This window comes from Macaca nemestrina, chromosome Y, assembly GCF_043159975.1.
Source record: "Macaca nemestrina isolate mMacNem1 chromosome Y, mMacNem.hap1, whole genome shotgun sequence".
Lineage (NCBI taxonomy): Eukaryota > Metazoa > Chordata > Mammalia > Primates > Cercopithecidae > Macaca > Macaca nemestrina.
The window spans coordinates 14,298,943-14,371,031 of NC_092146.1; positions in this window are offsets into that span (position 1 = coordinate 14,298,943).

Genomic DNA, 72,089 nt, shown 5'->3' on the forward strand with positions numbered 1-72,089 from the left:
CGTGGGCTCCCAAGAGTGGTGTAAGCCTTTGAAATGAACTCACACGTCACAAAGCTGTTTCTCAGAAAGCTGCACTCCGGTTTTTCTCGGAGGATATTCCCTTTCTCCCCACACTCTCCAAACCCATCCGAAATATCGGTTCTCAGAATCCACAAAAACAGCGCTGGGGAACGGCTCCAAGAAACAGTGATGTAACTCGGTCAGATGAAGTCACGTATCTGAAAGCAATTTCTGAGGAAGCTTCTGTCATTTTTATCTGAGGATACTTCCTTTGTCACGGTAAGCTGCGTAGCTCCAAGAAGTCTCCCATTGCGGATTTCAAGGAAACGGTCTTGTCAAACTCATCACTGAAGAGAAAAGTGTAACTCTGTGAGGTGCACTCACACAGCGCAATGCAGTTTCTCACAAAGCTTCTTGCCAGTGTGCATCTGAGGCTATTTCCTTTTCACCGGAGCCCTCAATGAGCTCCCAAATATCGCTTTGCAAATTCCACGAGAACAGTCTTCGCGAAGGGCTTCAGGAGGAGAAAGCTGCAATTCTGTGAGATGAATTCACAGATCACAAAGAAGTTTCTCAGAAAGCTTCCCTCTCCTTTGTAACGGAGGATATTTCCTTTGGCCCCGTAGTCCTCAAAGGGGTCTGAAATATCAGTTTCCAGATTCCACAGAAACAGGGGTAGCCAACGGTTCCATGAAGCACAGGTGTAATTCAGTGAGTTGAAGTCACACATCACAAAGCAGTTTCTCAGAAAGCTTCTTTATTTTTGTTTTCGAGCTGAGGTTATTTGTGGTCTCGGAGCTCCACTGTGTGTCTTAGAGCAGGTTCTGCGAAAACACTGTTAGCAAGCTTCTCCATGGAAACAATGATAGAACTCTGTGAGCCGAATTCACCCACAGCAAAGGAGTTTCTGAGGAGAAACTCCTTTGAGTTTCTGAGGAGAATCCTCCCTGCGGATTTGTCTGAGTCTCGAGATTTCACGATTCACCATGGGATTCAACGCTATCCAAGATATCACTCGTGAGATTCTACAAACACAGTGCTAGCAAACTCCTCCAGGAAGGAGTGGTGTAACCCTGTGAAATGAATTCACACATCACGAAGCAGTTTCTCAGAGAGCTTCCTTCCGGTTTTTCTCGGAGGATAGTTCCTGTCCCCCTATACACTTCAAGCCCATCCGAAATTATGAGTTCTCAGAATCCACAAAAACCGTGCTAGGAAACGGCTCCAAGACCCAGTGATGCAACTCCGGGAGCTGAAGTCTCGTATCTGAAAGCAATTCCCGAGGAAGCTTCTTTCATTTCTTATCTGAGGATATTTCCTTTGTCACCGTAAGCTGCATAGCGCTGAGAAGTATCTCGTCGCAAACTTCAAGAAAACGAGGTGCTGGCAAACTGATCACTGAAGAGAAAAGTGTAACTCCGTGAGGCGCATTCACACACCGCAAGGCAGTTTCTCAGAAAGCTTCTTTCCGGTTCTTATCTGAGGATATTTTCTGTTCCCCGTAGCCCACAATGAGCTCCCAAAGATCACTTTGCAGAATCCACGGCAACGGTGTTAGCAAACCGCTACGAGAAGGTAAAGGTGAATCTCTGTGTGGTGGATTCAACATCACAGAGCAATTTCTGAGACAGCTTCTTTCTAGTTATTATCGGAGGATGTCTCCGTGTTCACCATGGGCCTCAATGCGCCCCCAAATATCACTTTGCAGATTCCACGGAAACAGTGTTAGCGAACGGCTTCCTGAAGACTCGGTTGTAACTCTGTGTGATGAATTCACGTATCACAGAGAAGTTTCTCACGCAGCTTCGCTCACGTTTTGCATCGAGGGTATTTCAGCGTAGGCCTGAATTCGAACCAAAGTAGCCCTCCTCAGGTTCCTCAAAGACCGTGTTAAATGACTCTTCCATGAAAGGGGCGTGTAACTCTGTGAGATGAATTCTCACATCACAATCCAGTTTCTAAGACAGCTTCTTTCTCATTTTATCTGAGGATATGTCCTCTGTAAGCTTCATTGCGCTAAGAAATATGCCATGGCAGATTTCAGGAAAACTGTGTTAGCAAGTTGATCACTGAAGAGAAAACTGTAACTCCGTGAGTTGCATTCACACATCCCGACGCCGTTTCTCAAAACACTTCTTTCCTGTTTTTGTCTGAGGACATTTCCCTTTTCACCATAGGCCTCAATGAGCTCCCAAATATCCCTTTGCGGAATCCATGAAAACAGTGTTAGCATACTGCTACAAGATGGTAAAGGTGACGCTCCGTGTGGGGAATTCAACATCACAAAGCAATGTCTGAGACGGCTTCTTTCTCGTTATCATCTGAGGACGTTTCCCTTTGCACCATGGGCCCTGAATGCGCCCCCAAATATCGCCTTGCAGATTCCAGGAAAACAGTGGTAGCAAACTGCTTCCTGAAGATTCAGCTGTAACTCTGTGTGTTGAATTCACGTAGCACAGAGAAGTGTCTCACAAAGCTTCTCTCACGTTTTTAATTGGGGATATGTCCTTCCTCAGCGTAGGCCTCAATTCCATCCAAAGTAGCCCTTCTCGGGTTCCTGAGAGACAGTGTTAAACGACTGCCCCACGAAACGCCGGTGTGACGCTGGGAGATGATTTCACACATCGCAAACCAGTTTCTAAGAAAGCTTCTTTTCATTTGATCTGAGGAGATTTCCTTTGTCCCCGTAAGCTTCATTGCGCTAAGAAGCATCCCAAGGCAGATTTCAAGGAAACTGTGTGAGCAAACTGGTCACTGAAGAGAAAAGTGTCACTCTGGGAGTTGCATTCGCACATCGCAACGCAGTTTCTCAGAACGCTTCCTTCCAGTTTTTATCGGAGGCTATTTCCTTTTCCCCGTAGCCCTCAATGAGCTCCCAAATATCACTTTGCGGAATCCAGGAAAACAGTGCTAGCCAACTGCTACAAGAAGGGAAGGTGAATCTCTGTGTGGTGAATTGACACATCACAAAGCAATTTCGGAGACAGCTTCTTTCTCGTCACGACCTGAGGATGTTTCCGTTTTCACCGTGGGCCCTCAGTGCGCTCCCAGATAGCACTATGCAGATTCCACGGAAACGGTGTTAGCAAACTGCTTCGTGAAGACTAAGTGGGAACTCTGTGAGATGAATTCACGTTTCACTGAGAAGTTTCTCACAAAGCCTCTTTCCAGTTTTCATTTCACGATAGTTCCTTGGTCACCATGAGCTTCATTGCGCTGAGAAATAGCCCAGTGCAGATTGCAATCAAACAGTGTTAGCAAACGGGTCAGTGAAAAGGTGCGTGGAAGTCTAGGAGTCGCATTCACATGTCACAATGCAGTTTCTCCGAAGGCTTCTTTCCAGTTTGTATCTGAGGACGTTTCTCTTTTCACCATATCCCTCCGTGGGCTCCCAAGAGTGGTGTAAGCCTTTGAAATGAACTCACACGTCACAAAGCTGTTTCTCAGAAAGCTGCACTCCGGTTTTTCTCGGAGGATATTCCCTTTCTCCCCACACTCTCCAAACCCATCCGAAATATCGGTTCTCAGAATCCACAAAAACAGCGCTGGGGAACGGCTCCAAGAAACAGTGATGTAACTCGGTCAGATGAAGTCACGTATCTGAAAGCAATTTCTGAGGAAGCTTCTGTCATTTTTATCTGAGGATACTTCCTTTGTCACGGTAAGCTGCGTAGCTCCAAGAAGTCTCCCATTGCGGATTTCAAGGAAACGGTCTTGTCAAACTCATCACTGAAGAGCAAAGTGTAACTCTGTGAGGTGCACTCACACAGCGCAATGCAGTTTCTCACAAAGCTTCTTGCCAGTGTGCATCTGAGGCTATTTCCTTTTCACCGGAGCCCTCAATGAGCTCCCAAATATCGCTTTGCAAATTCCACGAGAACAGTCTTCGCGAAGGGCTTCAGGAGGAGAAAGCTGCAATTCTGTGAGATGAATTCACAGATCACAAAGAAGTTTCTCAGAAAGCTTCCCTCTCCTTTGTAACGGAGGATATTTCCTTTGGCCCCGTAGTCCTCAAAGGGGTCTGAAATATCAGTTTCCAGATTCCACAGAAACAGGGGTAGCCAACGGCTCCATGAAGCACAGGTGTAATTCAGTGAGTTGAAGTCACACATCACAAAGCAGTTTCTCAGAAAGCTTCTATATTTTTGTTTTCGAGCTGAGGTTATTTGTGGTCTCGGAGCTCCACTGTGTGTCTTAGAGCAGGTTCTGCGAAAACACTGTTAGCAAGCTTCTCCATGGAAACAATGATAGAACTCTGTGAGCCGAATTCACCCACAGCAAAGGAGTTTCTGAGGAGAAACTCCTTTGAGTTTCTGAGGAGAATCCTCCCTGTGGATTTGTCTGAGTCTCGAGATTTCACGATTCACCATGGGATTCAACGCTATCCAAGATATCACTCGTGAGATTCTACAAACACAGTGCTAGCAAACTCCTCCAGGAAGGAGTGGTGTAACCCTGTGAAATGAATTCACACATCACGAAGCAGTTTCTCAGAGAGCTTCCTTCCGGTTTTTCTCGGAGGATAGTTCCTGTCCCCCTATACACTTCAAGCCCATCCGAAATTATGAGTTCTCAGAATCCACAAAAACCGTGCTAGGAAACGGCTCCAAGACCCAGTGATGCAACTCCGGGAGCTGAAGTCTCGTATCTGAAAGCAATTCCCGAGGAAGCTTCTTTCATTTCTTATCTGAGGATATTTCCTTTGTCACCGTAAGCTGCATAGCGCTGAGAAGTATCTCGTCGCAAACTTCAAGAAAACGAGGTGCTGGCAAACTGATCACTGAAGAGAAAAGTGTAACTCCGTGAGGCGCATTCACACACCGCAAGGCAGTTTCTCAGAAAGCTTCTTTCCGGTTCTTATCTGAGGATATTTTCTGTTCCCCGTAGCCCACAATGAGCTCCCAAAGATCACTTTGCAGAATCCACGGCAACGGTGTTAGCAAACCGCTACGAGAAGGTAAAGGTGAATCTCTGTGTGGTGGATTCAACATCACAGAGCAATTTCTGAGACAGCTTCTTTCTAGTTATTATCGGAGGATGTCTCCGTGTTCACCATGGGCCTCAATGCGCCCCCAAATATCACTTTGCAGATTCCACGGAAACAGTGTTAGCGAACGGCTTCCTGAAGACTCGGTTGTAACTCTGTGTGATGAATTCACGTATCACAGAGAAGTTTCTCACGCAGCTTCGCTCACGTTTTGCATCGAGGGTATTTCAGCGTAGGCCTGAATTCGAACCAAAGTAGCCCTCCTCAGGTTCCTCAAAGACCGTGTTAAATGACTCTTCCATGAAAGGGGCGTGTAACTCTGTGAGATGAATTCTCACATCACAATCCAGTTTCTAAGACAGCTTCTTTCTCATTTTATCTGAGGATATGTCCTCTGTAAGCTTCATTGCGCTAAGAAATATGCCATGGCAGATTTCAGGAAAACTGTGTTAGCAAGTTGATCACTGAAGAGAAAACTGTAACTCCGTGAGTTGCATTCACACATCCCGACGCCGTTTCTCAAAACACTTCTTTCCTGTTTTTGTCTGAGGACATTTCCCTTTTCACCATAGGCCTCAATGAGCTCCCAAATATCCCTTTGCGGAATCCATGAAAACAGTGTTAGCATACTGCTACAAGATGGTAAAGGTGACGCTCCGTGTGGGGAATTCAACATCACAAAGCAATGTCTGAGACGGCTTCTTTCTAGTTATCATCTGAGGACGTTTCCGTTTGCACCATGGGCCCTGAATGCGCCCCCAAATATCGCCTTGCAGATTCCAGGAAAACAGTGGTAGCAAACTGCTTCCTGAAGATTCAGCTGTAACTCTGTGTGTTGAATTCACGTAGCACAGAGAAGTGTCTCACAAAGCTTCTCTCACGTTTTTAATTGGGGATATGTCCTTCCTCAGCGTAGGCCTCAATTCCATCCAAAGTAGCCCTTCTCGGGTTCCTGAGAGACAGTGTTAAACGACTGCCCCACGAAACGCCGGTGTGACGCTGGGAGATGATTTCACACATCGCAAACCAGTTTCTAAGAAAGCTTCTTTTCATTTGATCTGAGGAGATTTCCTTTGTCCCCGTAAGCTTCATTGCGCTAAGAAGCATCCCAAGGCAGATTTCAAGGAAACTGTGTGAGCAAACTGGTCACTGAAGAGAAAAGTGTCACTCTGGGAGTTGCATTCGCACATCGCAACGCAGTTTCTCAGAACGCTTCCTTCCAGTTTTTATCGGAGGCTATTTCCTTTTCCCCGTAGCCCTCAATGAGCTCCCAAATATCACTTTGCGGAATCCAGGAAAACAGTGCTAGCCAACTGCTACAAGAAGGGAAGGTGAATCTCTGTGTGGTGAATTGACACATCACAAAGCAATTTCGGAGACAGCTTCTTTCTCGTCACGACCTGAGGATGTTTCCGTTTTCACCGTGGGCCCTCAGTGCGCTCCCAGATAGCACTATGCAGATTCCACGGAAACGGTGTTAGCAAACTGCTTCGTGAAGACTAAGTGGGAACTCTGTGAGATGAATTCACGTTTCACTGAGAAGTTTCTCACAAAGCCTCTTTCCAGTTTTCATTTCACGATAGTTCCTTGGTCACCATGAGCTTCATTGCGCTGAGAAATAGCCCAGTGCAGATTGCAATCAAACAGTGTTAGCAAACGGGTCAGTGAAAAGGTGCGTGGAAGTCTAGGAGTCGCATTCACATGTCACAATGCAGTTTCTCCGAAGGCTTCTTTCCAGTTTGTATCTGAGGACGTTTCTCTTTTCACCATATCCCTCCGTGGGCTCCCAAGAGTGGTGTAAGCCTTTGAAATGAACTCACACGTCACAAAGCTGTTTCTCAGAAAGCTGCACTCCGGTTTTTCTCGGAGGATATTCCCTTTCTCCCCACACTCTCCAAACCCATCCGAAATATCGGTTCTCAGAATCCACAAAAACAGCGCTGGGGAACGGCTCCAAGAAACAGTGATGTAACTCGGTCAGATGAAGTCACGTATCTGAAAGCAATTTCTGAGGAAGCTTCTGTCATTTTTATCTGAGGATACTTCCTTTGTCACGGTAAGCTGCGTAGCTCCAAGAAGTCTCCCATTGCGGATTTCAAGGAAACGGTCTTGTCAAACTCATCACTGAAGAGCAAAGTGTAACTCTGTGAGGTGCACTCACACAGCGCAATGCAGTTTCTCACAAAGCTTCTTGCCAGTGTGCATCTGAGGCTATTTCCTTTTCACCGGAGCCCTCAATGAGCTCCCAAATATCGCTTTGCAAATTCCACGAGAACAGTCTTCGCGAAGGGCTTCAGGAGGAGAAAGCTGCAATTCTGTGAGATGAATTCACAGATCACAAAGAAGTTTCTCAGAAAGCTTCCCTCTCCTTTGTAACGGAGGATATTTCCTTTGGCCCCGTAGTCCTCAAAGGGGTCTGAAATATCAGTTTCCAGATTCCACAGAAACAGGGGTAGCCAACGGCTCCATGAAGCACAGGTGTAATTCAGTGAGTTGAAGTCACACATCACAAAGCAGTTTCTCAGAAAGCTTCTATATTTTTGTTTTCGAGCTGAGGTTATTTGTGGTCTCGGAGCTCCACTGTGTGTCTTAGAGCAGGTTCTGCGAAAACACTGTTAGCAAGCTTCTCCATGGAAACAATGATAGAACTCTGTGAGCCGAATTCACCCACAGCAAAGGAGTTTCTGAGGAGAAACTCCTTTGAGTTTCTGAGGAGAATCCTCCCTGTGGATTTGTCTGAGTCTCGAGATTTCACGATTCACCATGGGATTCAACGCTATCCAAGATATCACTCGTGAGATTCTACAAACACAGTGCTAGCAAACTCCTCCAGGAAGGAGTGGTGTAACCCTGTGAAATGAATTCACACATCACGAAGCAGTTTCTCAGAGAGCTTCCTTCCGGTTTTTCTCGGAGGATAGTTCCTGTCCCCCTATACTCTTCAAGCCCATCCGAAATTATGAGTTCTCAGAATCCACAAAAACCGTGCTAGGAAACGGCTCCAAGACCCAGTGATGCAACTCCGGGAGCTGAAGTCTCGTATCTGAAAGCAATTCCCGAGGAAGCTTCTTTCATTTCTTATCTGAGGATATTTCCTTTGTCACCGTAAGCTGCATAGCGCTGAGAAGTATCTCGTCGCAAACTTCAAGAAAACGAGGTGCTGGCAAAGTGATCACTGAAGAGAAAAGTGTAACTCCGTGAGGCGCATTCACACACCGCAAGGCAGTTTCTCAGAAAGCTTCTTTCCGGTTCTTATCTGAGGATATTTTCTGTTCCCCGTAGCCCACAATGAGCTCCCAAAGATCACTTTGCAGAATCCACGGCAACGGTGTTAGCAAACCGCTACGAGAAGGTAAAGGTGAATCTCTGTGTGGTGGATTCAACATCACAGAGCAATTTCTGAGACAGCTTCTTTCTAGTTATTATCGGAGGATGTCTCCGTGTTCACCATGGGCCTCAATGCGCCCCCAAATATCACTTTGCAGATTCCACGGAAACAGTGTTAGCGAACGGCTTCCTGAAGACTCGGTTGTAACTCTGTGTGATGAATTCACGTATCACAGAGAAGTTTCTCACGCAGCTTCGCTCACGTTTTGCATCGAGGGTATTTCAGCGTAGGCCTGAATTCGAACCAAAGTAGCCCTCCTCAGGTTCCTCAAAGACCGTGTTAAATGACTCTTCCATGAAAGGGGCGTGTAACTCTGTGAGATGAATTCTCACATCACAATCCAGTTTCTAAGACAGCTTCTTTCTCATTTTATCTGAGGATATGTCCTCTGTAAGCTTCATTGCGCTAAGAAATATGCCATGGCAGATTTCAGGAAAACTGTGTTAGCAAGTTGATCACTGAAGAGAAAACTGTAACTCCGTGAGTTGCATTCACACATCCCGACGCCGTTTCTCAAAACACTTCTTTCCTGTTTTTGTCTGAGGACATTTCCCTTTTCACCATAGGCCTCAATGAGCTCCCAAATATCCCTTTGCGGAATCCATGAAAACAGTGTTAGCATACTGCTACAAGATGGTAAAGGTGACGCTCCGTGTGGGGAATTCAACATCACAAAGCAATGTCTGAGACGGCTTCTTTCTAGTTATCATCTGAGGACGTTTCCGTTTGCACCATGGGCCCTGAATGCGCCCCCAAATATCGCCTTGCAGATTCCAGGAAAACAGTGGTAGCAAACTGCTTCCTGAAGATTCAGCTGTAACTCTGTGTGTTGAATTCACGTAGCACAGAGAAGTGTCTCACAAAGCTTCTCTCACGTTTTTAATTGGGGATATGTCCTTCCTCAGCGTAGGCCTCAATTCCATCCAAAGTAGCCCTTCTCGGGTTCCTGAGAGACAGTGTTAAACGACTGCCCCACGAAACGCCGGTGTGACGCTGGGAGATGATTTCACACATCGCAAACCAGTTTCTAAGAAAGCTTCTTTTCATTTGATCTGAGGAGATTTCCTTTGTCCCCGTAAGCTTCATTGCGCTAAGAAGCATCCCAAGGCAGATTTCAAGGAAACTGTGTGAGCAAACTGGTCACTGAAGAGAAAAGTGTCACTCTGGGAGTTGCATTCGCACATCGCAACGCAGTTTCTCAGAACGCTTCCTTCCAGTTTTTATCGGAGGCTATTTCCTTTTCCCCGTAGCCCTCAATGAGCTCCCAAATATCACTTTGCGGAATCCAGGAAAACAGTGCTAGCCAACTGCTACAAGAAGGGAAGGTGAATCTCTGTGTGGTGAATTGACACATCACAAAGCAATTTCGGAGACAGCTTCTTTCTCGTCACGACCTGAGGATGTTTCCGTTTTCACCGTGGGCCCTCAGTGCGCTCCCAGATAGCACTATGCAGATTCCACGGAAACGGTGTTAGCAAACTGCTTCGTGAAGACTAAGTGGGAACTCTGTGAGATGAATTCACGTTTCACTGAGAAGTTTCTCACAAAGCCTCTTTCCAGTTTTCATTTCACGATAGTTCCTTGGTCACCATGAGCTTCATTGCGCTGAGAAATAGCCCAGTGCAGATTGCAATCAAACAGTGTTAGCAAACGGGCCAGTGAAAAGGTGCGTGGAAGTCTAGGAGTCGCATTCACATGTCACAATGCAGTTTCTCCGAAGGCTTCTTTCCAGTTTGTATCTGAGGACGTTTCTCTTTTCACCATATCCCTCCGTGGGCTCCCAAGAGTGGTGTAAGCCTTTGAAATGAACTCACACGTCACAAAGCTGTTTCTCAGAAAGCTGCACTCCGGTTTTTCTCGGAGGATATTCCCTTTCTCCCCACACTCTCCAAACCCATCCGAAATATCGGTTCTCAGAATCCACAAAAACAGCGCTGGGGAACGGCTCCAAGAAACAGTGATGTAACTCGGTCAGATGAAGTCACGTATCTGAAAGCAATTTCTGAGGAAGCTTCTGTCATTTTTATCTGAGGATACTTCCTTTGTCACGGTAAGCTGCGTAGCTCCAAGAAGTCTCCCATTGCGGATTTCAAGGAAACGGTCTTGTCAAACTCATCACTGAAGAGCAAAGTGTAACTCTGTGAGGTGCACTCACACAGCGCAATGCAGTTTCTCACAAAGCTTCTTGCCAGTGTGCATCTGAGGCTATTTCCTTTTCACCGGAGCCCTCAATGAGCTCCCAAATATCGCTTTGCAAATTCCACGAGAACAGTCTTCGCGAAGGGCTTCAGGAGGAGAAAGCTGCAATTCTGTGAGATGAATTCACAGATCACAAAGAAGTTTCTCAGAAAGCTTCCCTCTCCTTTGTAACGGAGGATATTTCCTTTGGCCCCGTAGTCCTCAAAGGGGTCTGAAATATCAGTTTCCAGATTCCACAGAAACAGGGGTAGCCAACGGCTCCATGAAGCACAGGTGTAATTCAGTGAGTTGAAGTCACACATCACAAAGCAGTTTCTCAGAAAGCTTCTATATTTTTGTTTTCGAGCTGAGGTTATTTGTGGTCTCGGAGCTCCACTGTGTGTCTTAGAGCAGGTTCTGCGAAAACACTGTTAGCAAGCTTCTCCATGGAAACAATGATAGAACTCTGTGAGCCGAATTCACCCACAGCAAAGGAGTTTCTGAGGAGAAACTCCTTTGAGTTTCTGAGGGGAATCCTCCCTGCGGATTTGTCTGAGTCTCGAGATTTCACGATTCACCATGGGATTCAACGCTATCCAAGATATCACTCGTGAGATTCTACAAACACAGTGCTAGCAAACTCCTCCAGGAAGGAGTGGTGTAACCCTGTGAAATGAATTCACACATCACGAAGCAGTTTCTCAGAGAGCTTCCTTCCGGTTTTTCTCGGAGGATAGTTCCTGTCCCCCTATACTCTTCAAGCCCATCCGAAATTATGAGTTCTCAGAATCCACAAAAACCGTGCTAGGAAACGGCTCCAAGACCCAGTGATGCAACTCCGGGAGCTGAAGTCTCGTATCTGAAAGCAATTCCCGAGGAAGCTTCTTTCATTTCTTATCTGAGGATATTTCCTTTGTCACCGTAAGCTGCATAGCGCTGAGAAGTATCTCGTCGCAAACTTCAAGAAAACGAGGTGCTGGCAAAGTGATCACTGAAGAGAAAAGTGTAACTCCGTGAGGCGCATTCACACACCGCAAGGCAGTTTCTCAGAAAGCTTCTTTCCGGTTCTTATCTGAGGATATTTTCTGTTCCCCGTAGCCCACAATGAGCTCCCAAAGATCACTTTGCAGAATCCACGGCAACGGTGTTAGCAAACCGCTACGAGAAGGTAAAGGTGAATCTCTGTGTGGTGGATTCAACATCACAGAGCAATTTCTGAGACAGCTTCTTTCTAGTTATTATCGGAGGATGTCTCCGTGTTCACCATGGGCCTCAATGCGCCCCCAAATATCACTTGGCAGATTCCACGGAAACAGTGTTAGCGAACGGCTTCCTGAAGACTCGGTTGTAACTCTGTGTGATGAATTCACGTATCACAGAGAAGTTTCTCACGCAGCTTCGCTCACGTTTTGCATCGAGGGTATTTCAGCGTAGGCCTGAATTCGAACCAAAGTAGCCCTCCTCAGGTTCCTCAAAGACCGTGTTAAATGACTCTTCCATGAAAGGGGCGTGTAACTCTGTGAGATGAATTCTCACATCACAATCCAGTTTCTAAGACAGCTTCTTTCTCATTTTATCTGAGGATATGTCCTCTGTAAGCTTCATTGCGCTAAGAAATATGCCATGGCAGATTTCAGGAAAACTGTGTTAGCAAGTTGATCACTGAAGAGAAAACTGTAACTCCGTGAGTTGCATTCACACATCCCGACGCCGTTTCTCAAAACACTTCTTTCCTGTTTTTGTCTGAGGACATTTCCCTTTTCACCATAGGCCTCAATGAGCTCCCAAATATCCCTTTGCGGAATCCATGAAAACAGTGTTAGCATACTGCTACAAGATGGTAAAGGTGACGCTCCGTGTGGGGAATTCAACATCACAAAGCAATGTCTGAGACGGCTTCTTTCTAGTTATCATCTGAGGACGTTTCCGTTTGCACCATGGGCCCTGAATGCGCCCCCAAATATCGCCTTGCAGATTCCAGGAAAACAGTGGTAGCAAACTGCTTCCTGAAGATTCAGCTGTAACTCTGTGTGTTGAATTCACGTAGCACAGAGAAGTGTCTCACAAAGCTTCTCTCACGTTTTTAATTGGGGATATGTCCTTCCTCAGCGTAGGCCTCAATTCCATCCAAAGTAGCCCTTCTCGGGTTCCTGAGAGACAGTGTTAAACGACTGCCCCACGAAACGCCGGTGTGACGCTGGGAGATGATTTCACACATCGCAAACCAGTTTCTAAGAAAGCTTCTTTTCATTTGATCTGAGGAGATTTCCTTTGTCCCCGTAAGCTTCATTGCGCTAAGAAGCATCCCAAGGCAGATTTCAAGGAAACTGTGTGAGCAAACTGGTCACTGAAGAGAAAAGTGTCACTCTGGGAGTTGCATTCGCACATCGCAACGCAGTTTCTCAGAACGCTTCCTTCCAGTTTTTATCGGAGGCTATTTCCTTTTCCCCGTAGCCCTCAATGAGCTCCCAAATATCACTTTGCGGAATCCAGGAAAACAGTGCTAGCCAACTGCTACAAGAAGGGAAGGTGAATCTCTGTGTGGTGAATTGACACATCACAAAGCAATTTCGGAGACAGCTTCTTTCTCGTCACGACCTGAGGATGTTTCCGTTTTCACCGTGGGCCCTCAGTGCGCTCCCAGATAGCACTATGCAGATTCCACGGAAACGGTGTTAGCAAACTGCTTCGTGAAGACTAAGTGGGAACTCTGTGAGATGAATTCACGTTTCACTGAGAAGTTTCTCACAAAGCCTCTTTCCAGTTTTCATTTCACGATAGTTCCTTGGTCACCATGAGCTTCATTGCGCTGAGAAATAGCCCAGTGCAGATTGCAATCAAACAGTGTTAGCAAACGGGCCAGTGAAAAGGTGCGTGGAAGTCTAGGAGTCGCATTCACATGTCACAATGCAGTTTCTCCGAAGGCTTCTTTCCAGTTTGTATCTGAGGACGTTTCTCTTTTCACCATATCCCTCCGTGGGCTCCCAAGAGTGGTGTAAGCCTTTGAAATGAACTCACACGTCACAAAGCTGTTTCTCAGAAAGCTGCACTCCGGTTTTTCTCGGAGGATATTCCCTTTCTCCCCACACTCTCCAAACCCATCCGAAATATCGGTTCTCAGAATCCACAAAAACAGCGCTGGGGAACGGCTCCAAGAAACAGTGATGTAACTCGGTCAGATGAAGTCACGTATCTGAAAGCAATTTCTGAGGAAGCTTCTGTCATTTTTATCTGAGGATACTTCCTTTGTCACGGTAAGCTGCGTAGCTCCAAGAAGTCTCCCATTGCGGATTTCAAGGAAACGGTCTTGTCAAACTCATCACTGAAGAGAAAAGTGTAACTCTGTGAGGTGCACTCACACAGCGCAATGCAGTTTCTCACAAAGCTTCTTGCCAGTGTGCATCTGAGGCTATTTCCTTTTCACCGGAGCCCTCAATGAGCTCCCAAATATCGCTTTGCAAATTCCACGAGAACAGTCTTCGCGAAGGGCTTCAGGAGGAGAAAGCTGCAATTCTGTGAGATGAATTCACAGATCACAAAGAAGTTTCTCAGAAAGCTTCCCTCTCCTTTGTAACGGAGGATATTTCCTTTGGCCCCGTAGTCCTCAAAGGGGTCTGAAATATCAGTTTCCAGATTCCACAGAAACAGGGGTAGCCAACGGCTCCATGAAGCACAGGTGTAATTCAGTGAGTTGAAGTCACACATCACAAAGCAGTTTCTCAGAAAGCTTCTATATTTTTGTTTTCGAGCTGAGGTTATTGGTGGTCTCGGAGCTCCACTGTGTGTCTTAGAGCAGGTTCTGCGAAAACACTGTTAGCAAGCTTCTCCATGGAAACAATGATAGAACTCTGTGAGCCGAATTCACCCACAGCAAAGGAGTTTCTGAGGAGAAACTCCTTTGAGTTTCTGAGGGGAATCCTCCCTGCGGATTTGTCTGAGTCTCGAGATTTCACGATTCACCATGGGATTCAACGCTATCCAAGATATCACTCGTGAGATTCTACAAACACAGTGCTAGCAAACTCCTCCAGGAAGGAGTGGTGTAACCCTGTGAAATGAATTCACACATCACGAAGCAGTTTCTCAGAGAGCTTCCTTCCGGTTTTTCTCGGAGGATAGTTCCTGTCCCCCTATACTCTTCAAGCCCATCCGAAATTATGAGTTCTCAGAATCCACAAAAACCGTGCTAGGAAACGGCTCCAAGACCCAGTGATGCAACTCCGGGAGCTGAAGTCTCGTATCTGAAAGCAATTCCCGAGGAAGCTTCTTTCATTTCTTATCTGAGGATATTTCCTTTGTCACCGTAAGCTGCATAGCGCTGAGAAGTATCTCGTCGCAAACTTCAAGAAAACGAGGTGCTGGCAAACTGATCACTGAAGAGAAAAGTGTAACTCCGTGAGGCGCATTCACACACCGCAAGGCAGTTTCTCAGAAAGCTTCTTTCCGGTTCTTATCTGAGGATATTTTCTGTTCCCCGTAGCCCACAATGAGCTCCCAAAGATCACTTTGCAGAATCCACGGCAACGGTGTTAGCAAACCGCTACGAGAAGGTAAAGGTGAATCTCTGTGTGGTGGATTCAACATCACAGAGCAATTTCTGAGACAGCTTCTTTGTAGTTATTATCGGAGGATGTCTCCGTGTTCACCATGGGCCTCAATGCGCCCCCAAATATCACTTGGCAGATTCCACGGAAACAGTGTTAGCGAACGGCTTCCTGAAGACTCGGTTGTAACTCTGTGTGATGAATTCACGTATCACAGAGAAGTTTCTCACGCAGCTTCGCTCACGTTTTGCATCGAGGGTATTTCAGCGTAGGCCTGAATTCGAACCAAAGTAGCCCTCCTCAGGTTCCTCAAAGACCGTGTTAAATGACTCTTCCATGAAAGGGGCGTGTAACTCTGTGAGATGAATTCTCACATCACAATCCAGTTTCTAAGACAGCTTCTTTCTCATTTTATCTGAGGATATGTCCTCTGTAAGCTTCATTGCGCTAAGAAATATGCCATGGCAGATTTCAGGAAAACTGTGTTAGCAAGTTGATCACTGAAGAGAAAACTGTAACTCCGTGAGTTGCATTCACACATCCCGACGCCGTTTCTCAAAACACTTCTTTCCTGTTTTTGTCTGAGGACATTTCCCTTTTCACCATAGGCCTCAATGAGCTCCCAAATATCCCTTTGCGGAATCCATGAAAACAGTGTTAGCATACTGCTACAAGATGGTAAAGGTGACGCTCCGTGTGGGGAATTCAACATCACAAAGCAATGTCTGAGACGGCTTCTTTCTAGTTATCATCTGAGGACGTTTCCGTTTGCACCATGGGCCCTGAATGCGCCCCCAAATATCGCCTTGCAGATTCCAGGAAAACAGTGGTAGCAAACTGCTTCCTGAAGATTCAGCTGTAACTCTGTGTGTTGAATTCACGTAGCACAGAGAAGTGTCTCACAAAGCTTCTCTCACGTTTTTAATTGGGGATATGTCCTTCCTCAGCGTAGGCCTCAATTCCATCCAAAGTAGCCCTTCTCGGGTTCCTGAGAGACAGTGTTAAACGACTGCCCCACGAAACGCCGGTGTGACGCTGGGAGATGATTTCACACATCGCAAACCAGTTTCTAAGAAAGCTTCTTTTCATTTGATCTGAGGAGATTTCCTTTGTCCCCGTAAGCTTCATTGCGCTAAGAAGCATCCCAAGGCAGATTTCAAGGAAACTGTGTGAGCAAACTGGTCACTGAAGAGAAAAGTGTCACTCTGGGAGTTGCATTCGCACATCGCAACGCAGTTTCTCAGAACGCTTCCTTCCAGTTTTTATCGGAGGCTATTTCCTTTTCCCCGTAGCCCTCAATGAGCTCCCAAATATCACTTTGCGGAATCCAGGAAAACAGTGCTAGCCAACTGCTACAAGAAGGGAAGGTGAATCTCTGTGTGGTGAATTGACACATCACAAAGCAATTTCGGAGACAGCTTCTTTCTCGTCATGACCTGAGGATGTTTCCGTTTTCACCGTGGGCCCTCAGTGCGCTCCCAGATAGCACTATGCAGATTCCACGGAAACGGTGTTAGCAAACTGCTTCGTGAAGACTAAGTGGGAACTCTGTGAGATGAATTCACGTTTCACTGAGAAGTTTCTCACAAAGCCTCTTTCCAGTTTTCATTTCACGATAGTTCCTTGGTCACCATGAGCTTCATTGCACTGAGAAATAGCCCAGTGCAGATTGCAATCAAACAGTGTTAGCAAACGGGTCAGTGAAAAGGTGCGTGGAAGTCTAGGAGTCGCATTCACATGTCACAATGCAGTTTCTCCGAAGGCTTCTTTCCAGTTTGTATCTGAGGACGTTTCTCTTTTCACCATATCCCTCCGTGGGCTCCCAAGAGTGGTGTAAGCCTTTGAAATGAACTCACACGTCACAAAGCTGTTTCTCAGAAAGCTGCACTCCGGTTTTTCTCGGAGGATATTCCCTTTCTCCCCACACTCTCCAAACCCATCCGAAATATCGGTTCTCAGAATCCACAAAAACAGCGCTGGGGAACGGCTCCAAGAAACAGTGATGTAACTCGGTCAGATGAAGTCACGTATCTGAAAGCAATTTCTGAGGAAGCTTCTGTCATTTTTATCTGAGGATACTTCCTTTGTCACGGTAAGCTGCGTAGCTCCAAGAAGTCTCCCATTGCGGATTTCAAGGAAACGGTCTTGTCAAACTCATCACTGAAGAGAAAAGTGTAACTCTGTGAGGTGCACTCACACAGCGCAATGCAGTTTCTCACAAAGCTTCTTGCCAGTGTGCATCTGAGGCTATTTCCTTTTCACCGGAGCCCTCAATGAGCTCCCAAATATCGCTTTGCAAATTCCACGAGAACAGTCTTCGCGAAGGGCTTCAGGAGGAGAAAGCTGCAATTCTGTGAGATGAATTCACAGATCACAAAGAAGTTTCTCAGAAAGCTTCCCTCTCCTTTGTAACGGAGGATATTTCCTTTGGCCCCGTAGTCCTCAAAGGGGTCTGAAATATCAGTTTCCAGATTCCACAGAAACAGGGGTAGCCAACGGCTCCATGAAGCACAGGTGTAATTCAGTGAGTTGAAGTCACACATCACAAAGCAGTTTCTCAGAAAGCTTCTATATTTTTGTTTTCGAGCTGAGGTTATTTGTGGTCTCGGAGCTCCACTGTGTGTCTTAGAGCAGGTTCTGCGAAAACACTGTTAGCAAGCTTCTCCATGGAAACAATGATAGAACTCTGTGAGCCGAATTCACCCACAGCAAAGGAGTTTCTGAGGAGAAACTCCTTTGAGTTTCTGAGGAGAATCCTCCCTGCGGATTTGTCTGAGTCTCGAGATTTCACGATTCACCATGGGATTCAACGCTATCCAAGATATCACTCGTGAGATTCTACAAACACAGTGCTAGCAAACTCCTCCAGGAAGGAGTGGTGTAACCCTGTGAAATGAATTCACACATCACGAAGCAGTTTCTCAGAGAGCTTCCTTCCGGTTTTTCTCGGAGGATAGTTCCTGTCCCCCTATACTCTTCAAGCCCATCCGAAATTATGAGTTCTCAGAATCCACAAAAACCGTGCTAGGAAACGGCTCCAAGACCCAGTGATGCAACTCCGGGAGCTGAAGTCTCGTATCTGAAAGCAATTCCCGAGGAAGCTTCTTTCATTTCTTATCTGAGGATATTTCCTTTGTCACCGTAAGCTGCATAGCGCTGAGAAGTATCTCGTCGCAAACTTCAAGAAAACGAGGTGCTGGCAAACTGATCACTGAAGAGAAAAGTGTAACTCCGTGAGGCGCATTCACACACCGCAAGGCAGTTTCTCAGAAAGCTTCTTTCCGGTTCTTATCTGAGGATATTTTCTGTTCCCCGTAGCCCACAATGAGCTCCCAAAGATCACTTTGCAGAATCCACGGCAACGGTGTTAGCAAACCGCTACGAGAAGGTAAAGGTGAATCTCTGTGTGGTGGATTCAACATCACAGAGCAATTTCTGAGACAGCTTCTTTCTAGTTATTATCGGAGGATGTCTCCGTGTTCACCATGGGCCTCAATGCGCCCCCAAATATCACTTTGCAGATTCCACGGAAACAGTGTTAGCGAACGGCTTCCTGAAGACTCGGTTGTAACTCTGTGTGATGAATTCACGTATCACAGAGAAGTTTCTCACGCAGCTTCGCTCACGTTTTGCATCGAGGGTATTTCAGCGTAGGCCTGAATTCGAACCAAAGTAGCCCTCCTCAGGTTCCTCAAAGACCGTGTTAAATGACTCTTCCATGAAAGGGGCGTGTAACTCTGTGAGATGAATTCTCACATCACAATCCAGTTTCTAAGACAGCTTCTTTCTCATTTTATCTGAGGATATGTCCTCTGTAAGCTTCATTGCGCTAAGAAATATGCCATGGCAGATTTCAGGAAAACTGTGTTAGCAAGTTGATCACTGAAGAGAAAACTGTAACTCCGTGAGTTGCATTCACACATCCCGACGCCGTTTCTCAAAACACTTCTTTCCTGTTTTTGTCTGAGGACATTTCCCTTTTCACCATAGGCCTCAATGAGCTCCCAAATATCCCTTTGCGGAATCCATGAAAACAGTGTTAGCATACTGCTACAAGATGGTAAAGGTGACGCTCCGTGTGGGGAATTCAACATCACAAAGCAATGTCTGAGACGGCTTCTTTCTAGTTATCATCTGAGGACGTTTCCGTTTGCACCATGGGCCCTGAATGCGCCCCCAAATATCGCCTTGCAGATTCCAGGAAAACAGTGGTAGCAAACTGCTTCCTGAAGATTCAGCTGTAACTCTGTGTGTTGAATTCACGTAGCACAGAGAAGTGTCTCACAAAGCTTCTCTCACGTTTTTAATTGGGGATATGTCCTTCCTCAGCGTAGGCCTCAATTCCATCCAAAGTAGCCCTTCTCGGGTTCCTGAGAGACAGTGTTAAACGACTGCCCCACGAAACGCCGGTGTGACGCTGGGAGATGATTTCACACATCGCAAACCAGTTTCTAAGAAAGCTTCTTTTCATTTGATCTGAGGAGATTTCCTTTGTCCCCGTAAGCTTCATTGCGCTAAGAAGCATCCCAAGGCAGATTTCAAGGAAACTGTGTGAGCAAACTGGTCACTGAAGAGAAAAGTGTCACTCTGGGAGTTGCATTCGCACATCGCAACGCAGTTTCTCAGAACGCTTCCTTCCAGTTTTTATCGGAGGCTATTTCCTTTTCCCCGTAGCCCTCAATGAGCTCCCAAATATCACTTTGCGGAATCCAGGAAAACAGTGCTAGCCAACTGCTACAAGAAGGGAAGGTGAATCTCTGTGTGGTGAATTGACACATCACAAAGCAATTTCGGAGACAGCTTCTTTCTCGTCACGACCTGAGGATGTTTCCGTTTTCACCGTGGGCCCTCAGTGCGCTCCCAGATAGCACTATGCAGATTCCACGGAAACGGTGTTAGCAAACTGCTTCGTGAAGACTAAGTGGGAACTCTGTGAGATGAATTCACGTTTCACTGAGAAGTTTCTCACAAAGCCTCTTTCCAGTTTTCATTTCACGATAGTTCCTTGGTCACCATGAGCTTCATTGCGCTGAGAAATAGCCCAGTGCAGATTGCAATCAAACAGTGTTAGCAAACGGGTCAGTGAAAAGGTGCGTGGAAGTCTAGGAGTCGCATTCACATGTCACAATGCAGTTTCTCCGAAGGCTTCTTTCCAGTTTGTATCTGAGGACGTTTCTCTTTTCACCATATCCCTCCGTGGGCTCCCAAGAGTGGTGTAAGCCTTTGAAATGAACTCACACGTCACAAAGCTGTTTCTCAGAAAGCTGCACTCCGGTTTTTCTCGGAGGATATTCCCTTTCTCCCCACACTCTCCAAACCCATCCGAAATATCGGTTCTCAGAATCCACAAAAACAGCGCTGGGGAACGGCTCCAAGAAACAGTGATGTAACTCGGTCAGATGAAGTCACGTATCTGAAAGCAATTTCTGAGGAAGCTTCTGTCATTTTTATCTGAGGATACTTCCTTTGTCACGGTAAGCTGCGTAGCTCCAAGAAGTCTCCCATTGCGGATTTCAAGGAAACGGTCTTGTCAAACTCATCACTGAAGAGAAAAGTGTAACTCTGTGAGGTGCACTCACACAGCGCAATGCAGTTTCTCACAAAGCTTCTTGCCAGTGTGCATCTGAGGCTATTTCCTTTTCACCGGAGCCCTCAATGAGCTCCCAAATATCGCTTTGCAAATTCCACGAGAACAGTCTTCGCGAAGGGCTTCAGGAGGAGAAAGCTGCAATTCTGTGAGATGAATTCACAGATCACAAAGAAGTTTCTCAGAAAGCTTCCCTCTCCTTTGTAACGGAGGATATTTCCTTTGGCCCCGTAGTCCTCAAAGGGGTCTGAAATATCAGTTTCCAGATTCCACAGAAACAGGGGTAGCCAACGGCTCCATGAAGCACAGGTGTAATTCAGTGAGTTGAAGTCACACATCACAAAGCAGTTTCTCAGAAAGCTTCTATATTTTTGTTTTCGAGCTGAGGTTATTTGTGGTCTCGGAGCTCCACTGTGTGTCTTAGAGCAGGTTCTGCGAAAACACTGTTAGCAAGCTTCTCCATGGAAACAATGATAGAACTCTGTGAGCCGAATTCACCCACAGCAAAGGAGTTTCTGAGGAGAAACTCCTTTGAGTTTCTGAGGAGAATCCTCCCTGCGGATTTGTCTGAGTCTCGAGATTTCACGATTCACCATGGGATTCAACGCTATCCAAGATATCACTCGTGAGATTCTACAAACACAGTGCTAGCAAACTCCTCCAGGAAGGAGTGGTGTAACCCTGTGAAATGAATTCACACATCACGAAGCAGTTTCTCAGAGAGCTTCCTTCCGGTTTTTCTCGGAGGATAGTTCCTGTCCCCCTATACTCTTCAAGCCCATCCGAAATTATGAGTTCTCAGAATCCACAAAAACCGTGCTAGGAAACGGCTCCAAGACCCAGTGATGCAACTCCGGGAGCTGAAGTCTCGTATCTGAAAGGAATTCCCGAGGAAGCTTCTTTCATTTCTTATCTGAGGATATTTCCTTTGTCACCGTAAGCTGCATAGCGCTGAGAAGTATCTCGTCGCAAACTTCAAGAAAACGAGGTGCTGGCAAACTGATCACTGAAGAGAAAAGTGTAACTCCGTGAGGCGCATTCACACACCGCAAGGCAGTTTCTCAGAAAGCTTCTTTCCGGTTCTTATCTGAGGATATTTTCTGTTCCCCGTAGCCCACAATGAGCTCCCAAAGATCACTTTGCAGAATCCACGGCAACGGTGTTAGCAAACCGCTACGAGAAGGTAAAGGTGAATCTCTGTGTGGTGGATTCAACATCACAGAGCAATTTCTGAGACAGCTTCTTTCTAGTTATTATCGGAGGATGTCTCCGTGTTCACCATGGGCCTCAATGCGCCCCCAAATATCACTTTGCAGATTCCACGGAAACAGTGTTAGCGAACGGCTTCCTGAAGACTCGGTTGTAACTCTGTGTGATGAATTCACGTATCACAGAGAAGTTTCTCACGCAGCTTCGCTCACGTTTTGCATCGAGGGTATTTCAGCGTAGGCCTGAATTCGAACCAAAGTAGCCCTCCTCAGGTTCCTCAAAGACCGTGTTAAATGACTCTTCCATGAAAGGGGCGTGTAACTCTGTGAGATGAATTCTCACATCACAATCCAGTTTCTAAGACAGCTTCTTTCCCATTTTATCTGAGGATATGTCCTCTGTAAGCTTCATTGCGCTAAGAAATATGCCATGGCAGATTTCAGGAAAACTGTGTTAGCAAGTTGATCACTGAAGAGAAAACTGTAACTCCGTGAGTTGCATTCACACATCCCGACGCCGTTTCTCAAAACACTTCTTTCCTGTTTTTGTCTGAGGACATTTCCCTTTTCACCATAGGCCTCAATGAGCTCCCAAATATCCCTTTGCGGAATCCATGAAAACAGTGTTAGCATACTGCTACAAGATGGTAAAGGTGACGCTCCGTGTGGGGAATTCAACATCACAAAGCAATGTCTGAGACGGCTTCTTTCTAGTTATCATCTGAGGACGTTTCCGTTTGCACCATGGGCCCTGAATGCGCCCCCAAATATCGCCTTGCAGATTCCAGGAAAACAGTGGTAGCAAACTGCTTCCTGAAGATTCAGCTGTAACTCTGTGTGTTGAATTCACGTAGCACAGAGAAGTGTCTCACAAAGCTTCTCTCACGTTTTTAATTGGGGATATGTCCTTCCTCAGCGTAGGCCTCAATTCCATCCAAAGTAGCCCTTCTCGGGTTCCTGAGAGACAGTGTTAAACGACTGCCCCACGAAACGCCGGTGTGACGCTGGGAGATGATTTCACACATCGCAAACCAGTTTCTAAGAAAGCTTCTTTTCATTTGATCTGAGGAGATTTCCTTTGTCCCCGTAAGCTTCATTGCGCTAAGAAGCATCCCAAGGCAGATTTCAAGGAAACTGTGTGAGCAAACTGGTCACTGAAGAGAAAAGTGTCACTCTGGGAGTTGCATTCGCACATCGCAACGCAGTTTCTCAGAACGCTTCCTTCCAGTTTTTATCGGAGGCTATTTCCTTTTCCCCGTAGCCCTCAATGAGCTCCCAAATATCACTTTGCGGAATCCAGGAAAACAGTGCTAGCCAACTGCTACAAGAAGGGAAGGTGAATCTCTGTGTGGTGAATTGACACATCACAAAGCAATTTCGGAGACAGCTTCTTTCTCGTCACGACCTGAGGATGTTTCCGTTTTCACCGTGGGCCCTCAGTGCGCTCCCAGATAGCACTATGCAGATTCCACGGAAACGGTGTTAGCAAACTGCTTCGTGAAGACTAAGTGGGAACTCTGTGAGATGAATTCACGTTTCACTGAGAAGTTTCTCACAAAGCCTCTTTCCAGTTTTCATTTCACGATAGTTCCTTGGTCACCATGAGCTTCATTGCGCTGAGAAATAGCCCAGTGCAGATTGCAATCAAACAGTGTTAGCAAACGGGTCAGTGAAAAGGTGCGTGGAAGTCTAGGAGTCGCATTCACATGTCACAATGCAGTTTCTCCGAAGGCTTCTTTCCAGTTTGTATCTGAGGACGTTTCTCTTTTCACCATATCCCTCCGTGGGCTCCCAAGAGTGGTGTAAGCCTTTGAAATGAACTCACACGTCACAAAGCTGTTTCTCAGAAAGCTGCACTCCGGTTTTTCTCGGAGGATATTCCCTTTCTCCCCACACTCTCCAAACCCATCCGAAATATCGGTTCTCAGAATCCACAAAAACAGCGCTGGGGAACGGCTCCAAGAAACAGTGATGTAACTCGGTCAGATGAAGTCACGTATCTGAAAGCAATTTCTGAGGAAGCTTCTGTCATTTTTATCTGAGGATACTTCCTTTGTCACGGTAAGCTGCGTAGCTCCAAGAAGTCTCCCATTGCGGATTTCAAGGAAACGGTCTTGTCAAACTCATCACTGAAGAGAAAAGTGTAACTCTGTGAGGTGCACTCACACAGCGCAATGCAGTTTCTCACAAAGCTTCTTGCCAGTGTGCATCTGAGGCTATTTCCTTTTCACCGGAGCCCTCAATGAGCTCCCAAATATCGCTTTGCAAATTCCACGAGAACAGTCTTCGCGAAGGGCTTCAGGAGGAGAAAGCTGCAATTCTGTGAGATGAATTCACAGATCACAAAGAAGTTTCTCAGAAAGCTTCCCTCTCCTTTGTAACGGAGGATATTTCCTTTGGCCCCGTAGTCCTCAAAGGGGTCTGAAATATCAGTTTCCAGATTCCACAGAAACAGGGGTAGCCAACGGCTCCATGAAGCACAGGTGTAATTCAGTGAGTTGAAGTCACACATCACAAAGCAGTTTCTCAGAAAGCTTCTATATTTTTGTTTTCGAGCTGAGGTTATTTGTGGTCTCGGAGCTCCACTGTGTGTCTTAGAGCAGGTTCTGCGAAAACACTGTTAGCAAGCTTCTCCATGGAAACAATGATAGAACTCTGTGAGCCGAATTCACCCACAGCAAAGGAGTTTCTGAGGAGAAACTCCTTTGAGTTTCTGAGGAGAATCCTCCCTGCGGATTTGTCTGAGTCTCGAGATTTCACGATTCACCATGGGATTCAACGCTATCCAAGATATCACTCGTGAGATTCTACAAACACAGTGCTAGCAAACTCCTCCAGGAAGGAGTGGTGTAACCCTGTGAAATGAATTCACACATCACGAAGCAGTTTCTCAGAGAGCTTCCTTCCGGTTTTTCTCGGAGGATAGTTCCTGTCCCCCTATACACTTCAAGCCCATCCGAAATTATGAGTTCTCAGAATCCACAAAAACCGTGCTAGGAAACGGCTCCAAGACCCAGTGATGCAACTCCGGGAGCTGAAGTCTCATATCTGAAAGCAATTCCCGAGGAAGCTTCTTTCATTTCTTATCTGAGGATATTTCCTTTGTCACCGTAAGCTGCATAGCGCTGAGAAGTATCTCGTCGCAAACTTCAAGAAAACGAGGTGCTGGCAAACTGATCACTGAAGAGAAAAGTGTAACTCCGTGAGGCGCATTCACACACCGCAAGGCAGTTTCTCAGAAAGCTTCTTTCCGGTTCTTATCTGAGGATATTTTCTGTTCCCCGTAGCCCACAATGAGCTCCCAAAGATCACTTTGCAGAATCCACGGCAACGGTGTTAGCAAACCGCTACGAGAAGGTAAAGGTGAATCTCTGTGTGGTGGATTCAACATCACAGAGCAATTTCTGAGACAGCTTCTTTCTAGTTATTATCGGAGGATGTCTCCGTGTTCACCATGGGCCTCAATGCGCCCCCAAATATCACTTTGCAGATTCCACGGAAACAGTGTTAGCGAACGGCTTCCTGAAGACTCGGTTGTAACTCTGTGTGATGAATTCACGTATCACAGAGAAGTTTCTCACGCAGCTTCGCTCACGTTTTGCATCGAGGGTATTTCAGCGTAGGCCTGAATTCGAACCAAAGTAGCCCTCCTCAGGTTCCTCAAAGACCGTGTTAAATGACTCTTCCATGAAAGGGGCGTGTAACTCTGTGAGATGAATTCTCACATCACAATCCAGTTTCTAAGACAGCTTCTTTCCCATTTTATCTGAGGATATGTCCTCTGTAAGCTTCATTGCGCTAAGAAATATGCCATGGCAGATTTCAGGAAAACTGTGTTAGCAAGTTGATCACTGAAGAGAAAACTGTAACTCCGTGAGTTGCATTCACACATCCCGACGCCGTTTCTCAAAACACTTCTTTCCTGTTTTTGTCTGAGGACATTTCCCTTTTCACCATAGGCCTCAATGAGCTCCCAAATATCCCTTTGCGGAATCCATGAAAACAGTGTTAGCATACTGCTACAAGATGGTAAAGGTGACGCTCCGTGTGGGGAATTCAAAATCACAAAGCAATGTCTGAGACGGCTTCTTTCTCGTTATCATCTGAGGACGTTTCCGTTTGCACCATGGGCCCTGAATGCGCCCCCAAATATCGCCTTGCAGATTCCAGGAAAACAGTGGTAGCAAACTGCTTCCTGAAGATTCAGCTGTAACTCTGTGTGTTGAATTCACGTAGCACAGAGAAGTGTCTCACAAAGCTTCTCTCACGTTTTTAATTGGGGATATGTCCTTCCTCAGCGTAGGCCTCAATTCCATCCAAAGTAGCCCTTCTCGGGTTCCTGAGAGACAGTGTTAAACGACTGCCCCACGAAACGCCGGTGTGACGCTGGGAGATGATTTCACACATCGCAAACCAGTTTCTAAGAAAGCTTCTTTTCATTTGATCTGAGGAGATTTCCTTTGTCCCCGTAAGCTTCATTGCGCTAAGAAGCATCCCAAGGCAGATTTCAAGGAAACTGTGTGAGCAAACTGGTCACTGAAGAGAAAAGTGTCACTCTGGGAGTTGCATTCGCACATCACAACGCAGTTTCTCAGAACGCTTCCTTCCAGTTTTTATCGGAGGCTATTTCCTTTTCCCCGTAGCCCTCAATGAGCTCCCAAATATCACTTTGCGGAATCCAGGAAAACAGTGCTAGCCAACTGCTACAAGAAGGGAAGGTGAATCTCTGTGTGGTGAATTGACACATCACAAAGCAATTTCGGAGACAGCTTCTTTCTCGTCACGACCTGAGGATGTTTCCGTTTTCACCGTGGGCCCTCAGTGCGCTCCCAGATAGCACTATGCAGATTCCACGGAAACGGTGTTAGCAAACTGCTTCGTGAAGACTAAGTGGGAACTCTGTGAGATGAATTCACGTTTCACTGAGAAGTTTCTCACAAAGCCTCTTTCCAGTTTTCATTTCACGATAGTTCCTTGGTCACCATGAGCTTCATTGCGCTGAGAAATAGCCCAGTGCAGATTGCAATCAAACAGTGTTAGCAAACGGGTCAGTGAAAAGGTGCGTGGAAGTCTAGGAGTCGCATTCACATGTCACAATGCAGTTTCTCCGAAGGCTTCTTTCCAGTTTGTATCTGAGGACGTTTCTCTTTTCACCATATCCCTCCGTGGGCTCCCAAGAGTGGTGTAAGCCTTTGAAATGAACTCACACGTCACAAAGCTGTTTCTCAGAAAGCTGCACTCCGGTTTTTCTCGGAGGATATTCCCTTTCTCCCCACACTCTCCAAACCCATCCGAAATATCGGTTCTCAGAATCCACAAAAACAGCGCTGGGGAACGGCTCCAAGAAACAGTGATGTAACTCGGTCAGATGAAGTCACGTATCTGAAAGCAATTTCTGAGGAAGCTTCTGTCATTTTTATCTGAGGATACTTCCTTTGTCACGGTAAGCTGCGTAGCTCCAAGAAGTCTCCCATTGCGGATTTCAAGGAAACGGTCTTGTCAAACTCATCACTGAAGAGAAAAGTGTAACTCTGTGAGGTGCACTCACACAGCGCAATGCAGTTTCTCACAAAGCTTCTTGCCAGTGTGCATCTGAGGCTATTTCCTTTTCACCGGAGCCCTCAATGAGCTCCCAAATATCGCTTTGCAAATTCCACGAGAACAGTCTTCGCGAAGGGCTTCAGGAGGAGAAAGCTGCAATTCTGTGAGATGAATTCACAGATCACAAAGAAGTTTCTCAGAAAGCTTCCCTCTCCTTTGTAACGGAGGATATTTCCTTTGGCCCCGTAGTCCTCAAAGGGGTCTGAAATATCAGTTTCCAGATTCCACAGAAACAGGGGTAGCCAACGGCTCCATGAAGCACAGGTGTAATTCAGTGAGTTGAAGTCACACATCACAAAGCAGTTTCTCAGAAAGCTTCTATATTTTTGTTTTCGAGCTGAGGTTATTTGTGGTCTCGGAGCTCCACTGTGTGTCTTAGAGCAGGTTCTGCGAAAACACTGTTAGCAAGCTTCTCCATGGAAACAATGATAGAACTCTGTGAGCCGAATTCACCCACAGCAAAGGAGTTTCTGAGGAGAAACTCCTTTGAGTTTCTGAGGAGAATCCTCCCTGCGGATTTGTCTGAGTCTCGAGATTTCACGATTCACCATGGGATTCAACGCTATCCAAGATATCACTCGTGAGATTCTACAAACACAGTGCTAGCAAACTCCTCCAGGAAGGAGTGGTGTAACCCTGTGAAATGAATTCACACATCACGAAGCAGTTTCTCAGAGAGCTTCCTTCCGGTTTTTCTCGGAGGATAGTTCCTGTCCCCCTATACACTTCAAGCCCATCCGAAATTATGAGTTCTCAGAATCCACAAAAACCGTGCTAGGAAACGGCTCCAAGACCCAGTGATGCAACTCCGGGAGCTGAAGTCTCGTATCTGAAAGCAATTCCCGAGGAAGCTTCTTTCATTTCTTATCTGAGGATATTTCCTTTGTCACCGTAAGCTGCATAGCGCTGAGAAGTATCTCGTCGCAAACTTCAAGAAAACGAGGTGCTGGCAAACTGATCACTGAAGAGAAAAGTGTAACTCCGTGAGGCGCATTCACACACCGCAAGGCAGTTTCTCAGAAAGCTTCTTTCCGGTTCTTATCTGAGGATATTTTCTGTTCCCCGTAGCCCACAATGAGCTCCCAAAGATCACTTTGCAGAATCCACGGCAACGGTGTTAGCAAACCGCTACGAGAAGGTAAAGGTGAATCTCTGTGTGGTGGATTCAACATCACAGAGCAATTTCTGAGACAGCTTCTTTCTAGTTATTATCGGAGGATGTCTCCGTGTTCACCATGGGCCTCAATGCGCCCCCAAATATCACTTTGCAGATTCCACGGAAACAGTGTTAGCGAACGGCTTCCTGAAGACTCGGTTGTAACTCTGTGTGATGAATTCACGTATCACAGAGAAGTTTCTCACGCAGCTTCGCTCACGTTTTGCATCGAGGGTATTTCAGCGTAGGCCTGAATTCGAACCAAAGTAGCCCTCCTCAGGTTCCTCAAAGACCGTGTTAAATGACTCTTCCATGAAAGGGGCGTGTAACTCTGTGAGATGAATTCTCACATCACAATCCAGTTTCTAAGACAGCTTCTTTCCCATTTTATCTGAGGATATGTCCTCTGTAAGCTTCATTGCGCTAAGAAATATGCCATGGCAGATTTCAGGAAAACTGTGTTAGCAAGTTGATCACTGAAGAGAAAACTGTAACTCCGTGAGTTGCATTCACACATCCCGACGCCGTTTCTCAAAACACTTCTTTCCTGTTTTTGTCTGAGGACATTTCCCTTTTCACCATAGGCCTCAATGAGCTCCCAAATATCCCTTTGCGGAATCCATGAAAACAGTGTTAGCATACTGCTACAAGATGGTAAAGGTGACGCTCCGTGTGGGGAATTCAAAATCACAAAGCAATGTCTGAGACGGCTTCTTTCTCGTTATCATCTGAGGACGTTTCCGTTTGCACCATGGGCCCTGAATGCGCCCCCAAATATCGCCTTGCAGATTCCAGGAAAACAGTGGTAGCAAACTGCTTCCTGAAGATTCAGCTGTAACTCTGTGTGTTGAATTCACGTAGCACAGAGAAGTGTCTCACAAAGCTTCTCTCACGTTTTTAATTGGGGATATGTCCTTCCTCAGCGTAGGCCTCAATTCCATCCAAAGTAGCCCTTCTCGGGTTCCTGAGAGACAGTGTTAAACGACTGCCCCACGAAACGCCGGTGTGACGCTGGGAGATGATTTCACACATCGCAAACCAGTTTCTAAGAAAGCTTCTTTTCATTTGATCTGAGGAGATTTCCTTTGTCCCCGTAAGCTTCATTGCGCTAAGAAGCATCCCAAGGCAGATTTCAAGGAAACTGTGTGAGCAAACTGGTCACTGAAGAGAAAAGTGTCACTCTGGGAGTTGCATTCGCACATCACAACGCAGTTTCTCAGAACGCTTCCTTCCAGTTTTTATCGGAGGCTATTTCCTTTTCCCCGTAGCCCTCAATGAGCTCCCAAATATCACTTTGCGGAATCCAGGAAAACAGTGCTAGCCAACTGCTACAAGAAGGGAAGGTGAATCTCTGTGTGGTGAATTGACACATCACAAAGCAATTTCGGAGACAGCTTCTTTCTCGTCACGACCTGAGGATGTTTCCGTTTTCACCGTGGGCCCTCAGTGCGCTCCCAGATAGCACTATGCAGATTCCACGGAAACGGTGTTAGCAAACTGCTTCGTGAAGACTAAGTGGGAACTCTGTGAGATGAATTCACGTTTCACTGAGAAGTTTCTCACAAAGCCTCTTTCCAGTTTTCATTTCACGATAGTTCCTTGGTCACCATGAGCTTCATTGCGCTGAGAAATAGCCCAGTGCAGATTGCAATCAAACAGTGTTAGCAAACGGGTCAGTGAAAAGGTGCGTGGAAGTCTAGGAGTCGCATTCACATGTCACAATGCAGTTTCTCCGAAGGCTTCTTTCCAGTTTGTATCTGAGGACGTTTCTCTTTTCACCATATCCCTCCGTGGGCTCCCAAGAGTGGTGTAAGCCTTTGAAATGAACTCACACGTCACAAAGCTGTTTCTCAGAAAGCTGCACTCCGGTTTTTCTCGGAGGATATTCCCTTTCTCCCCACACTCTCCAAACCCATCCGAAATATCGGTTCTCAGAATCCACAAAAACAGCGCTGGGGAACGGCTCCAAGAAACAGTGATGTAACTCGGTCAGATGAAGTCACGTATCTGAAAGCAATTTCTGAGGAAGCTTCTGTCATTTTTATCTGAGGATACTTCCTTTGTCACGGTAAGCTGCGTAGCTCCAAGAAGTCTCCCATTGCGGATTTCAAGGAAACGGTCTTGTCAAACTCATCACTGAAGAGAAAAGTGTAACTCTGTGAGGTGCACTCACACAGCGCAATGCAGTTTCTCACAAAGCTTCTTGCCAGTGTGCATCTGAGGCTATTTCCTTTTCACCGGAGCCCTCAATGAGCTCCCAAATATCGCTTTGCAAATTCCACGAGAACAGTCTTCGCGAAGGGCTTCAGGAGGAGAAAGCTGCAATTCTGTGAGATGAATTCACAGATCACAAAGAAGTTTCTCAGAAAGCTTCCCTCTCCTTTGTAACGGAGGATATTTCCTTTGGCCCCGTAGTCCTCAAAGGGGTCTGAAATATCAGTTTCCAGATTCCACAGAAACAGGGGTAGCCAACGGCTCCATGAAGCACAGGTGTAATTCAGTGAGTTGAAGTCACACATCACAAAGCAGTTTCTCAGAAAGCTTCTATATTTTTGTTTTCGAGCTGAGGTTATTTGTGGTCTCGGAGCTCCACTGTGTGTCTTAGAGCAGGTTCTGCGAAAACACTGTTAGCAAGCTTCTCCATGGAAACAATGATAGAACTCTGTGAGCCGAATTCACCCACAGCAAAGGAGTTTCTGAGGAGAAACTCCTTTGAGTTTCTGAGGAGAATCCTCCCTGCGGATTTGTCTGAGTCTCGAGATTTCACGATTCACCATGGGATTCAACGCTATCCAAGATATCACTCGTGAGATTCTACAAACACAGTGCTAGCAAACTCCTCCAGGAAGGAGTGGTGTAACCCTGTGAAATGAATTCACACATCACGAAGCAGTTTCTCAGAGAGCTTCCTTCCGGTTTTTCTCGGAGGATAGTTCCTGTCCCCCTATACTCTTCAAGCCCATCCGAAATTATGAGTTCTCAGAATCCACAAAAACCGTGCTAGGAAACGGCTCCAAGACCCAGTGATGCAACTCCGGGAGCTGAAGTCTCGTATCTGAAAGCAATTCCCGAGGAAGCTTCTTTCATTTCTTATCTGAGGATATTTCCTTTGTCACCGTAAGCTGCATAGCGCTGAGAAGTATCTCGTCGCAAACTTCAAGAAAACGAGGTGCTGGCAAACTGATCACTGAAGAGAAAAGTGTAACTCCGTGAGGCGCATTCACACACCGCAAGGCAGTTTCTCAGAAAGCTTCTTTCCGGTTCTTATCTGAGGATATTTTCTGTTCCCCGTAGCCCACAATGAGCTCCCAAAGATCACTTTGCAGAATCCACGGCAACGGTGTTAGCAAACCGCTACGAGAAGGTAAAGGTGAATCTCTGTGTGGTGGATTCAACATCACAGAGCAATTTCTGAGACAGCTTCTTTCTAGTTATTATCGGAGGATGTCTCCGTGTTCACCATGGGCCTCAATGCGCCCCCAAATATCACTTTGCAGATTCCACGGAAACAGTGTTAGCGAACGGCTTCCTGAAGACTCGGTTGTAACTCTGTGTGATGAATTCACGTATCACAGAGAAGTTTCTCACGCAGCTTCGCTCACGTTTTGCATCGAGGGTATTTCAGCGTAGGCCTGAATTCGAACCAAAGTAGCCCTCCTCAGGTTCCTCAAAGACCGTGTTAAATGACTCTTCCATGAAAGGGGCGTGTAACTCTGTGAGATGAATTCTCACATCACAATCCAGTTTCTAAGACAGCTTCTTTCCCATTTTATCTGAGGATATGTCCTCTGTAAGCTTCATTGCGCTAAGAAATATGCCATGGCAGATTTCAGGAAAACTGTGTTAGCAAGTTGATCACTGAAGAGAAAACTGTAACTCCGTGAGTTGCATTCACACATCCCGACGCCGTTTCTCAAAACACTTCTTTCCTGTTTTTGTCTGAGGACATTTCCCTTTTCACCATAGGCCTCAATGAGCTCCCAAATATCCCTTTGCGGAATCCATGAAAACAGTGTTAGCATACTGCTACAAGATGGTAAAGGTGACGCTCCGTGTGGGGAATTCAACATCACAAAGCAATGTCTGAGACGGCTTCTTTCTAGTTATCATCTGAGGACGTTTCCGTTTGCACCATGGGCCCTGAATGCGCCCCCAAATATCGCCTTGCAGATTCCAGGAAAACAGTGGTAGCAAACTGCTTCCTGAAGATTCAGCTGTAACTCTGTGTGTTGAATTCACGTAGCACAGAGAAGTGTCTCACAAAGCTTCTCTCACGTTTTTAATTGGGGATATGTCCTTCCTCAGCGTAGGCCTCAATTCCATCCAAAGTAGCCCTTCTCGGGTTCCTGAGAGACAGTGTTAAACGACTGCCCCACGAAACGCCGGTGTGACGCTGGGAGATGATTTCACACATCGCAAACCAGTTTCTAAGAAAGCTTCTTTTCATTTGATCTGAGGAGATTTCCTTTGTCCCCGTAAGCTTCATTGCGCTAAGAAGCATCCCAAGGCAGATTTCAAGGAAACTGTGTGAGCAAACTGGTCACTGAAGAGAAAAGTGTCACTCTGGGAGTTGCATTCGCACATCGCAACGCAGTTTCTCAGAACGCTTCCTTCCAGTTTTTATCGGAGGCTATTTCCTTTTCCCCGTAGCCCTCAATGAGCTCCCAAATATCACTTTGCGGAATCCAGGAAAACAGTGCTAGCCAACTGCTACAAGAAGGGAAGGTGAATCTCTGTGTGGTGAATTGACACATCACAAAGCAATTTCGGAGACAGCTTCTTTCTCGTCACGACCTGAGGATGTTTCCGTTTTCACCGTGGGCCCTCAGTGCGCTCCCAGATAGCACTATGCAGATTCCACGGAAACGGTGTTAGCAAACTGCTTCGTGAAGACTAAGTGGGAACTCTGTGAGATGAATTCACGTTTCACTGAGAAGTTTCTCACAAAGCCTCTTTCCAGTTTTCATTTCACGATAGTTCCTTGGTCACCACGAGCTTCATTGCGCTGAGAAATAGCCCAGTGCAGATTGCAATCAAACAGTGTTAGCAAACGGGTCAGTGAAAAGGTGCGTGGAAGTCTAGGAGTCGCATTCACATGTCACAATGCAGTTTCTCCGAAGGCTTCTTTCCAGTTTGTATCTGAGGACGTTTCTCTTTTCACCATATCCCTCCGTGGGCTCCCAAGAGTGGTGTAAGCCTTTGAAATGAACTCACACGTCACAAAGCTGTTTCTCAGAAAGCTGCACTCCGGTTTTTCTCGGAGGATATTCCCTTTCTCCCCACACTCTCCAAACCCATCCGAAATATCGGTTCTCAGAATCCACAAAAACAGCGCTGGGGAACGGCTCCAAGAAACAGTGATGTAACTCGGTCAGATGAAGTCACGTATCTGAAAGCAATTTCTGAGGAAGCTTCTGTCATTTTTATCTGAGGATACTTCCTTTGTCACGGTAAGCTGCGTAGCTCCAAGAAGTCTCCCATTGCGGATTTCAAGGAAACGGTCTTGTCAAACTCATCACTGAAGAGAAAAGTGTAACTCTGTGAGGTGCACTCACACAGCGCAATGCAGTTTCTCACAAAGCTTCTTGCCAGTGTGCATCTGAGGCTATTTCCTTTTCACCGGAGCCCTCAATGAGCTCCCAAATATCGCTTTGCAAATTCCACGAGAACAGTCTTCGCGAAGGGCTTCAGGAGGAGAAAGCTGCAATTCTGTGAGATGAATTCACAGATCACAAAGAAGTTTCTCAGAAAGCTTCCCTCTCCTTTGTAACGGAGGATATTTCCTTTGGCCCCGTAGTCCTCAAAGGGGTCTGAAATATCAGTTTCCAGATTCCACAGAAACAGGGGTAGCCAACGGCTCCATGAAGCACAGGTGTAATTCAGTGAGTTGAAGTCACACATCACAAAGCAGTTTCTCAGAAAGCTTCTATATTTTTGTTTTCGAGCTGAGGTTATTTGTGGTCTCGGAGCTCCACTGTGTGTCTTAGAGCAGGTTCTGCGAAAACACTGTTAGCAAGCTTCTCCATGGAAACAATGATAGAACTCTGTGAGCCGAATTCACCCACAGCAAAGGAGTTTCTGAGGAGAAACTCCTTTGAGTTTCTGAGGAGAATCCTCCCTGCGGATTTGTCTGAGTCTCGAGATTTCACGATTCACCATGGGATTCAACGCTATCCAAGATATCACTCGTGAGATTCTACAAACACAGTGCTAGCAAACTCCTCCAGGAAGGAGTGGTGTAACCCTGTGAAATGAATTCACACATCACGAAGCAGTTTCTCAGAGAGCTTCCTTCCGGTTTTTCTCGGAGGATAGTTCCTGTCCCCCTATACACTTCAAGCCCATCCGAAATTATGAGTTCTCAGAATCCACAAAAACCGTGCTAGGAAACGGCTCCAAGACCCAGTGATGCAACTCCGGGAGCTGAAGTCTCGTATCTGAAAGCAATTCCCGAGGAAGCTTCTTTCATTTCTTATCTGAGGATATTTCCTTTGTCACCGTAAGCTGCATAGCGCTGAGAAGTATCTCGTCGCAAACTTCAAGAAAACGAGGTGCTGGCAAACTGATCACTGAAGAGAAAAGTGTAACTCCGTGAGGCGCATTCACACACCGCAAGGCAGTTTCTCAGAAAGCTTCTTTCCGGTTCTTATCTGAGGATATTTTCTGTTCCCCGTAGCCCACAATGAGCTCCCAAAGATCACTTTGCAGAATCCACGGCAACGGTGTTAGCAAACCGCTACGAGAAGGTAAAGGTGAATCTCTGTGTGGTGGATTCAACATCACAGAGCAATTTCTGAGACAGCTTCTTTCTAGTTATTATCGGAGGATGTCTCCGTGTTCACCATGGGCCTCAATGCGCCCCCAAATATCACTTTGCAGATTCCACGGAAACAGTGTTAGCGAACGGCTTCCTGAAGACTCGGTTGTAACTCTGTGTGATGAATTCACGTATCACAGAGAAGTTTCTCACGCAGCTTCGCTCACGTTTTGCATCGAGGGTATTTCAGCGTAGGCCTGAATTCGAACCAAAGTAGCCCTCCTCAGGTTCCTCAAAGACCGTGTTAAATGACTCTTCCATGAAAGGGGCGTGTAACTCTGTGAGATGAATTCTCACATCACAATCCAGTTTCTAAGACAGCTTCTTTCCCATTTTATCTGAGGATATGTCCTCTGTAAGCTTCATTGCGCTAAGAAATATGCCATGGCAGATTTCAGGAAAACTGTGTTAGCAAGTTGATCACTGAAGAGAAAACTGTAACTCCGTGAGTTGCATTCACACATCCCGACGCCGTTTCTCAAAACACTTCTTTCCTGTTTTTGTCTGAGGACATTTCCCTTTTCACCATAGGCCTCAATGAGCTCCCAAATATCCCTTTGCGGAATCCATGAAAACAGTGTTAGCATACTGCTACAAGATGGTAAAGGTGACGCTCCGTGTGGGGAATTCAACATCACAAAGCAATGTCTGAGACGGCTTCTTTCTAGTTATCATCTGAGGACGTTTCCGTTTGCACCATGGGCCCTGAATGCACCCCCAAATATCGCCTTGCAGATTCCAGGAAAACAGTGGTAGCAAACTGCTTCCTGAAGATTCAGCTGTAACTCTGTGTGTTGAATTCACGTAGCACAGAGAAGTGTCTCACAAAGCTTCTCTCACGTTTTTAATTGGGGATATGTCCTTCCTCAGCGTAGGCCTCAATTCCATCCAAAGTAGCCCTTCTCGGGTTCCTGAGAGACAGTGTTGAACGACTTCCCACGAAACGCCGGTGTGACGCTGGGAGATGATTTCACACATCGCAAACCAGTTTCTAAGAAAGCTTCTTTTCATTTGATCTGAGGAGATTTCCTTTGTCCCCGTAAGCTTCATTGCGCTAAGAAGCATCCCAAGGCAGATTTCAAGGAAACTGTGTGAGCAAACTGGTCACTGAAGAGAAAAGTGTCACTCTGGGAGTTGCATTCGCACATCGCAACGCAGTTTCTCAGAACGCTTCCTTCCAGTTTTTATCGGAGGCTATTTCCTTTTCCCCGTAGCCCTCAATGAGCTCCCAAATATCACTTTGCGGAATCCAGGAAAACAGTGCTAGCCAACTGCTACAAGAAGGGAAGGTGAATCTCTGTGTGGTGAATTGACACATCACAAAGCAATTTCGGAGACAGCTTCTTTCTCGTCACGACCTGAGGATGTTTCCGTTTTCACCGTGGGCCCTCAGTGCGCTCCCAGATAGCACTATGCAGATTCCACGGAAACGGTGTTAGCAAACTGCTTCGTGAAGACTAAGTGGGAACTCTGTGAGATGAATTCACGTTTCACTGAGAAGTTTCTCACAAAGCCTCTTTCCAGTTTTCATTTCACGATAGTTCCTTGGTCACCATGAGCTTCATTGCGCTGAGAAATAGCCCAGTGCAGATTGCAATCAAACAGTGTTAGCAAACGGGTCAGTGAAAAGGTGCGTGGAAGTCTAGGAGTCGCATTCACATGTCACAATGCAGTTTCTCCGAAGGCTTCTTTCCAGTTTGTATCTGAGGACGTTTCTCTTTTCACCATATCCCTCCGTGGGCTCCCAAGAGTGGTGTAAGCCTTTGAAATGAACTCACACGTCACAAAGCTGTTTCTCAGAAAGCTGCACTCCGGTTTTTCTCGGAGGATATTCCCTTTCTCCCCACACTCTCCAAACCCATCCGAAATATCGGTTCTCAGAATCCACAAAAACAGCGCTGGGGAACGGCTCCAAGAAACAGTGATGTAACTCGGTCAGATGAAGTCACGTATCTGAAAGCAATTTCTGAGGAAGCTTCTGTCATTTTTATCTGAGGATACTTCCTTTGTCACGGTAAGCTGCGTAGCTCCAAGAAGTCTCCCATTGCGGATTTCAAGGAAACGGTCTTGTCAAACTCATCACTGAAGAGAAAAGTGTAACTCTGTGAGGTGCACTCACACAGCGCAATGCAGTTTCTCACAAAGCTTCTTGCCAGTGTGCATCTGAGGCTATTTCCTTTTCACCGGAGCCCTCAATGAGCTCCCAAATATCGCTTTGCAAATTCCACGAGAACAGTCTTCGCGAAGGGCTTCAGGAGGAGAAAGCTGCAATTCTGTGAGATGAATTCACAGATCACAAAGAAGTTTCTCAGAAAGCTTCCCTCTCCTTTGTAACGGAGGATATTTCCTTTGGCCCCGTAGTCCTCAAAGGGGTCTGAAATATCAGTTTCCAGATTCCACAGAAACAGGGGTAGCCAACGGCTCCATGAAGCACAGGTGTAATTCAGTGAGTTGAAGTCACACATCACAAAGCAGTTTCTCAGAAAGCTTCTATATTTTTGTTTTCGAGCTGAGGTTATTTGTGGTCTCGGAGCTCCACTGTGTGTCTTAGAGCAGGTTCTGCGAAAACACTGTTAGCAAGCTTCTCCATGGAAACAATGATAGAACTCTGTGAGCCGAATTCACCCACAGCAAAGGAGTTTCTGAGGAGAAACTCCTTTGAGTTTCTGAGGAGAATCCTCCCTGCGGATTTGTCTGAGTCTCGAGATTTCACGATTCACCATGGGATTCAACGCTATCCAAGATATCACTCGTGAGATTCTACAAACACAGTGCTAGCAAACTCCTCCAGGAAGGAGTGGTGTAACCCTGTGAAATGAATTCACACATCACGAAGCAGTTTCTCAGAGAGCTTCCTTCCGGTTTTTCTCGGAGGATAGTTCCTGTCCCCCTATACTCTTCAAGCCCATCCGAAATTATGAGTTCTCAGAATCCACAAAAACCGTGCTAGGAAACGGCTCCAAGACCCAGTGATGCAACTCCGGGAGCTGAAGTCTCGTATCTGAAAGCAATTCCCGAGGAAGCTTCTTTCATTTCTTATCTGAGGATATTTCCTTTGTCACCGTAAGCTGCATAGCGCTGAGAAGTATCTCGTCGCAAACTTCAAGAAAACGAGGTGCTGGCAAACTGATCACTGAAGAGAAAAGTGTAACTCCGTGAGGCGCATTCACACACCGCAAGGCAGTTTCTCAGAAAGCTTCTTTCCGGTTCTTATCTGAGGATATTTTCTGTTCCCCGTAGCCCACAATGAGCTCCCAAAGATCACTTTGCAGAATCCACGGCAACGGTGTTAGCAAACCGCTACGAGAAGGTAAAGGTGAATCTCTGTGTGGTGGATTCAACATCACAGAGCAATTTCTGAGACAGCTTCTTTCTAGTTATTATCGGAGGATGTCTCCGTGTTCACCATGGGCCTCAATGCGCCCCCAAATATCACTTTGCAGATTCCACGGAAACAGTGTTAGCGAACGGCTTCCTGAAGACTCGGTTGTAACTCTGTGTGATGAATTCACGTATCACAGAGAAGTTTCTCACGCAGCTTCGCTCACGTTTTGCATCGAGGGTATTTCAGCGTAGGCCTGAATTCGAACCAAAGTAGCCCTCCTCAGGTTCCTCAAAGACCGTGTTAAATGACTCTTCCATGAAAGGGGCGTGTAACTCTGTGAGATGAATTCTCACATCACAATCCAGTTTCTAAGACAGCTTCTTTCCCATTTTATCTGAGGATATGTCCTCTGTAAGCTTCATTGCGCTAAGAAATATGCCATGGCAGATTTCAGGAAAACTGTGTTAGCAAGTTGATCACTGAAGAGAAAACTGTAACTCCGTGAGTTGCATTCACACATCCCGACGCCGTTTCTCAAAACACTTCTTTCCTGTTTTTGTCTGAGGACATTTCCCTTTTCACCATAGGCCTCAATGAGCTCCCAAATATCCCTTTGCGGAATCCATGAAAACAGTGTTAGCATACTGCTACAAGATGGTAAAGGTGACGCTCCGTGTGGGGAATTCAACATCACAAAGCAATGTCTGAGACGGCTTCTTTCTAGTTATCATCTGAGGACGTTTCCGTTTGCACCATGGGCCCTGAATGCGCCCCCAAATATCGCCTTGCAGATTCCAGGAAAACAGTGGTAGCAAACTGCTTCCTGAAGATTCAGCTGTAACTCTGTGTGTTGAATTCACGTAGCACAGAGAAGTGTCTCACAAAGCTTCTCTCACGTTTTTAATTGGGGATATGTCCTTCCTCAGCGTAGGCCTCAATTCCATCCAAAGTAGCCCTTCTCGGGTTCCTGAGAGACAGTGTTAAACGACTGCCCCACGAAACGCCGGTGTGACGCTGGGAGATGATTTCACACATCGCAAACCAGTTTCTAAGAAAGCTTCTTTTCATTTGATCTGAGGAGATTTCCTTTGTCCCCGTAAGCTTCATTGCGCTAAGAAGCATCCCAAGGCAGATTTCAAGGAAACTGTGTGAGCAAACTGGTCACTGAAGAGAAAAGTGTCACTCTGGGAGTTGCATTCGCACATCGCAACGCAGTTTCTCAGAACGCTTCCTTCCAGTTTTTATCGGAGGCTATTTCCTTTTCCCCGTAGCCCTCAATGAGCTCCCAAATATCACTTTGCGGAATCCAGGAAAACAGTGCTAGCCAACTGCTACAAGAAGGGAAGGTGAATCTCTGTGTGGTGAATTGACACATCACAAAGCAATTTCGGAGACAGCTTCTTTCTCGTCATGACCTGAGGATGTTTCCGTTTTCACCGTGGGCCCTCAGTGCGCTCCCAGATAGCACTATGCAGATTCCACGGAAACGGTGTTAGCAAACTGCTTCGTGAAGACTAAGTGGGAACTCTGTGAGATGAATTCACGTTTCACTGAGAAGTTTCTCACAAAGCCTCTTTCCAGTTTTCATTTCACGATAGTTCCTTGGTCACCATGAGCTTCATTGCGCTGAGAAATAGCCCAGTGCAGATTGCAATCAAACAGTGTTAGCAAACGGGTCAGTGAAAAGGTGCGTGGAAGTCTAGGAGTCGCCTTCACATGTCACAATGCAGTTTCTCCGAAGGCTTCTTTCCAGTTTGTATCTGAGGACGTTCCTCTTTTCACTATATCCCTCCGTGGGCTCCCAAGAGTGGTGTAAGCCTTTGAAATGAACTCACACGTCACAAAGCTGTTTCTCAGAAAGCTGCACTCCGGTTTTTCTCGGAGGATATTCCCTTTCTCCCCACACTCTCCAAACCCATCCGAAATATCGGTTCTCAGAATCCACAAAAACAGCGCTGGGGAACGGCTCCAAGAAACAGTGATGTAACTCGGTCAGATGAAGTCACGTATCTGAAAGCAATTTCTGAGGAAGCTTCTGTCATTTTTATCTGAGGATACTTCCTTTGTCACGGTAAGCTGCGTAGCTCCAAGAAGTCTCCCATTGCGGATTTCAAGGAAACGGTCTTGTCAAACTCATCACTGAAGAGCAAAGTGTAACTCTGTGAGGTGCACTCACACAGCGCAATGCAGTTTCTCACAAAGCTTCTTGCCAGTGTGCATCTGAGGCTATTTCCTTTTCACCGGAGCCCTCAATGAGCTCCCAAATATCGCTTTGCAAATTCCACGAGAACAGTCTTCGCGAAGGGCTTCAGGAGGAGAAAGCTGCAATTCTGTGAGATGAATTCACAGATCACAAAGAAGTTTCTCAGAAAGCTTCCCTCTCCTTGGTAACGGAGGATATTTCCTTTGGCCCCGTAGTCCTCAAAGGGGTCTGAAATATCAGTTTCCAGATTCCACAGAAACAGGGGTAGCCAACGGCTCCATGAAGCACAGGTGTAATTCAGTGAGTTGAAGTCACACATCACAAAGCAGTTTCTCAGAAAGCTTCTATATTTTTGTTTTCGAGCTGAGGTTATTTGTGGTCTCGGAGCTCCACTGTGTGTCTTAGAGCAGGTTCTGCGAAAACACTGTTAGCAAGCTTCTCCATGGAAACAATGATAGAACTCTGTGAGCCGAATTCACCCACAGCAAAGGAGTTTCTGAGGAGAAACTCCTTTGAGTTTCTGAGGAGAATCCTCCCTGCGGATTTGTCTGAGTCTCGAGATTTCACGATTCACCATGGGATTCAACGCTATCCAAGATATCACTCGTGAGATTCTACAAACACAGTGCTAGCAAACTCCTCCAGGAAGGAGTGGTGTAACCCTGTGAAATGAATTCACACATCACGAAGCAGTTTCTCAGAGAGCTTCCTTCCGGTTTTTCTCGGAGGATAGTTCCCGTCCCCCTATACTCTTCAAGCCCATCCGAAATTATGAGTTCTCAGAATCCACAAAAACCGTGCTAGGAAACGGCTCCAAGACCCAGTGATGCAACTCCGGGAGCTGAAGTCTCGTATCTGAAAGCAATTCCCGAGGAAGCTTCTTTCATTTCTTATCTGAGGATATTTCCTTTGTCACCGTAAGCTGCATAGCGCTGAGAAGTATCTCGTCGCAAACTTCAAGAAAACGAGGTGCTGGCAAACTGATCACTGAAGAGAAAAGTGTAACTCCGTGAGGCGCATTCACACACCGCAAGGCAGTTTCTCAGAAAGCTTCTTTCCGGTTCTTATCTGAGGATATTTTCTGTTCCCCGTAGCCCACAATGAGCTCCCAAAGATCACTTTGCAGAATCCACGGCAACGGTGTTAGCAAACCGCTACGAGAAGGTAAAGGTGAATCTCTGTGTGGTGGATTCAACATCACAGAGCAATTTCTGAGACAGCTTCTTTCTAGTTATTATCGGAGGATGTCTCCGTGTTCACCATGGGCCTCAATGCGCCCCCAAATATCACTTTGCAGATTCCACGGAAACAGTGTTAGCGAACGGCTTCCTGAAGACTCGGTTGTAACTCTGTGTGATGAATTCACGTATCACAGAGAAGTTTCTCACGCAGCTTCGCTCACGTTTTGCATCGAGGGTATTTCAGCGTAGGCCTGAATTCGAACCAAAGTAGCCCTCCTCAGGTTCCTCAAAGACCGTGTTAAATGACTCTTCCATGAAAGGGGCGTGTAACTCTGTGAGATGAATTCTCACATCACAATCCAGTTTCTAAGACAGCTTCTTTCTCATTTTATCTGAGGATATGTCCTCTGTAAGCTTCATTGCGCTAAGAAATATGCCATGGCAGATTTCAGGAAAACTGTGTTAGCAAGTTGATCACTGAAGAGAAAACTGTAACTCCGTGAGTTGCATTCACACATCCCGACGCCGTTTCTCAAAACACTTCTTTCCTGTTTTTGTCTGAGGACATTTCCCTTTTCACCATAGGCCTCAATGAGCTCCCAAATATCCCTTTGCGGAATCCATGAAAACAGTGTTAGCATACTGCTACAAGATGGTAAAGGTGACGCTCCGTGTGGGGAATTCAACATCACAAAGCAATGTCTGAGACGGCTTCTTTCTAGTTATCATCTGAGGACGTTTCCGTTTGCACCATGGGCCCTGAATGCGCCCCCAAATATCGCCTTGCAGATTCCAGGAAAACAGTGGTAGCAAACTGCTTCCTGAAGATTCAGCTGTAACTCTGTGTGTTGAATTCACGTAGCACAGAGAAGTGTCTCACAAAGCTTCTCTCACGTTTTTAATTGGGGATATGTCCTTCCTCAGCGTAGGCCTCAATTCCATCCAAAGTAGCCCTTCTCGGGTTCCTGAGAGACAGTGTTAAACGACTGCCCCACGAAACGCCGGTGTGACGCTGGGAGATGATTTCACACATCGCAAACCAGTTTCTAAGAAAGCTTCTTTTCATTTGATCTGAGGAGATTTCCTTTGTCCCCGTAAGCTTCATTGCGCTAAGAAGCATCCCAAGGCAGATTTCAAGGAAACTGTGTGAGCAAACTGGTCACTGAAGAGAAAAGTGTCACTCTGGGAGTTGCATTCGCACATCGCAACGCAGTTTCTCAGAACGCTTCCTTCCAGTTTTTATCGGAGGCTATTTCCTTTTCCCCGTAGCCCTCAATGAGCTCCCAAATATCACTTTGCGGAATCCAGGAAAACAGTGCTAGCCAACTGCTACAAGAAGGGAAGGTGAATCTCTGTGTGGTGAATTGACACATCACAAAGCAATTTCGGAGACAGCTTCTTTCTCGTCACGACCTGAGGATGTTTCCGTTTTCACCGTGGGCCCTCAGTGCGCTCCCAGATAGCACTATGCAGATTCCACGGAAACGGTGTTAGCAAACTGCTTCGTGAAGACTAAGTGGGAACTCTGTGAGATGAATTCACGTTTCACTGAGAAGTTTCTCACAAAGCCTCTTTCCAGTTTTCATTTCACGATAGTTCCTTGGTCACCATGAGCTTCATTGCGCTGAGAAATAGCCCAGTGCAGATTGCAATCAAACAGTGTTAGCAAACGGGTCAGTGAAAAGGTGCGTGGAAGTCTAGGAGTCGCATTCACATGTCACAATGCAGTTTCTCCGAAGGCTTCTTTCCAGTTTGTATCTGAGGACGTTCCTCTTTTCACCATATCCCTCCGTGGGCTCCCAAGAGTGGTGTAAGCCTTTGAAATGAACTCACACGTCACAAAGCTGTTTCTCAGAAAGCTGCACTCCGGTTTTTCTCGGAGGATATTCCCTTTCTCCCCACACTCTCCAAACCCATCCGAAATATCGGTTCTCAGAATCCACAAAAACAGCGCTGGGGAACGGCTCCAAGAAACAGTGATGTAACTCGGTCAGATGAAGTCACGTATCTGAAAGCAATTTCTGAGGAAGCTTCTGTCATTTTTATCTGAGGATACTTCCTTTGTCACGGTAAGCTGCGTAGCTCCAAGAAGTCTCCCATTGCGGATTTCAAGGAAACGGTCTTGTCAAACTCATCACTGAAGAGCAAAGTGTAACTCTGTGAGGTGCACTCACACAGCGCAATGCAGTTTCTCACAAAGCTTCTTGCCAGTGTGCATCTGAGGCTATTTCCTTTTCACCGGAGCCCTCAATGAGCTCCCAAATATCGCTTTGCAAATTCCACGAGAACAGTCTTCGCGAAGGGCTTCAGGAGGAGAAAGCTGCAATTCTGTGAGATGAATTCACAGATCACAAAGAAGTTTCTCAGAAAGCTTCCCTCTCCTTTGTAACGGAGGATATTTCCTTTGGCCCCGTAGTCCTCAAAGGGGTCTGAAATATCAGTTTCCAGATTCCACAGAAACAGGGGTAGCCAACGGCTCCATGAAGCACAGGTGTAATTCAGTGAGTTGAAGTCACACATCACAAAGCAGTTTCTCAGAAAGCTTCTATATTTTTGTTTTCGAGCTGAGGTTATTTGTGGTCTCGGAGCTCCACTGTGTGTCTTAGAGCAGGTTCTGCGAAAACACTGTTAGCAAGCTTCTCCATGGAAACAATGATAGAACTCTGTGAGCCGAATTCACCCACAGCAAAGGAGTTTCTGAGGAGAAACTCCTTTGAGTTTCTGAGGAGAATCCTCCCTGCGGATTTGTCTGAGTCTCGAGATTTCACGATTCACCATGGGATTCAACGCTATCCAAGATATCACTCGTGAGATTCTACAAACACAGTGCTAGCAAACTCCTCCAGGAAGGAGTGGTGTAACCCTGTGAAATGAATTCACACATCACGAAGCGGTTTCTCAGAGAGCTTCCTTCCGGTTTTTCTCGGAGGATAGTTCCCGTCCCCCTATACTCTTCAAGCCCATCCGAAATTATGAGTTCTCAGAATCCACAAAAACCGTGCTAGGAAACGGCTCCAAGACCCAGTGATGCAACTCCGGGAGCTGAAGTCTCGTATCTGAAAGCAATTCCCGAGGAAGCTTCTTTCATTTCTTATCTGAGGATATTTCCTTTGTCACCGTAAGCTGCATAGCGCTGAGAAGTATCTCGTCGCAAACTTCAAGAAAACGAGGTGCTGGCAAACTGATCACTGAAGAGAAAAGTGTAACTCCGTGAGGCGCATTCACACACCGCAAGGCAGTTTCTCAGAAAGCTTCTTTCCGGTTCTTATCTGAGGATATTTTCTGTTCCCCGTAGCCCACAATGAGCTCCCAAATATCACTTTGCAGAATCCACGGCAACGGTGTTAGCAAACCGCTACGAGAAGGTAAAGGTGAATCTCTGTGTGGTGGATTCAACATCACAGAGCAATTTCTGAGACAGCTTCTTTCTAGTTATTATCGGAGGATGTCTCCGTGTTCACCATGGGCCTCAATGCGCCCCCAAATATCACTTTGCAGATTCCACGGAAACAGTGTTAGCGAACGGCTTCCTGAAGACTCGGTTGTAACTCTGTGTGATGAATTCACGTATCACAGAGAAGTTTCTCACGCAGCTTCGCTCACGTTTTGCATCGAGGGTATTTCAGCGTAGGCCTGAATTCGAACCAAAGTAGCCCTCCTCAGGTTCCTCAAAGACCGTGTTAAATGACTCTTCCATGAAAGGGGCGTGTAACTCTGTGAGATGAATTCTCACATCACAATCCAGTTTCTAAGACAGCTTCTTTCTCATTTTATCTGAGGATATGTCCTCTGTGAGCTTCATTGCGCTAAGAAATATGCCATGGCAGATTTCAGGAAAACTGTGTTAGCAAGTTGATCACTGAAGAGAAAACTGTAACTCCGTGAGTTGCATTCACACATCCCGACGCCGTTTCTCAAAACACTTCTTTCCTGTTTTTGTCTGAGGACATTTCCCTTTTCACCATAGGCCTCAATGAGCTCCCAAATATCCCTTTGCGGAATCCATGAAAACAGTGTTAGCATACTGCTACAAGATGGTAAAGGTGACGCTCCGTGTGGGGAATTCAACATCACAAAGCAATGTCTGAGACGGCTTCTTTCTAGTTATCATCTGAGGACGTTTCCGTTTGCACCATGGGCCCTGAATGCGCCCCCAAATATCGCCTTGCAGATTCCAGGAAAACAGTGGTAGCAAACTGCTTCCTGAAGATTCAGCTGTAACTCTGTGTGTTGAATTCACGTAGCACAGAGAAGTGTCTCACAAAGCTTCTCTCACGTTTTTAATTGGGGATATGTCCTTCCTCAGCGTAGGCCTCAATTCCATCCAAAGTAGCCCTTCTCGGGTTCCTGAGAGACAGTGTTAAACGACTGCCCCACGAAACGCCGGTGTGACGCTGGGAGATGATTTCACACATCGCAAACCAGTTTCTAAGAAAGCTTCTTTTCATTTGATCTGAGGAGATTTCCTTTGTCCCCGTAAGCTTCATTGCGCTAAGAAGCATCCCAAGGCAGATTTCAAGGAAACTGTGTGAGCAAACTGGTCACTGAAGAGAAAAGTGTCACTCTGGGAGTTGCATTCGCACATCGCAACGCAGTTTCTCAGAACGCTTCCTTCCAGTTTTTATCGGAGGCTATTTCCTTTTCCCCGTAGCCCTCAATGAGCTCCCAAATATCACTTTGCGGAATCCAGGAAAACAGTGCTAGCCAACTGCTACAAGAAGGGAAGGTGAATCTCTGTGTGGTGAATTGACACATCACAAAGCAATTTCGGAGACAGCTTCTTTCTCGTCACGACCTGAGGATGTTTCCGTTTTCACCGTGGGCCCTCAGTGCGCTCCCAGATAGCACTATGCAGATTCCACGGAAACGGTGTTAGCAAACTGCTTCGTGAAGACTAAGTGGGAACTCTGTGAGATGAATTCACGTTTCACTGAGAAGTTTCTCACAAAGCCTCTTTCCAGTTTTCATTTCACGATAGTTCCTTGGTCACCATGAGCTTCATTGCGCTGAGAAATAGCCCAGTGCAGATTGCAATCAAACAGTGTTAGCAAACGGGTCAGTGAAAAGGTGCGTGGAAGTCTAGGAGTCGCATTCACATGTCACAATGCAGTTTCTCCGAAGGCTTCTTTCCAGTTTGTATCTGAGGACGTTCCTCTTTTCACCATATCCCTCCGTGGGCTCCCAAGAGTGGTGTAAGCCTTTGAAATGAACTCACACGTCACAAAGCTGTTTCTCAGAAAGCTGCACTCCGGTTTTTCTCGGAGGATATTCCCTTTCTCCCCACACTCTCCAAACCCATCTGAAATATCGGTTCTCAGAATCCACAAAAACAGCGCTGGGGAACGGCTCCAAGAAACAGTGATGTAACTCGGTCAGATGAAGTCACGTATCTGAAAGCAATTTCTGAGGAAGCTTCTGTCATTTTTATCTGAGGATACTTCCTTTGTCACGGTAAGCTGCGTAGCTCCAAGAAGTCTCCCATTGCGGATTTCAAGGAAACGGTCTTGTCAAACTCATCACTGAAGAGAAAAGTGTAACTCTGTGAGGTGCACTCACACAGCGCAATGCAGTTTCTCACAAAGCTTCTTGCCAGTGTGCATCTGAGGCTATTTCCTTTTCACCGGAGCCCTCAATGAGCTCCCAAATATCGCTTTGCAAATTCCACGAGAACAGTCTTCGCGAAGGGCTTCAGGAGGAGAAAGCTGCAATTCTGTGAGATGAATTCACAGATCACAAAGAAGTTTCTCAGAAAGCTTCCCTCTCCTTTGTAACGGAGGATATTTCCTTTGGCCCCGTAGTCCTCAAAGGGGTCTGAAATATCAGTTTCCAGATTCCACAGAAACAGGGGTAGCCAACGGCTCCATGAAGCACAGGTGTAATTCAGTGAGTTGAAGTCACACATCACAAAGCAGTTTCTCAGAAAGCTTCTATATTTTTGTTTTCGAGCTGAGGTTATTTGTGGTCTCGGAGCTCCACTGTGTGTCTTAGAGCAGGTTCTGCGAAAACACTGTTAGCAAGCTTCTCCATGGAAACAATGATAGAACTCTGTGAGCCGAATTCACCCACAGCAAAGAAGTTTCTGAGGAGAAACTCCTTTGAGTTTCTGAGGAGAATCCTCCCTGCGGATTTGTCTGAGTCTCGAGATTTCACGATTCACCATGGGATTCAACGCTATCCAAGATATCACTCGTGAGATTCTACAAACACAGTGCTAGCAAACTCCTCCAGGAAGGAGTGGTGTAACCCTGCGAAATGAATTCACACATCACGAAGCAGTTTCTCAGAGAGCTTCCTTCCGGTTTTTCTCGGAGGATAGTTCCCGTCCCCCTATACTCTTCAAGCCCATCCGAAATTATGAGTTCTCAGAATCCACAAAAACCGTGCTAGGAAACGGCTCCAAGACCCAGTGATGCAACTCCGGGAGCTGAAGTCTCGTATCTGAAAGCAATTCCCGAGGAAGCTTCTTTCATTTCTTATCTGAGGATATTTCCTTTGTCACCGTAAGCTGCATAGCGCTGAGAAGTATCTCGTCGCAAACTTCAAGAAAACGAGGTGCTGGCAAACTGATCACTGAAGAGAAAAGTGTAACTCCGTGAGGCGCATTCACACACCGCAAGGCAGTTTCTCAGAAAGCTTCTTTCCGGTTCTTATCTGAGGATATTTCCTGTTCCCCGTAGCCCACAATGAGCTCCCAAAGATCACTTTGCAGAATCCACGGCAACGGTGTTAGCAAACCGCTACGAGAAGGTAAAGGTGAATCTCTGTGTGGTGGATTCAACATCACAGAGCAATTTCTGAGACAGCTTCTTTTTAGTTATTATCGGAGGATGTCTCCGTGTTCACCATGGGCCTCAATGCGCCCCCAAATATCACTTTGCAGATTCCACGGAAACAGTGTTAGCGAACGGCTTCCTGAAGACTCGGTTGTAACTCTGTGTGATGAATTCACATATCACAGAGAAGTTTCTCACGCAGCTTCGCTCACGTTTTGCATCGAGGGTATTTCAGCGTAGGCCTGAATTCGAACCAAAGTAGCCCTCCTCAGGTTCCTCAAAGACCGTGTTAAATGACTCTTCCATGAAAGGGGCGTGTAACTCTGTGAGATGAATTCTCACATCACAATCCAGTTTCTAAGACAGCTTCTTTCTCATTTTATCTGAGGATATGTCCTCTGTAAGCTTCATTGCGCTAAGAAATATGCCATGGCAGATTTCAGGAAAACTGTGTTAGCAAGTTGATCACTGAAGAGAAAACTGTAACTCCGTGAGTTGCATTCACACATCCCGACGCCGTTTCTCAAAACACTTCTTTCCTGTTTTTGTCTGAGGACATTTCCCTTTTCACCATAGGCCTCAATGAGCTCCCAAATATCCCTTTGCGGAATCCATGAAAACAGTGTTAGCATACTGCTACAAGATGGTAGAGGTGACGCTCCGTGTGGGGAATTCAACATCACAAAGCAATGTCTGAGACGGCTTCTTTCTAGTTATCATCTGAGGACGTTTCCGTTTGCACCATGGGCCCTGAATGCGCCCCCAAATATCGCCTTGCAGATTCCAGGAAAACAGTGGTAGCAAACTGCTTCCTGAAGATTCAGCTGTAACTCTGTGTGTTGAATTCACGTAGCACAGAGAAGTGTCTCACAAAGCTTCTCTCACGTTTTTAATTGGGGATATGTCCTTCCTCAGCGTAGGCCTCAATTCCATCCAAAGTAGCCCTTCTCGGGTTCCTGAGAGACAGTGTTAAACGACTGCCCCACGAAACGCCGGTGTGACGCTGGGAGATGATTTCACACATCGCAAACCAGTTTCTAAGAAAGCTTCTTTTCATTTGATCTGAGGAGATTTCCTTTGTCCCCGTAAGCTTCATTGCGCTAAGAAGCATCCCAAGGCAGATTTCAAGGAAACTGTGTGAGCAAACTGGTCACTGAAGAGAAAAGTGTCACTCTGGGAGTTGCATTCGCACATCGCAACGCAGTTTCTCAGAACGCTTCCTTCCAGTTTTTATCGGAGGCTATTTCCTTTTCCCCGTAGCCCTCAATGAGCTCCCAAATATCACTTTGCGGAATCCAGGAAAACAGTGCTAGCCAACTGCTACAAGAAGGGAAGGTGAATCTCTGTGTGGTGAATTGACACATCACAAAGCAATTTCGGAGACAGCTTCTTTCTCGTCACGACCTGAGGATGTTTCCGTTTTCACCGTGGGCCCTCAGTGCGCTCCCAGATAGCACTATGCAGATTCCACGGAAACGGTGTTAGCAAACTGCTTCGTGAAGACTAAGTGGGAACTCTGTGAGATGAATTCACGTTTCACTGAGAAGTTTCTCACAAAGCCTCTTTCCAGTTTTCATTTCACGATAGTTCCTTGGTCACCATGAGCTTCATTGCGCTGAGAAATAGCCCAGTGCAGATTGCAATCAAACAGTGTTAGCAAACGGGTCAGTGAAAAGGTGCGTGGAAGTCTAGGAGTCGCATTCACATGTCACAATGCAGTTTCTCCGAAGGCTTCTTTCCAGTTTGTATCTGAGGACGTTCCTCTTTTCACCATATCCCTCCGTGGGCTCCCAAGAGTGGTGTAAGCCTTTGAAATGAACTCACACGTCACAAAGCTGTTTCTCAGAAAGCTGCACTCCGGTTTTTCTCGGAGGATATTCCCTTTCTCCCCACACTCTCCAAACCCATCCGAAATATCGGTTCTCAGAATCCACAAAAACAGCGCTGGGGAACGGCTCCAAGAAACAGTGATGTAACTCGGTCAGATGAAGTCACGTATCTGAAAGCAATTTCTGAGGAAGCTTCTGTCATTTTTATCTGAGGATACTTCCTTTGTCACGGTAAGCTGCGTAGCTCCAAGAAGTCTCCCATTGCGGATTTCAAGGAAACGGTCTTGTCAAACTCATCACTGAAGAGCAAAGTGTAACTCTGTGAGGTGCACTCACACAGCGCAATGCAGTTTCTCACAAAGCTTCTTGCCAGTGTGCATCTGAGGCTATTTCCTTTTCACCGGAGCCCTCAATGAGCTCCCAAATATCGCTTTGCAAATTCCACGAGAACAGTCTTCGCGAAGGGCTTCAGGAGGAGAAAGCTGCAATTCTGTGAGATGAATTCACAGATCACAAAGAAGTTTCTCAGAAAGCTTCCCTCTCCTTTGTAACGGAGGATATTTCCTTTGGCCCCGTAGTCCTCAAAGGGGTCTGAAATATCAGTTTCCAGATTCCACAGAAACAGGGGTAGCCAACGGCTCCATGAAGCACAGGTGTAATTCAGTGAGTTGAAGTCACACATCACAAAGCAGTTTCTCAGAAAGCTTCTATATTTTTGTTTTCGAGCTGAGGTTATTTGTGGTCTCGGAGCTCCACTGTGTGTCTTAGAGCAGGTTCTGCGAAAACACTGTTAGCAAGCTTCTCCATGGAAACAATGATAGAACTCTGTGAGCCGAATTCACCCACAGCAAAGGAGTTTCTGAGGAGAAACTCCTTTGAGTTTCTGAGGAGAATCCTCCCTGCGGATTTGTCTGAGTCTCGAGATTTCACGATTCACCATGGGATTCAACGCTATCCAAGATATCACTCGTGAGATTCTACAAACACAGTGCTAGCAAACTCCTCCAGGAAGGAGTGGTGTAACCCTGTGAAATGAATTCACACATCACGAAGCAGTTTCTCAGAGAGCTTCCTTCCGGTTTTTCTCGGAGGATAGTTCCCGTCCCCCTATACTCTTCAAGCCCATCCGAAATTATGAGTTCTCAGAATCCACAAAAACCGTGCTAGGAAACGGCTCCAAGACCCAGTGATGCAACTCCGGGAGCTGAAGTCTCGTATCTGAAAGCAATTCCCGAGGAAGCTTCTTTCATTTCTTATCTGAGGATATTTCCTTTGTCACCGTAAGCTGCATAGCGCTGAGAAGTATCTCGTCGCAAACTTCAAGAAAACGAGGTGCTGGCAAACTGATCACTGAAGAGAAAAGTGTAACTCCGTGAGGCGCATTCACACACCGCAAGGCAGTTTCTCAGAAAGCTTCTTTCCGGTTCTTATCTGAGGATATTTTCTGTTCCCCGTAGCCCACAATGAGCTCCCAAATATCACTTTGCAGAATCCACGGCAACGGTGTTAGCAAACCGCTACGAGAAGGTAAAGGTGAATCTCTGTGTGGTGGATTCAACATCACAGAGCAATTTCTGAGACAGCTTCTTTCTAGTTATTATCGGAGGATGTCTCCGTGTTCACCATGGGCCTCAATGCGCCCCCAAATATCACTTTGCAGATTCCACGGAAACAGTGTTAGCGAACGGCTTCCTGAAGACTCGGTTGTAACTCTGTGTGATGAATTCACGTATCACAGAGAAGTTTCTCACGCAGCTTCGCTCACGTTTTGCATCGAGGGTATTTCAGCGTAGGCCTGAATTCGAACCAAAGTAGCCCTCCTCAGGTTCCTCAAAGACCGTGTTAAATGACTCTTCCATGAAAGGGGCGTGTAACTCTGTGAGATGAATTCTCACATCACAATCCAGTTTCTAAGACAGCTTCTTTCTCATTTTATCTGAGGATATGTCCTCTGTGAGCTTCATTGCGCTAAGAAATATGCCATGGCAGATTTCAGGAAAACTGTGTTAGCAAGTTGATCACTGAAGAGAAAACTGTAACTCCGTGAGTTGCATTCACACATCCCGACGCCGTTTCTCAAAACACTTCTTTCCTGTTTTTGTCTGAGGACATTTCCCTTTTCACCATAGGCCTCAATGAGCTCCCAAATATCCCTTTGCGGAATCCATGAAAACAGTGTTAGCATACTGCTACAAGATGGTAAAGGTGACGCTCCGTGTGGGGAATTCAACATCACAAAGCAATGTCTGAGACGGCTTCTTTCTAGTTATCATCTGAGGACGTTTCCGTTTGCACCATGGGCCCTGAATGCGCCCCCAAATATCGCCTTGCAGATTCCAGGAAAACAGTGGTAGCAAACTGCTTCCTGAAGATTCAGCTGTAACTCTGTGTGTTGAATTCACGTAGCACAGAGAAGTGTCTCACAAAGCTTCTCTCACGTTTTTAATTGGGGATATGTCCTTCCTCAGCGTAGGCCTCAATTCCATCCAAAGTAGCCCTTCTCGGGTTCCTGAGAGACAGTGTTAAACGACTGCCCCACGAAACGCCGGTGTGACGCTGGGAGATGATTTCACACATCGCAAACCAGTTTCTAAGAAAGCTTCTTTTCATTTGATCTGAGGAGATTTCCTTTGTCCCCGTAAGCTTCATTGCGCTAAGAAGCATCCCAAGGCAGATTTCAAGGAAACTGTGTGAGCAAACTGGTCACTGAAGAGAAAAGTGTCACTCTGGGAGTTGCATTCGCACATCGCAACGCAGTTTCTCAGAACGCTTCCTTCCAGTTTTTATCGGAGGCTATTTCCTTTTCCCCGTAGCCCTCAATGAGCTCCCAAATATCACTTTGCGGAATCCAGGAAAACAGTGCTAGCCAACTGCTACAAGAAGGGAAGGTGAATCTCTGTGTGGTGAATTGACACATCACAAAGCAATTTCGGAGACAGCTTCTTTCTCGTCACGACCTGAGGATGTTTCCGTTTTCACCGTGGGCCCTCAGTGCGCTCCCAGATAGCACTATGCAGATTCCACGGAAACGGTGTTAGCAAACTGCTTCGTGAAGACTAAGTGGGAACTCTGTGAGATGAATTCACGTTTCACTGAGAAGTTTCTCACAAAGCCTCTTTCCAGTTTTCATTTCACGATAGTTCCTTGGTCACCATGAGCTTCATTGCGCTGAGAAATAGCCCAGTGCAGATTGCAATCAAACAGTGTTAGCAAACGGGTCAGTGAAAAGGTGCGTGGAAGTCTAGGAGTCGCATTCACATGTCACAATGCAGTTTCTCCGAAGGCTTCTTTCCAGTTTGTATCTGAGGACGTTTCTCTTTTCACCATATCCCTCCGTGGGCTCCCAAGAGTGGTGTAAGCCTTTGAAATGAACTCACACGTCACAAAGCTGTTTCTCAGAAAGCTGCACTCCGGTTTTTCTCGGAGGATATTCCCTTTCTCCCCACACTCTCCAAACCCATCCGAAATATCGGTTCTCAGAATCCACAAAAACAGCGCTGGGGAACGGCTCCAAGAAACAGTGATGTAACTCGGTCAGATGAAGTCACGTATCTGAAAGCAATTTCTGAGGAAGCTTCTGTCATTTTTATCTGAGGATACTTCCTTTGTCACGGTAAGCTGCGTAGCTCCAAGAAGTCTCCCATTGCGGATTTCAAGGAAACGGTCTTGTCAAACTCATCACTGAAGAGCAAAGTGTAACTCTGTGAGGTGCACTCACACAGCGCAATGCAGTTTCTCACAAAGCTTCTTGCCAGTGTGCATCTGAGGCTATTTCCTTTTCACCGGAGCCCTCAATGAGCTCCCAAATATCGCTTTGCAAATTCCACGAGAACAGTCTTCGCGAAGGGCTTCAGGAGGAGAAAGCTGCAATTCTGTGAGATGAATTCACAGATCACAAAGAAGTTTCTCAGAAAGCTTCCCTCTCCTTTGTAACGGAGGATATTTCCTTTGGCCCCGTAGTCCTCAAAGGGGTCTGAAATATCAGTTTCCAGATTCCACAGAAACAGGGGTAGCCAACGGCTCCATGAAGCACAGGTGTAATTCAGTGAGTTGAAGTCACACATCACAAAGCAGTTTCTCAGAAAGCTTCTATATTTTTGTTTTCGAGCTGAGGTTATTTGTGGTCTCGGAGCTCCACTGTGTGTCTTAGAGCAGGTTCTGCGAAAACACTGTTAGCAAGCTTCTCCATGGAAACAATGATAGAACTCTGTGAGCCGAATTCACCCACAGCAAAGGAGTTTCTGAGGAGAAACTCCTTTGAGTTTCTGAGGAGAATCCTCCCTGCGGATTTGTCTGAGTCTCGAGATTTCACGATTCACCATGGGATTCAACGCTATCCAAGATATCACTCGTGAGATTCTACAAACACAGTGCTAGCAAACTCCTCCAGGAAGGAGTGGTGTAACCCTGTGAAATGAATTCACACATCACGAAGCAGTTTCTCAGAGAGCTTCCTTCCGGTTTTTCTCGGAGGATAGTTCCCGTCCCCCTATACTCTTCAAGCCCATCCGAAATTATGAGTTCTCAGAATCCACAAAAACCGTGCTAGGAAACGGCTCCAAGACCCAGTGATGCAACTCCGGGAGCTGAAGTCTCGTATCTGAAAGCAATTCCCGAGGAAGCTTCTTTCATTTCTTATCTGAGGATATTTCCTTTGTCACCGTAAGCTGCATAGCGCTGAGAAGTATCTCGTCGCAAACTTCAAGAAAACGAGGTGCTGGCAAACTGATCACTGAAGAGAAAAGTGTAACTCCGTGAGGCGCATTAACACACCGCAAGGCAGTTTCTCAGAAAGCTTCTTTCCGGTTCTTATCTGAGGATATTTCCTGTTCCCCGTAGCCCACAATGAGCTCCCAAAGATCACTTTGCAGAATCCACGGCAACGGTGTTAGCAAACCGCTACGAGAAGGTAAAGGTGAATCTCTGTGTGGTGGATTCAACATCACAGAGCAATTTCTGAGACAGCTTCTTTCTAGTTATTATCGGAGGATGTCTCCGTGTTCACCATGGGCCTCAATGCGCCCCCAAATATCACTTTGCAGATTCCACGGAAACAGTGTTAGCGAACGGCTTCCTGAAGACTCGGTTGTAACTCTGTGTGATGAATTCACGTATCACAGAGAAGTTTCTCACGCAGCTTCGCTCACGTTTTGCATCGAGGGTATTTCAGCGTAGGCCTGAATTCGAACCAAAGTAGCCCTCCTCAGGTTCCTCAAAGACCGTGTTAAATGACTCTTCCATGAAAGGGGCGTGTAACTCTGTGAGATGAATTCTCACATCACAATCCAGTTTCTAAGACAGCTTCTTTCTCATTTTATCTGAGGATATGTCCTCTGTAAGCTTCATTGCGCTAAGAAATATGCCATGGCAGATTTCAGGAAAACTGTGTTAGCAAGTTGATCACTGAAGAGAAAACTGTAACTCCGTGAGTTGCATTCACACATCCCGACGCCGTTTCTCAAAACACTTCTTTCCTGTTTTTGTCTGAGGACATTTCCCTTTTCACCATAGGCCTCAATGAGCTCCCAAATATCCCTTTGCGGAATCCATGAAAACAGTGTTAGCATACTGCTACAAGATGGTAAAGGTGACGCTCCGTGTGGGGAATTCAACATCACAAAGCAATGTCTGAGACGGCTTCTTTCTAGTTATCATCTGAGGACGTTTCCGTTTGCACCATGGGCCCTGAATGCGCCCCCAAATATCGCCTTGCAGATTCCAGGAAAACAGTGGTAGCAAACTGCTTCCTGAAGATTCAGCTGTAACTCTGTGTGTTGAATTCACGTAGCACAGAGAAGTGTCTCACACAGCTTCTCTCACGTTTTTAATTGGGGATATGTCCTTCCTCAGCGTAGGCCTCAATTCCATCCAAAGTAGCCCTTCTCGGGTTCCTGAGAGACAGTGTTAAACGACTGCCCCACGAAACGCCGGTGTGACGCTGGGAGATGATTTCACACATCGCAAACCAGTTTCTAAGAAAGCTTCTTTTCATTTGATCTGAGGAGATTTCCTTTGTCCCCGTAAGCTTCATTGCGCTAAGAAGCATCCCAAGGCAGATTTCAAGGAAACTGTGTGAGCAAACTGGTCACTGAAGAGAAAAGTGTCACTCTGGGAGTTGCATTCGCACATCGCAACGCAGTTTCTCAGAACGCTTCCTTCCAGTTTTTATCGGAGGCTATTTCCTTTTCCCCGTAGCCCTCAATGAGCTCCCAAATATCACTTTGCGGAATCCAGGAAAACAGTGCTAGCCAACTGCTACAAGAAGGGAAGGTGAATCTCTGTGTGGTGAATTGACACATCACAAAGCAATTTCGGAGACAGCTTCTTTCTCGTCACGACCTGAGGATGTTTCCGTTTTCACCGTGGGCCCTCAGTGCGCTCCCAGATAGCACTATGCAGATTCCACGGAAACGGTGTTAGCAAACTGCTTCGTGAAGACTAAGTGGGAACTCTGTGAGATGAATTCACGTTTCACTGAGAAGTTTCTCACAAAGCCTCTTTCCAGTTTTCATTTCACGATAGTTCCTTGGTCACCATGAGCTTCATTGCGCTGAGAAATAGCCCAGTGCAGATTGCAATCAAACAGTGTTAGCAAACGGGTCAGTGAAAAGGTGCGTGGAAGTCTAGGAGTCGCATTCACATGTCACAATGCAGTTTCTCCGAAGGCTTCTTTCCAGTTTGTATCTGAGGACGTTTCTCTTTTCACCATATCCCTCCGTGGGCTCCCAAGAGTGGTGTAAGCCTTTGAAATGAACTCACACGTCACAAAGCTGTTTCTCAGAAAGCTGCACTCCGGTTTTTCTCGGAGGATATTCCCTTTCTCCCCACACTCTCCAAACCCATCCGAAATATCGGTTCTCAGAATCCACAAAAACAGCGCTGGGGAACGGCTCCAAGAAACAGTGATGTAACTCGGTCAGATGAAGTCACGTATCTGAAAGCAATTTCTGAGGAAGCTTCTGTCATTTTTATCTGAGGATACTTCCTTTGTCACGGTAAGCTGCGTAGCTCCAAGAAGTCTCCCATTGCGGATTTCAAGGAAACGGTCTTGTCAAACTCATCACTGAAGAGAAAAGTGTAACTCTGTGAGGTGCACTCACACAGCGCAATGCAGTTTCTCACAAAGCTTCTTGCCAGTGTGCATCTGAGGCTATTTCCTTTTCACCGGAGCCCTCAATGAGCTCCCAAATATCGCTTTGCAAATTCCACGAGAACAGTCTTTGCGAAGGGCTTCAGGAGGAGAAAGCTGCAATTCTGTGAGATGAATTCACAGATCACAAAGAAGTTTCTCAGAAAGCTTCCCTCTCCTTTGTAACGGAGGATATTTCCTTTGGCCCCGTAGTCCTCAAAGGGGTCTGAAATATCAGTTTCCAGATTCCACAGAAACAGGGGTAGCCAACGGCTCCATGAAGCACAGGTGTAATTCAGTGAGTTGAAGTCACACATCACAAAGCAGTTTCTCAGAAAGCTTCTATATTTTTGTTTTCGAGCTGAGGTTATTTGTGGTCTCGGAGCTCCACTGTGTGTCTTAGAGCAGGTTCTGCGAAAACACTGTTAGCAAGCTTCTCCATGGAAACAATGATAGAACTCTGTGAGCCGAATTCACCCACAGCAAAGGAGTTTCTGAGGAGAAACTCCTTTGAGTTTCTGAGGAGAATCCTCCCTGCGGATTTGTCTGAGTCTCGAGATTTCACGATTCACCATGGGATTCAACGCTATCCAAGATATCACTCGTGAGATTCTACAAACACAGTGCTAGCAAACTCCTCCAGGAAGGAGTGGTGTAACCCTGTGAAATGAATTCACACATCACGAAGCAGTTTCTCAGAGAGCTTCCTTCCGGTTTTTCTCGGAGGATAGTTCCCGTCCCCCTATACTCTTCAAGCCCATCCGAAATTATGAGTTCTCAGAATCCACAAAAACCGTGCTAGGAAACGGCTCCAAGACCCAGTGATGCAACTCCGGGAGCTGAAGTCTCGTATCTGAAAGCAATTCCCGAGGAAGCTTCTTTCATTTCTTATCTGAGGATATTTCCTTTGTCACCGTAAGCTGCATAGCGCTGAGAAGTATCTCGTCGCAAACTTCAAGAAAACGAGGTGCTGGCAAACTGATCACTGAAGAGAAAAGTGTAACTCCGTGAGGCGCATTCACACACCGCAAGGCAGTTTCTCAGAAAGCTTCTTTCCGGTTCTTATCTGAGGATATTTTCTGTTCCCCGTAGCCCACAATGAGCTCCCAAAGATCACTTTGCAGAATCCACGGCAACGGTGTTAGCAAACCGCTACGAGAAGGTAAAGGTGAATCTCTGTGTGGTGGATTCAACATCACAGAGCAATTTCTGAGACAGCTTCTTTCTAGTTATTATCGGAGGATGTCTCCGTGTTCACCATGGGCCTCAATGCGCCCCCAAATATCACTTTGCAGATTCCACGGAAACAGTGTTAGCGAACGGCTTCCTGAAGACTCGGTTGTAACTCTGTGTGATGAATTCACGTATCACAGAGAAGTTTCTCACGCAGCTTCGCTCACGTTTTGCATCGAGGGTATTTCAGCGTAGGCCTGAATTCGAACCAAAGTAGCCCTCCTCAGGTTCCTCAAAGACCGTGTTAAATGACTCTTCCATGAAAGGGGCGTGTAACTCTGTGAGATGAATTCTCACATCACAATCCAGTTTCTAAGACAGCTTCTTTCCCATTTTATCTGAGGATATGTCCTCTGTAAGCTTCATTGCGCTAAGAAATATGCCATGGCAGATTTCAGGAAAACTGTGTTAGCAAGTTGATCACTGAAGAGAAAACTGTAACTCCGTGAGTTGCATTCACACATCCCGACGCCGTTTCTCAAAACACTTCTTTCCTGTTTTTGTCTGAGGACATTTCCCTTTTCACCATAGGCCTCAATGAGCTCCCAAATATCCCTTTGCGGAATCCATGAAAACAGTGTTAGCATACTGCTACAAGATGGTAAAGGTGACGCTCCGTGTGGGGAATTCAACATCACAAAGCAATGTCTGAGACGGCTTCTTTCTAGTTATCATCTGAGGACGTTTCCGTTTGCACCATGGGCCCTGAATGCGCCCCCAAATATCGCCTTGCAGATTCCAGGAAAACAGTGGTAGCAAACTGCTTCCTGAAGATTCAGCTGTAACTCTGTGTGTTGAATTCACGTAGCACAGAGAAGTGTCTCACAAAGCTTCTCTCACGTTTTTAATTGGGGATATGTCCTTCCTCAGCGTAGGCCTCAATTCCATCCAAAGTAGCCCTTCTCGGGTTCCTGAGAGACAGTGTTAAACGACTGCCCCACGAAACGCCGGTGTGACGCTGGGAGATGATTTCACACATCGCAAACCAGTTTCTAAGAAAGCTTCTTTTCATTTGATCTGAGGAGATTTCCTTTGTCCCCGTAAGCTTCATTGCGCTAAGAAGCATCCCAAGGCAGATTTCAAGGAAACTGTGTGAGCAAACTGGTCACTGAAGAGAAAAGTGTCACTCTGGGAGTTGCATTCGCACATCGCAACGCAGTTTCTCAGAACGCTTCCTTCCAGTTTTTATCGGAGGCTATTTCCTTTTCCCCGTAGCCCTCAATGAGCTCCCAAATATCACTTTGCGGAATCCAGGAAAACAGTGCTAGCCAACTGCTACAAGAAGGGAAGGTGAATCTCTGTGTGGTGAATTGACACATCACAAAGCAATTTCGGAGACAGCTTCTTTCTCGTCACGACCTGAGGATGTTTCCGTTTTCACCGTGGGCCCTCAGTGCGCTCCCAGATAGCACTATGCAGATTCCACGGAAACGGTGTTAGCAAACTGCTTCGTGAAGATTAAGAGGGAACTCTGTGAGATGAATTCACGTTTCACTGAGAAGTTTCTCACAAAGCCTCTTTCCAGTTTTCATTTCACGATAGTTCCTTGGTCACCATGAGCTTCATTGCGCTGAGAAATAGCCCAGTGCAAATTGCAATCAAACAGTGTTAGCAAACGGGTCAGTGAAAAGGTGCGTGGAAGTCTAGGAGTCGCATTCACATGTCACAATGCAGTTTCTCCGAAGGCTTCTTTCCAGTTTGTATCTGAGGACGTTTCTCTTTCCACCATATCCCTCCGTGGGCTCCCAAGAGTGGTGTAAGCCTTTGAAATGAACTCACACGTCACAAAGCTGTTTCTCAGAAAGCTGCACTCCGGTTTTTCTCGGAGGATATTCCCTTTCTCCCCACACTCTCCAAACCCATCCGAAATATCGGTTCTCAGAATCCACAAAAACAGCGCTGGGGAACGGCTCCAAGAAACAGTGATGTAACTCGGTCAGATGAAGTCACGTATCTGAAAGCAATTTCTGAGGAAGCTTCTGTCATTTTTATCTGAGGATACTTCCTTTGTCACGGTAAGCTGCGTAGCTCCAAGAAGTCTCCCATTGCGGATTTCAAGGAAACGGTCTTGTCAAACTCATCACTGAAGAGAAAAGTGTAACTCTGTGAGGTGCACTCACACAGCGCAATGCAGTTTCTCACAAAGCTTCTTGCCAGTGTGCATCTGAGGCTATTTCCTTTTCACCGGAGCCCTCAATGAGCTCCCAAATATCGCTTTGCAAATTCCACGAGAACAGTCTTCGCGAAGGGCTTCAGGAGGAGAAAGCTGCAATTCTGTGAGATGAATTCACAGATCACAAAGAAGTTTCTCAGAAAGCTTCCCTCTCCTTTGTAACGGAGGATATTTCCTTTGGCCCCGTAGTCCTCAAAGGGGTCTGAAATATCAGTTTCCAGATTCCACAGAAACAGGGGTAGCCAACGGCTCCATGAAGCACAGGTGTAATTCAGTGAGTTGAAGTCACACATCACAAAGCAGTTTCTCAGAAAGCTTCTATATTTTTGTTTTCGAGCTGAGGTTATTTGTGGTCTCGGAGCTCCACTGTGTGTCTTAGAGCAGGTTCTGCGAAAACACTGTTAGCAAGCTTCTCCATGGAAACAATGATAGAACTCTGTGAGCCGAATTCACCCACAGCAAAGGAGTTTCTGAGGAGAAACTCCTTTGAGTTTCTGAGGAGAATCCTCCCTGCGGATTTGTCTGAGTCTCGAGATTTCACGATTCACCATGGGATTCAACGCTATCCAAGATATCACTCGTGAGATTCTACAAACACAGTGCTAGCAAACTCCTCCAGGAAGGAGTGGTGTAACCCTGTGAAATGAATTCACACATCACGAAGCAGTTTCTCAGAGAGCTTCCTTCCGGTTTTTCTCGGAGGATAGTTCCCGTCCCCCTATACTCTTCAAGCCCATCCGAAATTATGAGTTCTCAGAATCCACAAAAACCGTGCTAGGAAACGGCTCCAAGACCCAGTGATGCAACTCCGGGAGCTGAAGTCTCGTATCTGAAAGCAATTCCCGAGGAAGCTTCTTTCATTTCTTATCTGAGGATATTTCCTTTGTCACCGTAAGCTGCATAGCGCTGAGAAGTATCTCGTCGCAAACTTCAAGAAAACGAGGTGCTGGCAAACTGATCACTGAAGAGAAAAGTGTAACTCCGTGAGGCGCATTCACACACCGCAAGGCAGTTTCTCAGAAAGCTTCTTTCCGGTTCTTATCTGAGGATATTTTCTGTTCCCCGTAGCCCACAATGAGCTCCCAAATATCACTTTGCAGAATCCACGGCAACGGTGTTAGCAAACCGCTACGAGAAGGTAAAGGTGAATCTCTGTGTGGTGGATTCAACATCACAGAGCAATTTCTGAGACAGCTTCTTTCTAGTTATTATCGGAGGATGTCTCCGTGTTCACCATGGGCCTCAATGCGCCCCCAAATATCACTTTGCAGATTCCACGGAAACAGTGTTAGCGAACGGCTTCCTGAAGACTCGGTTGTAACTCTGTGTGATGAATTCACGTATCACAGAGAAGTTTCTCACGCAGCTTCGCTCACGTTTTGCATCGAGGGTATTTCAGCGTAGGCCTGAATTCGAACCAAAGTAGCCCTCCTCAGGTTCCTCAAAGACCGTGTTAAATGACTCTTCCATGAAAGGGGCGTGTAACTCTGTGAGATGAATTCTCACATCACAATCCAGTTTCTAAGACAGCTTCTTTCTCATTTTATCTGAGGATATGTCCTCTGTGAGCTTCATTGCGCTAAGAAATATGCCATGGCAGATTTCAGGAAAACTGTGTTAGCAAGTTGATCACTGAAGAGAAAACTGTAACTCCGTGAGTTGCATTCACACATCCCGACGCCGTTTCTCAAAACACTTCTTTCCTGTTTTTGTCTGAGGACATTTCCCTTTTCACCATAGGCCTCAATGAGCTCCCAAATATCCCTTTGCGGAATCCATGAAAACAGTGTTAGCATACTGCTACAAGATGGTAAAGGTGACGCTCCGTGTGGGGAATTCAACATCACAAAGCAATGTCTGAGACGGCTTCTTTCTAGTTATCATCTGAGGACGTTTCCGTTTGCACCATGGGCCCTGAATGCGCCCCCAAATATCGCCTTGCAGATTCCAGGAAAACAGTGGTAGCAAACTGCTTCCTGAAGATTCAGCTGTAACTCTGTGTGTTGAATTCACGTAGCACAGAGAAGTGTCTCACAAAGCTTCTCTCACGTTTTTAATTGGGGATATGTCCTTCCTCAGCGTAGGCCTCAATTCCATCCAAAGTAGCCCTTCTCGGGTTCCTGAGAGACAGTGTTAAACGACTGCCCCACGAAACGCCGGTGTGACGCTGGGAGATGATTTCACACATCGCAAACCAGTTTCTAAGAAAGCTTCTTTTCATTTGATCTGAGGAGATTTCCTTTGTCCCCGTAAGCTTCATTGCGCTAAGAAGCATCCCAAGGCAGATTTCAAGGAAACTGTGTGAGCAAACTGGTCACTGAAGAGAAAAGTGTCACTCTGGGAGTTGCATTCGCACATCGCAACGCAGTTTCTCAGAACGCTTCCTTCCAGTTTTTATCGGAGGCTATTTCCTTTTCCCCGTAGCCCTCAATGAGCTCCCAAATATCACTTTGCGGAATCCAGGAAAACAGTGCTAGCCAACTGCTACAAGAAGGGAAGGTGAATCTCTGTGTGGTGAATTGACACATCACAAAGCAATTTCGGAGACAGCTTCTTTCTCGTCACGACCTGAGGATGTTTCCGTTTTCACCGTGGGCCCTCAGTGCGCTCCCAGATAGCACTATGCAGATTCCACGGAAACGGTGTTAGCAAACTGCTTCGTGAAGACTAAGTGGGAACTCTGTGAGATGAATTCACGTTTCACTGAGAAGTTTCTCACAAAGCCTCTTTCCAGTTTTCATTTCACGATAGTTCCTTGGTCACCATGAGCTTCATTGCGCTGAGAAATAGCCCAGTGCAGATTGCAATCAAACAGTGTTAGCAAACGGGTCAGTGAAAAGGTGCGTGGAAGTCTAGGAGTCGCATTCACATGTCACAATGCAGTTTCTCCGAAGGCTTCTTTCCAGTTTGTATCTGAGGACGTTTCTCTTTTCACCATATCCCTCCGTGGGCTCCCAAGAGTGGTGTAAGCCTTTGAAATGAACTCACACGTCACAAAGCTGTTTCTCAGAAAGCTGCACTCCGGTTTTTCTCGGAGGATATTCCCTTTCTCCCCACACTCTCCAAACCCATCCGAAATATCGGTTCTCAGAATCCACAAAAACAGCGCTGGGGAACGGCTCCAAGAAACAGTGATGTAACTCGGTCAGATGAAGTCACGTATCTGAAAGCAATTTCTGAGGAAGCTTCTGTCATTTTTATCTGAGGATACTTCCTTTGTCACGGTAAGCTGCGTAGCTCCAAGAAGTCTCCCATTGCGGATTTCAAGGAAACGGTCTTGTCAAACTCATCACTGAAGAGCAAAGTGTAACTCTGTGAGGTGCACTCACACAGCGCAATGCAGTTTCTCACAAAGCTTCTTGCCAGTGTGCATCTGAGGCTATTTCCTTTTCACCGGAGCCCTCAATGAGCTCCCAAATATCGCTTTGCAAATTCCACGAGAACAGTCTTTGCGAAGGGCTTCAGGAGGAGAAAGCTGCAATTCTGTGAGATGAATTCACAGATCACAAAGAAGTTTCTCAGAAAGCTTCCCTCTCCTTTGTAACGGAGGATATTTCCTTTGGCCCCGTAGTCCTCAAAGGGGTCTGAAATATCAGTTTCCAGATTCCACAGAAACAGGGGTAGCCAACGGCTCCATGAAGCACAGGTGTAATTCAGTGAGTTGAAGTCACACATCACAAAGCAGTTTCTCAGAAAGCTTCTATATTTTTGTTTTCGAGCTGAGGTTATTTGTGGTCTCGGAGCTCCACTGTGTGTCTTAGAGCAGGTTCTGCGAAAACACTGTTAGCAAGCTTCTCCATGGAAACAATGATAGAACTCTGTGAGCCGAATTCACCCACAGCAAAGGAGTTTCTGAGGAGAAACTCCTTTGAGTTTCTGAGGAGAATCCTCCCTGCGGATTTGTCTGAGTCTCGAGATTTCACGATTCACCATGGGATTCAACGCTATCCAAGATATCACTCGTGAGATTCTACAAACACAGTGCTAGCAAACTCCTCCAGGAAGGAGTGGTGTAACCCTGTGAAATGAATTCACACATCACGAAGCAGTTTCTCAGAGAGCTTCCTTCCGGTTTTTCTCGGAGGATAGTTCCTGTCCCCCTATACTCTTCAAGCCCATCCGAAATTATGAGTTCTCAGAATCCACAAAAACCGTGCTAGGAAACGGCTCCAAGACCCAGTGATGCAACTCCGGGAGCTGAAGTCTCGTATCTGAAAGCAATTCCAGAGGAAGCTTCTTTCATTTCTTATCTGAGGATATTTCCTTTGTCACCGTAAGCTGCATAGCGCTGAGAAGTATCTCGTCGCAAACTTCAAGAAAACGAGGTGCTGGCAAACTGATCACTGAAGAGAAAAGTGTAACTCCGTGAGGCGCATTCACACACCGCAAGGCAGTTTCTCAGAAAGCTTCTTTCCGGTTCTTATCTGAGGATATTTTCTGTTCCCCGTAGCCCACAATGAGCTCCCAAAGATCACTTTGCAGAATCCACGGCAACGGTGTTAGCAAACCGCTACGAGAAGGTAAAGGTGAATCTCTGTGTGGTGGATTCAACATCACAGAGCAATTTCTGAGACAGCTTCTTTCTAGTTATTATCGGAGGATGTCTCCGTGTTCACCATGGGCCTCAATGCGCCCCCAAATATCACTTTGCAGATTCCACGGAAACAGTGTTAGCGAACGGCTTCCTGAAGACTCGGTTGTAACTCTGTGTGATGAATTCACGTATCACAGAGAAGTTTCTCACGCAGCTTCGCTCACGTTTTGCATCGAGGGTATTTCAGCGTAGGCCTGAATTCGAACCAAAGTAGCCCTCCTCAGGTTCCTCAAAGACCGTGTTAAATGACTCTTCCATGAAAGGGGCGTGTAACTCTGTGAGATGAATTCTCACATCACAATCCAGTTTCTAAGACAGCTTCTTTCCCATTTTATCTGAGGATATGTCCTCTGTAAGCTTCATTGCGCTAAGAAATATGCCATGGCAGATTTCAGGAAAACTGTGTTAGCAAGTTGATCACTGAAGAGAAAACTGTAACTCCGTGAGTTGCATTCACACATCCCGACGCCGTTTCTCAAAACACTTCTTTCCTGTTTTTGTCTGAGGACATTTCCCTTTTCACCATAGGCCTCAATGAGCTCCCAAATATCCCTTTGCGGAATCCATGAAAACAGTGTTAGCATACTGCTACAAGATGGTAAAGGTGACGCTCCGTGTGGGGAATTCAACATCACAAAGCAATGTCTGAGACGGCTTCTTTCTAGTTATCATCTGAGGACGTTTCCGTTTGCACCATGGGCCCTGAATGCGCCCCCAAATATCGCCTTGCAGATTCCAGGAAAACAGTGGTAGCAAACTGCTTCCTGAAGATTCAGCTGTAACTCTGTGTGTTGAATTCACGTAGCACAGAGAAGTGTCTCACAAAGCTTCTCTCACGTTTTTAATTGGGGATATGTCCTTCCTCAGCGTAGGCCTCAATTCCATCCAAAGTAGCCCTTCTCGGGTTCCTGAGAGACAGTGTTAAACGACTGCCCCACGAAACGCCGGTGTGACGCTGGGAGATGATTTCACACATCGCAAACCAGTTTCTAAGAAAGCTTCTTTTCATTTGATCTGAGGAGATTTCCTTTGTCCCCGTAAGCTTCATTGCGCTAAGAAGCATCCCAAGGCAGATTTCAAGGAAACTGTGTGAGCAAACTGGTCACTGAAGAGAAAAGTGTCACTCTGGGAGTTGCATTCGCACATCGCAACGCAGTTTCTCAGAACGCTTCCTTCCAGTTTTTATCGGAGGCTATTTCCTTTTCCCCGTAGCCCTCAATGAGCTCCCAAATATCACTTTGCGGAATCCAGGAAAACAGTGCTAGCCAACTGCTACAAGAAGGGAAGGTGAATCTCTGTGTGGTGAATTGACACATCACAAAGCAATTTCGGAGACAGCTTCTTTCTCGTCACGACCTGAGGATGTTTCCGTTTTCACCGTGGGCCCTCAGTGCGCTCCCAGATAGCACTATGCAGATTCCACGGAAACGGTGTTAGCAAACTGCTTCGTGAAGATTAAGAGGGAACTCTGTGAGATGAATTCACGTTTCACTGAGAAGTTTCTCACAAAGCCTCTTTCCAGTTTTCATTTCACGATAGTTCCTTGGTCACCATGAGCTTCATTGCGCTGAGAAATAGCCCAGTGCAAATTGCAATCAAACAGTGTTAGCAAACGGGTCAGTGAAAAGGTGCGTGGAAGTCTAGGAGTCGCATTCACATGTCACAATGCAGTTTCTCCGAAGGCTTCTTTCCAGTTTGTATCTGAGGACGTTTCTCTTTCCACCATATCCCTCCGTGGGCTCCCAAGAGTGGTGTAAGCCTTTGAAATGAACTCACACGTCACAAAGCTGTTTCTCAGAAAGCTGCACTCCGGTTTTTCTCGGAGGATATTCCCTTTCTCCCCACACTCTCCAAACCCATCCGAAATATCGGTTCTCAGAATCCACAAAAACAGCGCTGGGGAACGGCTCCAAGAAACAGTGATGTAACTCGGTCAGATGAAGTCACGTATCTGAAAGCAATTTCTGAGGAAGCTTCTGTCATTTTTATCTGAGGATACTTCCTTTGTCACGGTAAGCTGCGTAGCTCCAAGAAGTCTCCCATTGCGGATTTCAAGGAAACGGTCTTGTCAAACTCATCACTGAAGAGCAAAGTGTAACTCTGTGAGGTGCACTCACACAGCGCAATGCAGTTTCTCACAAAGCTTCTTGCCAGTGTGCATCTGAGGCTATTTCCTTTTCACCGGAGCCCTCAATGAGCTCCCAAATATCGCTTTGCAAATTCCACGAGAACAGTCTTCGCGAAGGGCTTCAGGAGGAGAAAGCTGCAATTCTGTGAGATGAATTCACAGATCACAAAGAAGTTTCTCAGAAAGCTTCCCTCTCCTTTGTAACGGAGGATATTTCCTTTGGCCCCGTAGTCCTCAAAGGGGTCTGAAATATCAGTTTCCAGATTCCACAGAAACAGGGGTAGCCAACGGCTCCATGAAGCACAGGTGTAATTCAGTGAGTTGAAGTCACACATCACAAAGCAGTTTCTCAGAAAGCTTCTATATTTTTGTTTTCGAGCTGAGGTTATTTGTGGTCTCGGAGCTCCACTGTGTGTCTTAGAGCAGGTTCTGCGAAAACACTGTTAGCAAGCTTCTCCATGGAAACAATGATAGAACTCTGTGAGCCGAATTCACCCACAGCAAAGGAGTTTCTGAGGAGAAACTCCTTTGAGTTTCTGAGGAGAATCCTCCCTGCGGATTTGTCTGAGTCTCGAGATTTCACGATTCACCATGGGATTCAACGCTATCCAAGATATCACTCGTGAGATTCTACAAACACAGTGCTAGCAAACTCCTCCAGGAAGGAGTGGTGTAACCCTGTGAAATGAATTCACACATCACGAAGCAGTTTCTCAGAGAGCTTCCTTCCGGTTTTTCTCGGAGGATAGTTCCCGTCCCCCTATACTCTTCAAGCCCATCCGAAATTATGAGTTCTCAGAATCCACAAAAACCGTGCTAGGAAACGGCTCCAAGACCCAGTGATGCAACTCCGGGAGCTGAAGTCTCGTATCTGAAAGCAATTCCCGAGGAAGCTTCTTTCATTTCTTATCTGAGGATATTTCCTTTGTCACCGTAAGCTGCATAGCGCTGAGAAGTATCTCGTCGCAAACTTCAAGAAAACGAGGTGCTGGCAAACTGATCACTGAAGAGAAAAGTGTAACTCCGTGAGGCGCATTCACACACCGCAAGGCAGTTTCTCAGAAAGCTTCTTTCCGGTTCTTATCTGAGGATATTTTCTGTTCCCCGTAGCCCACAATGAGCTCCCAAATATCACTTTGCAGAATCCACGGCAACGGTGTTAGCAAACCGCTACGAGAAGGTAAAGGTGAATCTCTGTGTGGTGGATTCAACATCACAGAGCAATTTCTGAGACAGCTTCTTTCTAGTTATTATCGGAGGATGTCTCCGTGTTCACCATGGGCCTCAATGCGCCCCCAAATATCACTTTGCAGATTCCACGGAAACAGTGTTAGCGAACGGCTTCCTGAAGACTCGGTTGTAACTCTGTGTGATGAATTCACGTATCACAGAGAAGTTTCTCACGCAGCTTCGCTCACGTTTTGCATCGAGGGTATTTCAGCGTAGGCCTGAATTCGAACCAAAGTAGCCCTCCTCAGGTTCCTCAAAGACCGTGTTAAATGACTCTTCCATGAAAGGGGCGTGTAACTCTGTGAGATGAATTCTCACATCACAATCCAGTTTCTAAGACAGCTTCTTTCTCATTTTATCTGAGGATATGTCCTCTGTGAGCTTCATTGCGCTAAGAAATATGCCATGGCAGATTTCAGGAAAACTGTGTTAGCAAGTTGATCACTGAAGAGAAAACTGTAACTCCGTGAGTTGCATTCACACATCCCGACGCCGTTTCTCAAAACACTTCTTTCCTGTTTTTGTCTGAGGACATTTCCCTTTTCACCATAGGCCTCAATGAGCTCCCAAATATCCCTTTGCGGAATCCATGAAAACAGTGTTAGCATACTGCTACAAGATGGTAAAGGTGACGCTCCGTGTGGGGAATTCAACATCACAAAGCAATGTCTGAGACGGCTTCTTTCTAGTTATCATCTGAGGACGTTTCCGTTTGCACCATGGGCCCTGAATGCGCCCCCAAATATCGCCTTGCAGATTCCAGGAAAACAGTGGTAGCAAACTGCTTCCTGAAGATTCAGCTGTAACTCTGTGTGTTGAATTCACGTAGCACAGAGAAGTGTCTCACAAAGCTTCTCTCACGTTTTTAATTGGGGATATGTCCTTCCTCAGCGTAGGCCTCAATTCCATCCAAAGTAGCCCTTCTCGGGTTCCTGAGAGACAGTGTTAAACGACTGCCCCACGAAACGCCGGTGTGACGCTGGGAGATGATTTCACACATCGCAAACCAGTTTCTAAGAAAGCTTCTTTTCATTTGATCTGAGGAGATTTCCTTTGTCCCCGTAAGCTTCATTGCGCTAAGAAGCATCCCAAGGCAGATTTCAAGGAAACTGTGTGAGCAAACTGGTCACTGAAGAGAAAAGTGTCACTCTGGGAGTTGCATTCGCACATCGCAACGCAGTTTCTCAGAACGCTTCCTTCCAGTTTTTATCGGAGGCTATTTCCTTTTCCCCGTAGCCCTCAATGAGCTCCCAAATATCACTTTGCGGAATCCAGGAAAACAGTGCTAGCCAACTGCTACAAGAAGGGAAGGTGAATCTCTGTGTGGTGAATTGACACATCACAAAGCAATTTCGGAGACAGCTTCTTTCTCGTCACGACCTGAGGATGTTTCCGTTTTCACCGTGGGCCCTCAGTGCGCTCCCAGATAGCACTATGCAGATTCCACGGAAACGGTGTTAGCAAACTGCTTCGTGAAGACTAAGTGGGAACTCTGTGAGATGAATTCACGTTTCACTGAGAAGTTTCTCACAAAGCCTCTTTCCAGTTTTCATTTCACGATAGTTCCTTGGTCACCATGAGCTTCATTGCGCTGAGAAATAGCCCAGTGCAGATTGCAATCAAACAGTGTTAGCAAACGGGTCAGTGAAAAGGTGCGTGGAAGTCTAGGAGTCGCATTCACATGTCACAATGCAGTTTCTCCGAAGGCTTCTTTCCAGTTTGTATCTGAGGACGTTTCTCTTTTCACCATATCCCTCCGTGGGCTCCCAAGAGTGGTGTAAGCCTTTGAAATGAACTCACACGTCACAAAGCTGTTTCTCAGAAAGCTGCACTCCGGTTTTTCTCGGAGGATATTCCCTTTCTCCCCACACTCTCCAAACCCATCCGAAATATCGGTTCTCAGAATCCACAAAAACAGCGCTGGGGAACGGCTCCAAGAAACAGTGATGTAACTCGGTCAGATGAAGTCACGTATCTGAAAGCAATTTCTGAGGAAGCTTCTGTCATTTTTATCTGAGGATACTTCCTTTGTCACGGTAAGCTGCGTAGCTCCAAGAAGTCTCCCATTGCGGATTTCAAGGAAACGGTCTTGTCAAACTCATCACTGAAGAGCAAAGTGTAACTCTGTGAGGTGCACTCACACAGCGCAATGCAGTTTCTCACAAAGCTTCTTGCCAGTGTGCATCTGAGGCTATTTCCTTTTCACCGGAGCCCTCAATGAGCTCCCAAATATCGCTTTGCAAATTCCACGAGAACAGTCTTCGCGAAGGGCTTCAGGAGGAGAAAGCTGCAATTCTGTGAGATGAATTCACAGATCACAAAGAAGTTTCTCAGAAAGCTTCCCTCTCCTTTGTAACGGAGGATATTTCCTTTGGCCCCGTAGTCCTCAAAGGGGTCTGAAATATCAGTTTCCAGATTCCACAGAAACAGGGGTAGCCAACGGCTCCATGAAGCACAGGTGTAATTCAGTGAGTTGAAGTCACACATCACAAAGCAGTTTCTCAGAAAGCTTCTATATTTTTGTTTTCGAGCTGAGGTTATTTGTGGTCTCGGAGCTCCACTGTGTGTCTTAGAGCAGGTTCTGCGAAAACACTGTTAGCAAGCTTCTCCATGGAAACAATGATAGAACTCTGTGAGCCGAATTCACCCACAGCAAAGGAGTTTCTGAGGAGAAACTCCTTTGAGTTTCTGAGGAGAATCCTCCCTGCGGATTTGTCTGAGTCTCGAGATTTCACGATTCACCATGGGATTCAACGCTATCCAAGATATCACTCGTGAGATTCTACAAACACAGTGCTAGCAAACTCCTCCAGGAAGGAGTGGTG